The following is a 72089-nucleotide window of genomic DNA, read 5'->3' on the forward strand; positions in this document are numbered from 1 at the left end:
ACCATCATCTTGAAATGAGTCTACATACTAGGCAATTTATCTTGAAATCAGTACAGCTACACTAAAACAAGTACATTTGCCTAAATACAAAAAAATGTAAGAATTATTTTCTCAAAATGTAAAAAAAATGTGCTTATATTCAGCAAATGATAGCACCATCATCTTGAAATGAGGCTATATGCTAGGCAATTTATCTTGAAATCAGTAAAGCTACAATAAAAACAAGTGCATTTGCCTAAATACAAAAAAAATTAAGAATTCTTTTCTCGAAATGTAGAAAAATGTGCTTATATTCAGCAAATGATAGCACCATCATCTTTAAATGAGGCTATATGTTAGGCAATTTATCTTGAAATCAGTACAGCTACACTTAAAACAAGTACATTTGCCTAGATGCCCAAAATATATAAGAATTATTTTCTCAATATGTTGGAAAATGTGCTTATATTCAGCAAATGCTAGCACCATCATCTTGAAATAAGGCTATATGTTAGGCAATTTATCTTGCAATCAGTAAAGCTACAATAAAAACAAGTACATTTGCCTAGATACTGTAAGAATTATTTTCTCAATATCTAGGACAATTTGCTTAAATTCAGCGATTTTTTTTATTTCTAATTATTATTTTTCAAGCTTTATTTGTTCTGCTTTTTTGCCTTTACTCAGATAGGACAGTAGAGCGAGACAGGAAGCGAGCTGGAGGGAGGGATTGAGAAATGACCGCAAGTCGGACTCGAACCTGAACTCTTACCTGTATCCCCATCTTACACCATTCATGGTGGAGGGTTGCTGCCGCTTGTGCCACAGCTCCATCCCTAAAACAGTCATCTGTTGAGGATATTGCCATTTGTTTTGGAGAATTTTGAAGTCAATGCATATGTGCAATTGATCATTGAGATAATAAAGACCGCAGTGTTACACCTAAACAGCATTATGTGATTAATTTTCCATCAGAGATCAAATCATTGGGTCCAATGGTCAGACATATGTGTATGTGGTTCGAGTCTTAACATTGTTTCTTTAAACAATGGGCATCTAAGCTCAAATTCAAGTACATTTGTCTTGATTCTGACTTTGACAAAGCAGTTTTGTACTTGCCAGTGGTGATGAAACTAGTTCCAAGCACTAACTTGCTCAGAACCAGTAATAAAATCTCAGTAACAGGTAATAGTACCTTATTAAGATACACCATCTTAGTAAGATGAAATATCTTAAATCAAGGCAATATATACTTGTTTTTTGTTTGACAAGATATTTCTTCCTACCGGGTAAGAGCATTTGACTTCAAAACTCTCCAAAACAAATGGCAATATCCTTAACAGATGACTCTTTTAGGGATGGAGCTGTGGCGCAAGCGGCAGCAACCCTGCACCATGAATGGGTAAGATGGGAACACAGGTAAGAGTTCAGGTTCTAGTCTGACTTCCGGTCATTTCTCAATCCCTCCCTCCAGCTCGCTTCCTGTCTCTACCTACTGTCCTATCTGAGTAAAGGCAAAAAAGCAGAAAAAATAATAATAAAAAACTGAACTAAATTTAAGCAAATTGTCCTAGATATTGAGAAAATAATTCTCACCATATCTAGGCAAATGTACTTGTTTTTAGTGTAGCTGTACTGATTTCAAGCTAAATTGCCTAGCATATAGCTTCATTTCAAGATGATGGTCCTAGCATTTGCTGAATATAACTACATTTTTCTACATTTTGAGAAAATAATTCTTACATTTCTTTGTATTTAGGCAAATACACTTGTTATTAATGTTGCTTTACAGATTTCAAGATAAATTGCCTGGCATGTACACTCATTTCAAGATGATAGTGCTAGCATTTGCTGAATTTAAGCACATATTCCTACTTATTGAGAGAATAATTCTTAAATCTTTTGGGTATATAGGCAAATGTACTAGTTTTTAGTGTAGATGTACTGATTTCAAGATAAATTGCCTAGCATATAGCCTCATTTCGAGATCATGGTCCTAGCATTTGCTGAATATAATTACATTTTTCTACATTTTGAGAACATAATTCTTACATTTTTTTTGTATTTAGGCAAATATACTTGTTATTAATGTTGCTTTACAGATTTCAAGATAAATAGCCTGGCATTTAGACTCATTTCAAGATGATAGTGCTAGCATTTGCTGAATTTAAGCACATATTCCTACTTATTGAGAAAATAATTCTTAAATCTTTTGGGTATATAGGCAAATGTACTTGTTTTTAGTGTAGTTGTACTGATTTCAAGATAAATGACCTAGCATATAGCCTCATTTCAAGATGATGGTGCTAGCATTTGCTGAATATAAGCACGTTTTCCTCATTCACTTTAACCTGCTAAAGGATGATAAAGTCTGTTCTTAAAGCAAAAGTTTGACTTAGTTTAATACTGTCTTTGCACTGTATAATATTTTGTCTACAGGAATACATAATTGCTGTGCTGTGCTGTAAAACATTTTTTTATATATTTAGAGATCAGAAGGACAAGATGCTTGAAATAAGAAATTCTGACTTTGACAAAGCAGTTTTGTACTTATAATGCCTTATAATTATGGCAATTCTAGTTTCAAGCATTAACGTGCTCAGAACCAGTAATAAAATCTCAGTAACAAGTAATAAAACCTTATTAAGATAATTAAGGACTGAAACACTTGAAGCAAGTGAAATGCTCTAACATAAAAAATGCCTGGTAAGAAGAAATATCTTGTCAGACAAAAACAAGCATATATTGCCTTGATTGAAGATATTTCATCTTACTAAGATTTCACTTTTTGCAGTGTATGCAAATGACATTTGATGGAAAAATACATGAGTTTTATTATAAAATACTGTTCATAAGCAGATTGCGGCCACAGATCATCGAGTTTGGTTTCCATGCCACTCTCAGGGCAATCCAATCCTGCTTATGCCCATGTGAAAAAAGCGAAGGCGTCAGAAAAGGTGCGTCAGAGAATCACAGAGCATGCTGTGGAATCAGCTAATCGTGAAATTTGTTGATTTTCAGCCCAGCAGTGTTGACCTTGAGATTCAATACTGAAACTGCATTAGATGCCATTAGTGTTCTTATCAATGTAGCACAAGCGCAATGCATTAAACCAACTTGGGGAGCCCCTGTATGGTTTCGAGAGGTAGCTCAGCAACGCGTTGGATTACTGCTTCATGGACCATTGCCTCAGTGTATTTGAGGTTTCTCTCACAGCAGAAAAACATATTCAAATGTATTATGCTTTTTTACTTCTGTGGTCCCATAGTGCTTTCTCCTGCAAACTTTTAACATTTTTAATTATTTCTGGTATATCAGTAAAAGCAGTAGTAATGACGGCTCCATTGTTGCTCCATTGGCAATTGTTTCATTAAACTACATCCTTGGTTTGTCTTTTACTATCTAGCTGTCTGACTGTATGCTCCCATTTTAATAATGTGTTCAGATCTACTTTTAGATTAAAGCTGTATATTATAGGTCTATAAAAATCTTTTATAAGCCACTAAGTAAATGGAATATATTATGATAAAACAGATGCTAGGACTCCATTTCAGATTAACTGTAGTGCCTGTAATTCAGATGGTGTAATCTCTTTTACAGTGGGGACAACTCATCTATAAATTAGAGATACAGGTTGATGTATTCACACTAGTACCCAAGGGTTTTGGCCTCCTTGCTAGCTCGCCCGCCTCCCATGCCCAAGGTTGTGAGTGCGAGGCCGATGTGGGACTGTGTTTGTCTACACAAGCAGGTTACATAAGCAGGTCATAGGATGAGGTCCTTCGTCAAAGTTTGAAGTTGTAAAGCAGTTTGAAATATAGGTAATGTAAGAATGGAAATGTGGATTTCAATTAACACCCTGAATGGTGCTGATTTTGTTGGCGCCAGACAGAAAGATAGCTTCCAGCAACACCACCCATGACTTCACTTCCAGCAACACCACCCACGACTTCACTTACAGCAGCTGGGATCCCTAACAGGTGCAATATTTTTGGTTGTTTGTGCCATTGCTGCATTTTAATAAATTCAGTTCTCTCTCATCTTGACTTCCCCACCATCTACACACACACACACACACTCACACGCACACACACACACACACACACACACACACACACACACACACACACACACACACACACACACACACACACACACAAACACACAAACACACTCAGGCTGTATTGTCTGCCCTCTGTGAAGACCTTATTTATCTAAACACAAACAGCCAACCTCCACCCTTAATGCTCATATGTTAATGTTCTGTAACATCCCACTAATTTGCCAGCTCATTATTGTCAAGGTCCACAGTTATTAAAATTGAAAGGATCTTTATGACCAAAGGCAAATGCTTCAATGGTCACAAAGTGTTTTGGAGGACAAAGAGAAGGTATGTATCTGTGTGCTCAGAAAATGAAAGCAACATTAATTCACTTTTGCCTTACCGGGCCCAGGTTTAATGCATAAATGAATGCATGTTAATGTCAAACCACACCCGCTTCCCCCCTTGAATTCTGCAAAAGGCCTCTAATGGAAAAGAAAAGATTAAAAAAATGAAAAAATTGTCCTTTTCTTTTCATCACTCTCTGCATCCCAATTTGGATTAGCTCTGTGTTATGTGCATCATATAAGTTGCATTCTTCGCAGCTTCGCTGGCGCTGCATTGCTTTGCAAACCCATTTTCATCAACCTTAAAGTGTTCTGCACTGCACTATATTTTTCTTCAGTAATTATTTGCTGGACAAAGGTGATTTAGTTATGTAGTGCTCTGTTGCCATCTCGCCCTCTATCCCCCAGACTCCTCCGTACAGGTATGATTCACTGTGTCTTGTTTCTCTTTTCTGTTAAGACTACAGCCCAGCAGCTTCATTCAGCTTCAGCCGATAGGGGATGATGTCTGATTATGGTGGAACTGGTGGAATTACTATTTTTGCCATACGCTGAGCTTTTGAAGGAATCTGTTGCCTTAAACCTCATGTTACCTCGATCTCTCTCCATTGTGTGTGTGGGTTTTCAGGCAGAGGTTGGTCACATCTGCGGCGAGCCAGGTGTTGGATGCGAGCTGGGGATGAGCTGAGTCCATAAGTACCAAATGGGAGGTCATGTGAGACTATGAGAATGCCTTTATGCCTGGTCAACCAGATGTCATCCAATCAGTCAATGAAAAACATCAGAATAGCATATGAACCACTGTATCAAACAAATGTCTCCATTTCACATAATGTTGTATTTTACACTTTATTTAACTGATCAATTTTAATACCAACAAAATGATAACTATGACTTTTCAGTTGGTTTGTTCTTTTTGTCTTGTGGTAGGTCACATTATAAACGGTTCATCCTTCAAATCGTTACACCACAGAGATCCATCTTTTTCCGTCACAGGGAAATGGTACACACAGCCTGGTTGAATGACAAAGTGCAATGTGAAAAGACTGTGATGAAACAAAGCTTCACTTTTTCTTGTTCCTTTTATTACAAAACATTAATTTATGCCGTATGAAATATATAGTCTCAGCACACTGACAGCTATCCCTTAGAAATAAGGTAATAGTGCTATGGCACATGACATGTTACAAGTCATTTCTGTCTTATTTTTACACTGAAGATGAACATGCTCCGAGTCTCTCCCTAGTATTTGTAGTTATGAAACCTCTATTGTAGCTGTAACTCAGGGCTTCTTAAAAAACAATGTGCTGAGGTGGTTTATCTTTAGCTGCCAAAAAAATTGCACTGTCCATCAGAGCAAACAGCTGAAGGGTGTGTGCACAGCGCATGGAATCTGTATAGATACACGTTTGCTCAGCAAATATGATCCAGACCTGCATTTATTGAGCAAATATTACTTTGGAATTACTCAGTTTATGACATTCATCTCAATACAAAGCCCACACCACTGCCCAGATTGTTCCAAAACAAACAGAAACAAATACATACATGTACTTTAACCTTGGCCTTCTCATTTCAAATTTTGTCTGACAATTTCCAAGGCATAATAAACAATCAACATAGCTCCTGGCAACTGACAGTGAGATTTAATGGTGAATGATCCCCTTGTATCCACCTAATCTTTATTACACTGATTTTAGACTGATTTTAAATAAGCTTCTAGTTGGTTCAAATTTCCACACATACTTTACCTCAGTAATGTTGGCTTGAAAGTCACTTTTATCCATTGCAATTTTACAGCATCTGTTTTTGTTTAAATATAACTTTAGTTAAGTCTTTCATTCTTTAAGATACACAGCATCTAAATCGCAGCAGTTTGTGGAAAGCCTTTTTGAAATCCTCATTGGACATGGTGTAGATTATTGGATTTATCAATGAGTTGAGGTAGCCAAGCCATGTGAAAAAATCAAACAACTCTGGGTAAAAGCAGGATGAACACAGTGGCACAAGCAGTGCATAGATGAAAAACGGCAACCAACATACTATGTAAGCTCCCAAAATGATACCCAAGGTTATCGTTGCTTTCCGCTCCCTAGCAGCGGAGATTCTCTTTTTCTCCAGAAGTGCGTCGGACAGAGTCACCTGCACCTGGTTCACATGTGTCTCATTCAACCCAAAGTCTTTTCGTCCAAAGTGTAACGGACTCGATGCAACAGATCCAGGGGAATTATTGACCAGCTGTGCTGACGTGAGCCTTTTGCCAACTTTTGGTGACTGTTTCAGAATCCTCTTTCGAGCTTCCACATATATCCTCCCGTAAAGAACGATGAGCAGCAAAGTAGGGATGTAGAATGCTCCAAACGTGGAGTAGATAGTGTAGAATATGTGATCAGTATTCACCGAACAACTGGTCAAATTATCCGCTTTTACTTGGCGCCAGAACAAGGGAGGCAGAGAGATGGACACAGCGATGATCCAAGCGGTGGCGACCATACCTGCTGCCCTCGCCGACGTGCGCCTGTTGGCATACCCAACCGCGTCCGTAATAGCCCAATAACGATCCAGTGCTATTACACACAAATGCAGTATAGATGCAGTGCAGCATGTTATGTCCGAAGACAACCAGATGTCGCAAATAATTTGACCAAGAGTCCACGTATGAGTTACTGTGTACAGTACGCATATGGGCATCACCAGGATGGATACCAAGAGGTCCGTCACGGCTAAAGATGCTATAAGAAAGTTTGCCGGGGTATGCAGCTTCCGTGAGTGCGAAATAGTTGCAATGACAAAAGCATTTGATAATGCTGTTGCCAAAGTTATAACGCAGAGAATGACAGCCAGACTTGCTTGGAAAATTAAATCGATGGTCTTGTCACCAGGTTGAGATGAATAAGATATATTAGCAACATGGGTGGAGTTGTAATATACCGGATAGTAATGCGTGGATGTTGGCTTCAAGTTACTTGGGCTATCCATCCCTCAGTCCCCTTTCACAAGATGAAGGTAATTACCGATTTCATGCTAAAATGTATCAGCAACGGCACGATACTCTCGTGCTATTTCATCCCATTTAAAACAATATCGACAAGTCTCTTGTCAATACTCGTACATCCCCATTATTTTGTTTTCAGGAATCATAAGAAAATGAATATTTGGTCCACGTCTTCTTTTCTCTTGAACTCTCAAAAAGTTTCGTGGCTTTCCCGAATGCTGGATTTCGATTTGTTTTTCAGTTCCTTTCACCTTCATAATTCAATTGTACAGTCGAAAATAAATATGGAATTAAAACATTTAGTCTTCTTAAAATATTATATAATATCACGAGTTTCACACGAACGGGTCAGTGTACCCCTTTAGCGATAAGCCTCAAAGCACCTGAAATATAGGGTAGCATCCGTTTTTTTACTGGTAGGTGGGTTAAGGACGTGGCTTTATATAGCTGACTCCGATGAAACTTGTAGCTTTGATCACTCCAGTCTCTTCACTTGAGCGCTGCCAACATCCTCTGGGTCTTAGTGCTCTTCCATATTTTTCAGTGTCATTTAAGCGTGATTTTGCGTAATGGTAAAAGCAGCATTTATTCAAATCTACAACTAGGAAAATACCTGTAACATGTTATGTATTGGACTTTTATAAAAGTGTCAGTAAAGGGTTTCAAAGTCATTTTGTGTTAAAGTAGATTTATAATAATCTGGAAACGTGCATAGCCTATTTAAGTGATCAGGACCTAACGTCTGTTGAAATGGATGCCCCAGATAACTGCTGCTATCAAATATTTACACTACACTACACTTCCTATCAACCTTTTCTTTTTCATAGAACATAATTGCAAATTGTTTCCTGAGTCACACAGCAGCTGCCTTTGGGCTAGCCCAACTCTTTTCATTTCACCATCTCTCCTGCCTTCACTTGCTTCATCTGTTTACTGGTTGTGACTTCATAACATAGTACAAGTGTTTTATCCCTGAAGACAAATAATCTTTTTAGGCCAGCTTTTTCAGAACAACAACCTTACCTCTAATCATCTGCATTGTTGTATTTGGCTGCTTAGAATCTATGGTTTAGCAGTTGTTATATCGGTTAGGTTAGCTTGTTGGTTGTGAGTACTTGAATGTAACAGTGAGAGGATTGGCCACTGTGGAAGGTCCCCAACCAATAGCACAAGGAATTTAACATCTCTTTTGCATTGCCAGTGTGTACTCACTGAACACCTTGGTAAATAACATGGCATTCAAAAGCATCACTGAAAGCTCATTGAGAATCTTTTGAGTGCCCCATCGTTTGACAAATCAAAGGCTAATGAATGAACCACAGGGACAGGGTAACCATTTTACTCATAATCATGGCCAGGCAGTATTCCTTCATTACTGTTTGTTTATCTTTGCTGGAGTTCATGTGTCTCCAAGCCATCTGTTCCGGTGATTCTTCTAAGAGTGTAACATTTGAGACCCAACCTCAAGTGTGGTTACTGTTTGCAGAGGCAGGGCATGTTGTTTATATGGGGAGGACAGAACAAACCTGAGGCTGCATCTCTTTAAATACCAGTTCACGCCGAGTTGATCTGGGCATTAAGAAGAGCTAATACTTTAAATGTTCCCTTGTTCATCTCAAACTCAGTGACCATGAATAATGTGCAGAAAGCACAGCTACATTATGAATGGCTTGTACTGTAGGTACCAGTGTAAACGTATTTCCAGAAGTTAGTATTTGCCTTATCTGCCTTATTTGGCTTTTTGTAAAAAGGCAATTTGTCACCAAATGCATTAGCACTTTAGGCTATTATGATATCACATTCTCTCCAAACCCTTTCTGCTTCCCATGTCCCCTCTGTATGTGTGTCCATTTCTGTTATAATATGCAGTTTATCCTCGTGTATAATCTCTGCCACACACACACACATAATCTAGCATTCACAGCATTCATGTCAGGTGTTTGTGCTTACCCACCCTCTGTATCTTGCCAGTCAGGATTGCAGGAAATGCAACAGTACTACAACAGTACAACAGACTTCTCTGCATTCATTGTGCATAAACCTCAGTCTTTGGTAGCTGACCCGAGGCCATGACATCTTGAAAGTACAAGGCACAGTAGGGTCCACTGCAACAGCCTGGGGGTGTTGAATGATTTATCTTCAGTTACTCACCATCAGTTTCACTGACCTGTTATTGACTGATGAGTTTTAAATCTTGAATCTAGGGTATTTAACCTGCCCATCATCAACGCATTAAGAAGAACCTATTATTTCATATAGACATACACATTTCATGAATGTTAAATATGCTGACTGCCATATTCAGCCATGTATTGATCATTCTTGAGAGGGAGACCAGATGGATTTTGAAGGGACGTATGATGCAGATAACTGAAAGCCTAGAATGTACCTTTTCCACATGAGACACAGGTCTCTGGCTTTGAATATGAATAAGCCAGACCATCTGGACATACTAAGTATATCTCCCATGAGACAAAGCTGTATGTTTGATGTATGTTTGAGGCCAGGTGCTGGTAAATATTTGCCCTCTTCAAAACTGTATCAACCAAAAGGGTCAAACAGTTTGTGATCATGTTTGTTGAAACGTTTCACACTTTCTGTGCTGTGCTATTACTGTAGGTGTGTAATCCGCTCAAATTTAATTTGACTTCCAAAGAACATAAAAAAACCTATTGATTCCCAGCAGTCTAGACACTGTGTCAGGATGGGGTGTAATACAAGATTATTTACAGTTTTGAGGCTGTCTGCGGTCAATCCAAACTGGCAGTGTAGCTAATGTTTCTGGGAACGTTCAAGGACTCAGGGTGTTTAAGCTGTATCATCATCAAGCTAAAACCCGTGCAAAGACAACTGCTGTAGGGAGGACACACTGCCACTCCCCTTACCCAGTTTGTTAATGGCAATGAAAATGAGTTCATTGCATTACAGCCACTTTATCTGATATGAAAAAACAAACTGAAAAGACCAGCGATGCATAGCAAATAGCCTTTCCCTAAATTACACCAATTAACTCTGACAATTATTTCTGTACATTTCAAAACATTGATGTGAAAGTGTAAGTGGAAATAAATGGCTGGTAAACTGGGTCTATGATAAAGAATAACAGATTTATCTTGTCTCTTGTATCTTGATACATCTGAACATATCAATGGTCATTTAAAAATGAAATGTATGATCCAAAAATATGCATCATGCTGTCCAATCTTACCCCTCATCCACTTTGCATGCAGGGAACATCCTGACCTGGATACTCTCAACATAAACTGCCACACATTTTAGAATCATGGCAGCATGTATGTAATGTCAAGGTCTCCATCCATGTACGTATCTACTGGGATTCATGAATTAGGCATGGAACATGCAGGCATGCCCTCTGGGGATGACACTCATGCATGGAGGTCAGGTGTTATCAATAGTCCTCCAGCGACCGGAAATGTGTTCACAGATATGAAGAACTGTGATGTCCGCTGTGGAGGAGCTGACTTTGAAGTTTTAACATGGCTCCTCAGGTGCTGTAATACTTCTTACTAAGGCAAAGTAAAAAATTGCATCATTTGGCAAAATGTCCACACAATGAAATGTTTATTCATTCTTTAAATCATGATAGAGTTGGTTAAGTATCTTATATAACAGATGGGCTGGGCTCACTGGGCTGAGTTTTTGCAGCATTTCATTTAGCATTTATTGTCAAAAAAGTTTCCTAATACAAATTAAAAGGGAGAACGCTGATGATGCAATGTTTTAATAGTTCAAGAGCCTTTTTTGAAGTATCTTTGTTGATTTATAGTTGATTTTTTATCACATTTTAATCCAGTTTAAAACCTCAGGTCAACACAGAAGAGTTTTCTGACCCTGTATTTCACATTGATCCAATATGTTGCTTATGCAGATCAACGTTTAAATGTTGTGTTTACCACTCTTCCACCTACTACTTCTGATTGATTTATTTACCCTTTCATAGTACCACATTAGACTGTAGTCATTAGTAGTAAGGTGGTCTGTGCACCATGATATGGATATACCTGATGATGGAGTTTGATCGTGGGAGTTTCCATACAAAGACAATAAAAGGCACTCCAAGCTGAGAACGACTAAACGAATTACATGTGAACCGATAAGATGCAGATCTGCTTTCAGCCCGCCTGTGTATGGCTCTAACATTGTTCGGGGAGATAAATTGAGTTATGAGATTTGCTAACTGCAGTAGATTATAGCCACGTGCTCCTGGTCTCTGGAAATGAATGGATGATTTCAATCCAATCCAATTGAAGGCACATTGTAAACTCATCCAGAATAGGGCCAAAAGATGTGTGCATTTCAAACATACATTATCCTTCTTTACTGGGATCAGTGAAGAGTAATCTGTTTCGTAGGAGTCTTCAGGTGGCACAGATACAATGACATGATACAGCAGCTTTGCTTTCAATGACTGCATTGTGATGAGATCATTTTGCTGTTTCGGTTTTGTTACTGTTTCAGCTAATATGAGTGAAATCAGGAGAGACTTCCCTTAATAAACTCTGCCTCCATCGTGGTGCATCTTCATCGCTCTTTCACCCATTTACATGTCGCACCACGCACCATCACAACCATGTGAAACTATACGGCAAAGCATTCAACATTGAGGTTTGACATGGGACTGATCCTGATCCTGATCCTTTTCCTGAGACCTCAGGTCAGTTTGACATGGTCCACCTCAAGACTAAGTACCTCTGAAGCCAATCTGCCATGTGAATGATCCAGCTCCAAATGCACCCTGTTGAATGATGGAGAGCCAGGAGGGTGTACTTTTGAACCAGCCCTTGAAATGGACTCCTGAGTCCTGAAGCTTCCTAATGATGTGTCCGAACGACTAAATGTCACATCAGACTTGTAAGCATACACCGTCATCCTTTCATCCATAGCATGCTTCTCATGGAAAATGTGCTTTTTTGTAAGTACTCCACAATTCTTATGATTGATAGGCTTCTCTTGATATTTCCTTGAACAGTCACTGCAGGAGTGCCCCAGGAGATGGACCGATTTGACAGATATAATCTTAATCTGAATGAACTGAACACGCTTTTACACTCATTTTCTATGGTGACATAGAAGAGATTGACACAGTATGGACTTCACGAAAAAGTTCAAGGTCCAGTATACTGCATGAAAAAATGATCTCTTAAGTCGTCCAGAGGGCCATTTTGTGCATATATCTACATATTCCACTGTTCTCTATTTTGTGGCCTTAGAAAACACATAAAACTGCCGTGCTCAGCCATAAAGGGAAGATGTCAATTGAACAAAAATTATGTGATTTCATCCCTAAGTAGAGCTGTCATTGCCATCTAAGTGGAGCAATTAGGCTAAGGATGACATACAGTATTGGGTCAGGCTGCTAGATCAGATTAGCATGCTAAAAATGTCACTGCAGGGAGCACAGCATGGTATTTGAGCACTAATGAATGGTTTGCAGAGTCGATGGGACTCCTTTTAGATCTGTCTAGAGACCTTCTGGAGATCATATTTTCATTTTCAGTTTGTCCCCCCCCCGCAGCTACCAGAGAGGAGCTTTCATTTGTGTCCTTACATTTACATTTTGTCATTTAGCAGACGCTTTTATCCAAAGCGACTTACAAGGATGTATACACATTTTACACTGATGGCACACTGCACATCAGGAGCAATTAGGGGTTCAGTGTCTTGCTCAAGGACACTTCGACAGGGAATCGAACTAGCAACCTTCTGATTACTAAACGACTTCTCTACCTCCTGTACCACTGTCTGCCCTGTCCTATCCATTTGACTTCAGTATGCACTTGTGTGTATGTGTGTGTGTGTGTGCATGTGTGTGGTTCATGTTTCTTCAAGTCATTTTCTGACAAAGAGGTTAGCAGATGATTGATCATCTGTCTTAACGACCCTTGGAGATTATGATAATTATTTTGGTTCCGGAGCTGGCAAGCAACACCCATTAGGGAAAAGGAATCCTCTCCATCTCCACAAAAGCATTTCCAGGGGTCGACTGTGTTCCATATCCCTCCCTCTCTTCGTCCTCTCTCTGTCACTCCAAGTCATCTTCTTTGAGGATTCAGTCTGTTCATCATGCTTTCCTCTTCTTCCCTCTTTTAAGAAGTAATCTACTGTTAATTGAGATCATTTTCCATTTAATAGGGAAACGATTTCAAAGAAGCTTCCTTGGGACCCCCTTGTTTGCCAGCAGTTGATCTGGGCATTATCAATGAGCTGACTCCACTAAATGATGTGGCCCAACTTGAATGAAGTTTGACGAGACAAAAGTGTCTCAATAATGAAGAGAATGAAGAGAATGCAACAATAATGTAGGACAGGAGTTTTGAAATTCCCCAGGCAGGCATCTTTTTTTCTGTGCTGTAAAGGTCACTTCATTTTGAGGAGTCATATCGTTCAGCCACCGTTGATGAAAGCCTTTTTTTCAGAACCCCAGGTAATTCTCTGTGGATGGAGAAGTGCTAATAGCTTACAAAAGTGAAGGTGAGGTGGTGTGCGGATTCTCAAGTGGAGAACTTCATTGAAATTCTGGTGATTTTCCCACCGTGTCTGAGCCGTATGAAAATGCAGCCTGTGGGTAATCATGCCTGGAGAGGCCCCACAGACCCCCACAGCTGCTCTCCCTCAATAACAGACAACACTCAACACACCTAATCTAATAGGCCAAAGCTTTTTATACCGGAATGCATCAAATAGATTAGGCTGTCTTACTATAGGCTGGATAATATGCATCTGACATGGAACCATTCAAAGAATTAGGTTTCAGTATCTCCTTTAAAAATTGGTCTGATCTTTAAAATATGCATTTTGAATAGTAAAGAGGATGGCTGTTACTTACAGGCATCAAAGCTACCTTCGAATGGCTTTCAACGGCTAATGGCTAATCATGTGCAAAAGTGTATGTACAAGGAGAAGACAAAGTGAAAACTGGCTGTTGCTCTGAAGGTAGAGATTTGTCCAGACCTCTGATCTCAGGAGTTGATATTCACTAATATAATTATTTGATTTATAAAAATATATAACATAATATAATATGACTATAAAATACAGTATGTGGAGAACAAGCATGCAAAACAACATCAACAACAACAACAAAGCATAACTGAAATGCAAATACATTTTGATTTCCCGTTGCAGCTGGATATTAATCATAAATTCATGTATGTGAGACGGGCTGTACCCTGTCTAAAGTGATTCTCTCACTTTATGGAGGGAGGGAGCTGTGATATTCTTGTGGTGGTGGTGTGTCTGGGAGCGGAGCAGGCTTTACACTTTCTTTTGGTAGAGCAGATGAAAGTAGAACTCGTGGGAGGATTATGACGAGATCAATGTGCATTGTTTTGTGAGAACAACCGAAGCAGCAGGGACTACAAAATCACCCCCCCCCCCCCCTCTACCCACATTTGTTTGTTTTAATGACTTTCAGCATCCAAATTCACAGCTAAGTTGCTATCTGAATGTCTCATTATGCAATTACAATCTAATATCGAGGCCTGCATCCACTGGTGAGATTTAACGCTGGTGAAGTATAAGTGTCAAGCGAAATGAGCTTGCTGTCCAATCCCTTTGAAACTTTGCTAAATCTAATGATATTGCGCAGTGTGTTTTTCCTATGGTTCAGCAAACTCCTATAGTTGGCTGTAGGAACTCTGCACATCTTCTGAACTTACTAGATAGCAGTAAGGAGTTTAGCCCATTCACTGCAAATTCAAAAACAGGACCAATATAATCATCCTTAGATGGCTCTTTTAAGTGTTATTACAGGTTATATGACACTGCATAATTTTGAGCGATAGACTGCCATGAATGTAATATGGTCATAATACTATATCTTAATTGTATGATCTAACAACCTTTGCTGATTTTCTGGCCCACTAAGCACGAAAGTGCCTGTCTTTGGGTACTTTTTCATTACGAACTTTAAATGAGCTATGAAATTGAACCCCTTCATTTTATACTTTAAATATACTCAATTTGAAAATACATTTGTGCACATATTGCCCCTCTTAAATATTAAAATGCGTCTGAACACTTAATTTCTGGAAACAAACAGACAAACAAACAAACTAAATATGTTGATTAGGGCCTTAAACCGTAGAGCTTTACATATGGGGTTAATTAGGAAAGGATTAAATAAATGGTTAGACAGCACATTAAAGAGCTCTTGAGGGGATCCTCAACCACAATAAGTGCACCCATACGCATTAAGGGATTCTTGTCTAGTGAAAGATTAGTGAAAGTATATTTCAAGGACTTTTCATAACTTTATTTTTAGTATTGCTGCTTTATAATTCCCATTTAGCAATGTATCAGGGGTACTGAGTGGCAACATGCTTCATATGTTCAAATTTCTCCTTCAAACTTAGGTAGTTAAACACATCATTCTGTTTAATCACAAAGGATTAGCACATTTTAAAGAATTCTTTGTCTGCATGGCCATGTACTTGTACACTATGTGATGGCACACACTGGTACTCTACTGCCACCTTGTGGACCACAATTTTTTTCAAAATTGCATCCAGTTGGTGCTCAGCAATAGATATATTAAGTTACACCACAATGTCTTATGCATTCAGTGTAGATAACTGCAACTTTTTAGATACTTTTAATTTATGGTTCAAGTCTATTCTAATCGGCTAGAATGACCATGTTATTCCTTGATCATCCATCATCGCATCGAAAATGCCTTTGAAGCTGAGTGCAAGTTTGTGTTATCTGGGAGGGCCTGGTGCTGCCAATGACCCTGATTACTTTCCCAAGCAATTATCTCAGCACAGCCCTGCGCTTGTAGCTTTATCTGTAAATAATGTCCATGTTGACCTTTTTGTTGCCTCCTCGCGTAGTTTGTGTGGTCCAGTGGAGGACCATAATAGACCCAGAGTGGGTGCATTTTGTTAGCTCCGGTGGATCTTTCAAACCTACACCAAATATTAATCTGCTCACTGTCACACCGGCTTGGGCATATTTGGGTGGTAAGTTATTGCTCTCCAGCGAAGGAATATCTGAATAATCTAAAATACAGGTTATTGGCTAGAACGTTGTTTTGTGGTGAGTTGTTTTAATCCATTCATAGCATTAACGTTCTGCATGTTTCTTGTGTGGGGGAAAATAATTATTGTACTCTTTCTGATGGAGACTGTCTTTCAGTTTCAGTTTAAAGCATAAAGAGGCTCTGTCTGAAGATATTTCGATTCATTGCTTGTTTGCATCAGTGCCATTTTTTGCAAGTTTTTGTGCACCCAAGTTTCAGTTCTTTTGTCCTTTACTGTCATTTTATTGTGTGTACTCCCATTTTGTGTTTGATCTCATTACATGAGTGCAGTTTCAGTTTTGCTGCCACAGGATTTCAAGGTGAATTAATGTGGTCTGTTGTGTGTGTGTGTGTATCATGCCACAGTGGTGCAGTCTGCATGCTGGCAGTGTCTCAGGAAGCACAGAGACATGCTTTCATCGTGTGTGTTAATGACCATCCTGGGACTGACGCTGGTGACTTCAGCCTACGGCCAGCAAATGTCCGAGGAGCCGTGCTCCATCCAGATCCTCGTCCCCGGACTAAAAGGTGCAGAGCCAATACATAGCACATGAGTCACCAGAGGGAATTCTGCCAATTGATTGTGAAAGTAGCTGGGAGAAAAGTGCTGTTCCATGGAGAGAGTTGATGTGTTTTTCACTGTGAATGTTTTTCACTTTCATGAATGACTCCCCACAGGAGAGGCTGGAGAGAAGGGAGAGAAGGGAGCGCCAGGGCGGCCAGGAAGACTGGGTCCCCCCGGAGAGACTGGTAGGGCCTTGAATGAAATCTTTCTCCATGTGTTTTACAGGGATATGATGTTGCAAATGCACCATGGATGTTGTATGTACCATTACCATACATAGGAGGATCATTTCTGTGGATCTATATGTGTTGGCTTTGGCAATTTAGTAACATTATTATGTAATAGGTTTACAGATAGAGAAACTATTTAAAAAGCACATTGTCAAGTGTTTTTTTTTTTTTTAGATTTGTAGAGTTGAGATGGTTTGGGGTTTCATCTAAAACATGCTAACTTCATCAAATACTTGAGTGCCAGATGAATATGTAAATTATCCTATGTAGCTACATTTAAATATATGTGACAAAAACCACAAGTATTTGGAAAGAGATTCAGATGATGTGGTCTGAGGATTATCACATCATCATTTGCATTCCTGCAGTTGACAGCATGAGTGATGTGCTGCCTGGTTAGAGCCTGCTAAAGAAAACCAGAGCTGCCGCATGTTTACTGAAGGGTCAGAGGTCGGTGCAGACCACAGAGCGTCTACGATCACACGTCTTGGCCACTGCTTTAATGAGGCCAGGATTTCTCTCAAGCTGCTGGGATCACACTCTAAATAATTGCAAATATTTTTTCTGGTTATTGGTAATTGTATGGTCTACATAACGGGACAAAAAAACAATCTGTTGTCTTCCAGGTGCTCCTGGACTCAAAGGACAGAAGGGTCTCATGGGTCGGTATGGGAAAATGGGTCCTCCAGGACATAAAGGTAAAATAACATCTAATCTCTCAATGTTAACTGTTATTTTATGAGAGTGATGTAGATAAAATGTGTCACTTCGTCAGGTGAGAAGGGAGACATGGGAGATCCAGGACTAAAAGGCCCTGATGGAGACCCAGGTAGTACACATCCTTACTTTGGGATAACCTGGACTCAAAATATACTGTATCAACAGAGCTGTTCGTGAGTTTACTTATGAACATCTACCCCTAGGGCTTCCCTGTGAATGTGCACCTTTACGGAAGATGATTGGTGAAATGGACAACCAGGTGGCACAATTAACCAATGAGCTGAAGTTCATAAAAAATGGTATGTTCTATTGTTTAGTATATGTAAAAAGATAAGCTGGAACTGTGTTTACATGTAGTAATTTTGTAGCCTGGGTCATAATGATGTAGATAAATGATCAGGCTTCCAAACAAACAATTACAATGCACTGCTCATTTAAGTTAGATACATAGACAGTAAATATTGCAAGGTTCAGCCAGATTGCAATTTTCCTCACCATTACCTGTGCTCTGCCTGTTGTTTGAAATGCAACTCTATGAACATCTTGCTGTTTTTAGTGTGGTTTTAGAAATACAAGTGCTCATTTTATGAACATCTTGCTGTTTTCAGTGTGGTTTTAGAAATACAAGTGCTCATTTTTCAGCCCTGCCCTCCTCTGCAGCTGTCGCTGGCATCAAAGAGGTAGATGGTAAGGTCTACCTTCTGGTCAAGGAGGCCAAGCGTTACCTAGATGCTGAGGCCTACTGTCAGGGGAGGGGCGGACATCTGGCTATGCCCAAGGACGAGCGGGCCAACACGGCCATTGCAGGGTACATCACGGAGGCGGGCCTCGGCAGGGTGTTCATTGGCCTCAATGACTTGGAACGCGAGAGCCATTTTGTGTATGTGGAGCGGTCTCCCATGAGCACTTTCAGCAAGTGGCGGGAAGGAGAGCCAAACAACGCCTATGAGGATGAGGACTGTGTGGAGATGGTGTCTACAGGAGAATGGATAGACGTGGCCTGTCACCTCACTATGTACTTTGTGTGTGAGTTCGACAAAGACAATGTCATGCAATAGGAGAGGGAAGGTGAACAGATGGGTGGACAGTCCTGTCTTTTTTTTTTCTTTATCGTTTTACTGCTTTTTCAGTGATTGTTCCTCACAGATGCCTACAGATCCCCGGAGAAATCACAGAGTGTGGGATACGAATGGATGTGCGTTTTGGGACCAATACGTCATATACCTTCATTAAGTCTCATGCATTCAGTGGGGAGTGTTTGGATGTCAATGGGTCTGAGAAAAGACATTAATATTAGGGTTCTTATTTTGTCCTTTTCATTTATGTCACAGTTATTAGAAGTTATAACAGTCATGAGACTCGCTGAAAAGCTAAGTGGTTTAAATTGCGTTGATGACAATATAGTTGATATGAGTTAATAACTGAAAACATCAAATATATTTAAGTAAAGAACAAGGATGTTTATTAGTTTGTCAAACATGAAAGATGTAATTATTTTGCTGTTATTTGCATGTAATAACTTGTAATAACTAATAACTTTGTGATGTCACCCACTACATGCTAATTATATAATGTTTTATATAGATTAGGTCCATGTGTGAGACTACTAAAAGTGACATCATGTGCGAGCTTTTGTGAAAAAAATTCAATTTTGCCATAAAGGACAGTTTATCCTAATGATGATAATAAAACTTCCCTAAAAATAAAACTAACTTGTCAGTGATGTGTGGCCTTGCTGATCTGGTTGGGAAATTGCTTCCACCTAGTGGATATAATAAAGCAGAGCAACAAGTGACTGGGACCTCAGGTTAACAATGCTGGCAGGGACCACAGTGGGATACAGTATGCATCTTGGCTTGTGTGGTCTTCATGGGATCAGGTTGTTTGGAATCAATAGTGTGACCTTTTCTAAATTGAATAATACAGCAAGGATGTGTAAGATGAAACGTATACTTGACTATTCTGCTTATTTGACCGGGAAGGCTGTGGTTGACTAGACAGCGGCAACTAGAGCCTCTCTAAGTCATTGTGTGGAAAGTCAGAGCACTGATAAGCAAGTGTCTATGTGCGAGGTGTTTATGAAATGTTGTATGAAATTTAGAAGTGATGATATTCAATATATTATATTGTGCTTAATGTATATCTTACGGAGCATTTCACAATGCCAGCACCAGCGTGAAGAAGTCATTTTTCCAAATAGACCCATCCACAATCCATACAATTGCAGTGATATCTTTTAGTTGTGAAAAGGACATTAGTTGTTTTGTTGTTGCATTTTTAAATGTTTGTAAAAAACATTTTCTTTTGCAAAATGAACTGTTTTGCACATAAACGTGTGTTCATGCAGCTTACAATGTCTATAGGGTTGATGTGTATAACAAAATTCAGCTCAAGTAAGAACATTTAGTTGTGTTCAGATAGCCTATATCAAATATACACTAGGCTACAACCTACGTGTAGGCCTACTATGTGGGTGTTAAATCCTGTAATGTATGACACTCATCCCAGTTGTAATAAACAGATAACTTGAATATGTATGACATGGTTCAATCAATTCCCATTCATGTGTGATATGATTGCCAAAATAATGAATTATTAACATGCAGATTAATTATGCATTCCACTGACCAGGAGTTGTCTGGCCAAAACCAATTAGCTGAATCTCTTGTTACCTCCACCACACACAACTACAAGATAAAAAGGTGATTCTAAATGGCTTGGGTGTAAAATGCATTAAGTCTTTTTTTTTTTTTGACTGACACACATTTATTCAAAAGACCTCACTTTCCTTTATTCTCTTTTTACTCCCTGTTATCACAACAAATGCCTTACTTTTGAGTTTTACACAACCTGATCTGAAGTTTAAAAGTGCCTTCTAACATAGCTTATGCTATATAATTCTTAAAATATTCACACAAAAAGCTTCTGACTGTGGCTAAAGCTTAGGCCTACAAGGTGACGTTTTGAAGAAGGGATACTTTTTTAAACAACCTGCTACATCGTGACCTCACGGTGATCTGTTTAGAATAAATTCCACTACTAAACGCGCGCTTTTCTACTCGTTTCCCTGGAGACACCTTAAACAACATCCAGATTCGGTGTTTGCTAACGTTAGCCTCTCAAGGAGTAACGGTACATGGAACAGTAGTAGGGTATCATTTTATTCTAGGGTAAAAACGGACACCCCAGAACAGGGCACCTGATATGACGTTGCTCTCGGCACGGAACATAAAACCTCATGAGATAACGCAAGATCCATAGTTTTGCCATTTGACCTCAATGGTTTAGCGAATGAGCTGGCTAGCTAACGTTACAAACTTAAGTTAACTGGCTAGCGTGTTAAAATAACATGCAACAGCACAAACAAACAATGCCTGGCTCATCAGGTAACGTTAGGGCTCTACCTCCTCCCTCGAGGACTGTAGTCATGTACAGGAATGGAGATTCTTATTACCCTGGAAGGAAGATTGTCATCAACCACCGCCAAATGTCACATTTTGACAGCTTTTTAAGTTTAGTTACATTTGGTGTTGAGGCACCATTCGGAGCCGTGCGAAATATTTACACTCCGCGGGAGGGGCACAGGATACTTGACATGGACCATTTTCAGCATGGGGAGACATATGTAGCAGCTGGAAGGGAACGGTTTAAAAAGCTTGAGTAGGTCACTCATCCTTCACATATCTTGGCACTTCTTGGAAATGTTGCTGGACTTTCAGTAATCCATGTCTCTACAGTAAATTAAGTAGGCAACGTCTAATTGTGTCGGAAATAACACTGGTTGCTGAAAACTGTCACTGTCAATGGAATGATGAATTTGCATTAAGATGACCAGTTTCCCACCATTTAGGAGCAGATACAAGTCCAAGTAATGCTGTTGCTTCTTTTCAAAATAGCTACCTACAAATATCAACGATGAAACCACCAAGAAAGAAAAAAGCAATGGTAAGGCAAACAACTGTGGGCCTGATATGTCTGATAGTTGGGAATAGTGTTGCCATTAGTGACAGTTGGAATCATTATGAGTGAACTGTAGTCTTCACAAGTTTGTTGTAGTGTCACTATAAAGCTTAGCTGTAGAAAAGCAGGAAAGCTGGCTGTTAGTTTATCAAAACAATGCACTTTCATCTGCCCTGGCTGTTATGTTCTTGACACATTTGACCTCTTGTGAAACCACATAATCTCATTTTAATAAACCTCCCTGGGAGATATTTCTTGCTTTGAAGTTTCTTGCTTGCTTGAAGTTACAAACAACAAGTGTCTTGCTTTCTCAAGGCCTGGCTGGCTAGCATTAAGTTCTGTAATACCCAGTTTGTGTTGTTTCACAGATCGTGCCTGTAACTCACAGCAAAATATTGGTTCCAGCTCGCTGCAGGAGATACATTAATGAGTCATGCACCATCAAGTAAGTCCTGAATTCAGTGTCACCATGCAATTGCTTATTAATGCGGTGCAGTACTTAAGTGTCGTCATACATGAATGCTAAAGTGAAAATATTTGCAAGGGAATGCATTCTAGAGCAAGAATATGCTGGGTGAAAGACATCTATGATAGTCTGCACAAAAATGAGCCTGCAAAATATCTCATTCCCCTTCTGTAGCTGTGTGCACAATGGTGTTGGAAAGACTGTGGTTCTCAATGTCACATATCGTCATATTTTGTAGTGTTTTTACCAACGGAGATATCTTGGTTCCACCATTCCGGATACTGATACCAAAGTACACTCTCAAAAGCTGGGAGCATGTACTGGCCATGGTAACAGAGAGGGCATGTCTGCGCACAGGAGCTGTGCACAGGTGGGTTCTATTGAGCCAAGGATGTTGGAAAGACTCGTATGTGTGTATCTAAGGTGGTTCTAAGTATCATAGGGGTGAGACTACTGCGTATTACAATTGTTAAGATAAACCAATGCATGCGTTTCTTCAAAAAAGGATATGCACATTAGATGGGACTCCTTTACTCAGTGGCGCAGAGTTAGAGAATAACCAGTACTACGTGGCTGTGGGGGTTGAGAGATTCCGACACTTGCCGTATTTCCAGTGGGTTCCTAACAGAGGAGTCATTCGAGATAAGGGGTAGGTAAACCTAATATTTTGCTTTCATTTTGATTGTTTCTTTTTGTAATTCAGTTGACTTGTTCTGTCATCTGAGTCATATGTTTTTCTTCCTGTCTACAGTGATTTTCTAAGGAAAAGGAAACAAGGAAAGGAAGTTGTAAGTATTATAGGACACTGTTACATAGTACTTTGAAGTTAACTGAATCTTGAGCAAAGTCATTAATCCTGGCAGTACAGAGAAAATCATTTAGATGGCGTTTCAGTGCAGCTTATAGACCAAACTCTGGGTTGAGAGAAACATATCCTCTGGCTTTTATGTTGGACTGTTTGTTGTGCGGAACAACAGATTGTTGCAAGATATACTACATGCTCAGCATTTCAATGATGCCCCCGCTCGACTCACACAGCGGCGGTGTGCGATCTGGATTGGGACATTCCCTTCATCAATCACTGTCTGAATGAGGCATAGAGTTCCTCTCACCTTGCTCTCTGATGGCTAATCCCGGTGCGATGAGCCGGGGGCCACTTGATCAAGTGCACAGACTTCTACTGGGGGAACAGATTTACCAGTGGAGCACAATTGAAAAGCTCCCACGCTCCCACAGAAGGGCTAAACTGCATTGTGATGAAGTGGATAATGTAAGTGTATAACCAGCCTTCCAGGAATGGAGAGAGAGAGAAAGAGTGTGAGAGAGAGAGAGAGAGAGAGAGAGAGTCAAAGACAAAGATGAGGCTCCCATCTTAACCAGAAGTGAAGGACAGAACATGCAAGCTCTGCCAGATGATTGAGAACAGGCTGACGTGAGGCTGTGACAGCCGTTAGCGGTAAACATGAAAAATGACGGGCCCACGTGACAATTTACGTGACAACAGAACGCACACATTTCACAATTCAGGTAGTATTTTCAGATTAGTTTACCATGCTCCATCAACCTGATTGAAATGTGGAAATCGCATTATCTGCAGGGGAAAATGGTGAGAGTGAATGTCATTAAATCCAATTATGGGCTAATCTTCATAGTTTTTACTTTGTTTAACTAGTCAGTGGCAGTCATGCATTATGATTGGATTGTGACAGCCATGTGTCGACTCCAGCTGTCCATATATTTCCTTTTGTTAATACACAACAACCAGGTGTATATCTTATTGATATAGTTACTTTATTTTGAATGCGATTTCATGTCTGGTCTTTTTAATGTCTATGTCAGCGTCTCACTGTTGTAATGACATTCATTGGAAAGCACAGGACAGAGCAGTGAAGTACAAACCAGAAGGGGGAGACAGAGACTCACCGATACCAGTGGCATTTCATAATGTTCACAAGTTATTCACCTCATGTCTACCAGTCTCCTGTGTGCATGATGTCATTGTGCATAGTGTGGAGAAGGGGGGAAAAAAATAGAAGAGCACCAAACCCCAGCCTACACTGCTGTGCATCACTAATTGTGAGGTTATCCCAGAGCGACTGTGTGAATTATGGAATTGAGTGCCTCCCTGGCAGCTTGCGCCATAAGCGAGGTGGTATATCAGGCTTGGCACACTGCTTCAGACCCTGAATGCCATGGCACCAGCAGTCGGTGAAGTCACAGATGAAAGCACCGTCTTTCCCATTGGCGGCACAGATGCTGAATGCAGAAAATGCAGTGGAAGGCAGTGGTGCAGAAAGGAGGAAAGAGGGGCAAAGAAAAGAGGAAAAAAAACAACCACAGCACAAAAAAAGATTTCATCCTGTCACTTGCAGTCCATTTAACACCAGTCTGTTGTGTATTGTAGTATCTGAAGCAGGTTCTGGAACTAGTCAGCTGGGTTGAAATTGACATCCCTTGACATTACTGGTACGTCACCTTTTGCTTCCTCCTCTGTGACCTCATGCTTGGGGAAAAAGTGGAGTGGTGATCCTAGGGGGATGGGTGGTAGGTCCACCATCCCCTGCCACCTATACCACCCCCCCTCCCCCCTGCACCCCCGCGTCCAGCCCAGCCAGGCACCAGCAGGAGTGGCTGGCTGCCTGGCTGATACTGCAGGCCGTGTCCATGTCTTCATGCCCGACTCCCATGGCTGCTATCATATCACCGCGTCCTCCCCGTGACTCCTCCGTGCTGCCACTTGAGAGGCCGGAGATGACACGCTTCTCCCTTGCGGAGACTTCTCACGCTGATTCCAGCCAGACTCGCCGGCTGCCCGGCAGGATGCAGCGCCGCAGCGGCACGCGGAAGACGAAGCCGTGATCTCAGCTTTTCCATCTCAGGGTCGTTAATGGGCGCACAGTGGGCACTGGGGACGCGGTACCCCTTGCAGTCAGGGCACCACATAAAATGTTGGTTTCACCTCCTGTTTCCTGCTCAATGTTTGTGAAAATCCCTTTTCTTCACCTCATTATGCAGGTTTTTTTTTTCCTTTTGTCTTTTCTTTTGTTTGATTTTCACCTCACTGTCAGTCGTACAAGTTTAGCTCATGGGGCACTGCATGTGTGACACTGTGGCCCTTTTGTTCCTCCGGCTTGTTTAAGACAGCAGAATTTTTATGAACTTGTTTTCAACCCAGTCTACGTCAAATACGCCTGCGGAACTTATTTTTTTTGACCTATGTTTTATTTTTCTCTTGCCAGCCAACAGCTGTTGAAAATCAAAAGGATGTTGGACATAGTTCGCCTTTGCATTATATAAAAGAAAAACAGCAAACAAGCAAACCAGTGCTATTCCCCAGACCCTGTGTTAGCTGGCTTGCAAACACTATTGCCTACTGTGTGTTCTTGTGGAATGCGAAGATCAGTAAACTGCCCCCAAGCCAGCCTCTACACTGAATCAACTAACAGCACGCAAACACACTCACACACATAGAAAGAGGGAGAAAGGGTGGAAGAGAGAGAGAGAGAGAGGGAAGAAAAAACATTAAGTCTGCTCTTCTTCTCCTTCAGTGAGAGAAGCGCCTCACCTCACTACCTACAGTACAGAGGAGATGAGCTCTCAACTGGCTGCCAGGGGAAAATTGTCTTTTGTGAGGGAGCATTAATTCAGATGTATACCCAGCTGTCTGCGCGTCACTCTGAACTCATCTGCCCACTGTTTTCTCTCTCATTCTCTCTCCCTCTCCCTCTCTCTCTCCTCTTCCCCAAGCCGCTCTCTTCCTCCCCATCAATAGCTGTCTGGCGTCTGCTAAGAATAAGTTATTTTCTGGAACTCCCCTTCCCTTTAAGTTTGTTTGGATTCTCATTGTTTGATCTGGCTTGATAAATAAGACGAATGAATTTAGAAATTCATGGCTGCCCCATTTCATCAATAAATGATTAGTTGGTGGTGCTCTCCCGTGATTGATAGGTTGTGTGCAGGATGTATTGGAACCAGATGAATTCAATACAGTGTTAGTCGCGGGGGAGCTGCAAAGCATATCAGCTCATGAAAAACTGAGGTCAATGGGGGAAAAGAATATAAAAAGGTGGGAAAGGGAAAAGACACATGCTTTTTGTGTATCTCAATGTGTGCGCGACTGTGTATGCCAATCATTGTGTGTGCCCCAATGTGTGTGTCTGTGTGAAAGAGAGAAACCATTTGCATACAGGAGAGAGCTTTTACTACGGTGCGCAGCGTTTAACAGCAGGCGTGGTGTTGTGAGAAATTGTGACTGTGAGATTTGTAAGGGCTACAGGTTGTAAGCTTTAATTCCGGGGTGTGTCTCTTGTTTTGCTGTAGTCTGTTGTAGATGGCCGAGACCCATCTCCCTCCCGGGAAGAAGAGCCGGTGCGTGTGGAACCCGGGTTACGGGCCCTGCTGCCTCAGTTCTACTCCAAGTCCCAGACAGCCAAAAAACCGATGCGGACTTCCAGAGTTCCGTCTCATTTCTCAGTGGGGGGTAAGCAGTGAAAGTCTATACTGTAGATACATCTCCCCGCAGCAGCTGTGGGCTTGCTTCCCCTCTCTGGTGCCAGGTCGCTGTGATATGAATTGGACCTGTTGTTTTTGTTGAAGGCAGCAGTATTTTCTGTGTGTGTGTGTGTGTGTGTGTATGTTTGTGTATCTGTATGTGTATGTATGTGTGTGTGAGAGAGAGAGATAGAGAGAGAGACAGACTGTGTGGTGGGCTGTGTGGCGTTCTATTTGTATGTGTGCTTGCTTGTGTACGTGTGTGTGTGTGTGTGTGTGTGTGTGTGTGTCTGTGTGTGTGTGTGTGTGTGTGTGTGTGGTATACAGCAGAGATAACAAGGGCTTGTGGTAGGGATTACTTTGAATTCACGAGCTGTTCTCAAAAGACTACCTACATCAGGGGAACACGCTGCCTGTCTTCTAGAGAATCCAGCCCTACGAGGTGCATATTAAAGCAAACACAACTTCAAATACCATCAAGCACCATGCATCATGGATGAATTCAATCAGGCCATTTTGTTGGAAATGTATGCGGGAAGCCTTGTTAACTGTGCCAAGAAAAACAAAATGCTCCAATTTTCCGCTGATGGGGAATCAAAACTGATCATGAGTAATTTATCACAAATAGAATAAAGGCATCAGCTTATAAACCTGACATTCTAAAATGTTATATTTATAATGATAATAATGTCAGTGACAGTTTTTTGGAGATCTACCAAGTGTCATCAAGCCTGTCGACAGTTAAAGCCCTGAAGCTTGTCATCTTGCATTTGTTTTTTTGTGTGTGCGTGTGTTTGTGTGTGTGTATGTGTGTGTGTGTGCGTGTAGGCACATACACACACACACACACATAATATATATATCTACACACGCACAGAAGCTCCAGAGTAGCTGTTGTATGGCAGTGGCTCATAGATACTCTGAGGTCATGGGAGCGAGTAATCGCCTCCATTCGAGAGCGGCCATCATTTTACGTGTAAGAGCCGAGCCAGCAAGTCCTTAGTGATGGAGTTGAATTTCCTTCCTCCACATAGCCACAACATTAGTGCCGGCCTGGCTGTCTGTGGCTGCGCCGCGCTCCGCGGGAATGGCTCGGCTCCGGTCTCCAGCCACTTCTTTCTCGGACACTTGATCATCCCTTGTGGCAGCGCTTCCTTATAAACCCGTCACTAATGGTTTTAGAAAAAAAAAGAGAGAACGAAAAAAAAAAAAAAAAAGGAAAAACTGCCCACCCTTTTCCACAGGCCTCCTCTTAAACACATCAGCTGGCCTCATAGGGATAATTAAGCATGCGATGTGGCTGAGTAGAGCTGAGATCACCTCGGAGGGAGCCCGTCTTTGGGCTGCTCGCTGTTAACAAATAGCGCCTCACCATGAAGCATCATGTGTGGCTAACTGTGTTGCTTGGCTCGCCGGGCAGAAAAGACCTATAATATCTGTGCTTGACTGTGCCTGGAATAAAATCAGTTTAATATGGGTTGAAACTCAATGCAGTTCATATATTTACACTGCTATATATACAGCGCCTCATGTTCAGACACATTCATCATTGACATCAGTGGCATCCAGTTAACTTGGAATTAAAGTGCATTGCCGGACACTAGTTTAGATTTTGTATTAATTCGTAGTATTAGTATTAGTATATAGTGTAGTGAAGTATTTCTAATAGTAACAGCTGTTTTCTTGCCACAACAGTTTTTTTTTTGCTCCTTCCTACCATTTGCCCCCGTGATATATCTGCTAATCCTTGATTTCTCACAAGTCTGTCTTGTGGCTAAAAGTCAACTTGAATAGAGGCTAGACAGTGTTTTTGCTTGGCACAGCATCAGAGGGCCAACCCCCCCCCCCCCCCCCCCGATCCATTGTGACAAGTTCTTCTTTTCACATTCCCATCGCCAGGCAAGATGCTGCCCGTTTCGCCTGTGCAAGCACTTCATTATTATACATCAGCACTTGGCGTGATGCTTGTTGACTCGCTGGCCTGGCGTGTTTGTGAAAAAAGCTGTTGTTGTTCTGTGTATTCGAAGAGTTAAGCGTCTCTGGCAGCCTCTTGGACCTCATAGTCTCTCTGTGTAAGCGGTGGCCAAACTTGTGACAAAGACGTGCGAAAAGGCTTCCAGTAGCCGCCGACTCTTTATGTCCACTTGAAAGAAATAAAGGCTCTGACAGGATCATTGATCACCTTTGAGACTTGGGGCCAAAAGAAAAAAAAAAAAAAAGGCGGAGCGAGGATATTGTGGATTGGCAGGCCGAGCTGGCTGCCAAATGGAGAAGAAATTGTGATTAATCACTCTCAACAGCAGATAGCGTGTTCAAAGCCAAGGACAGAAGAAAGGAAACAGCAGGAGCGGCCGAGGTGGAGGAGGATAGCCGAGTGCAAGTGGACCTGCCCATTGATCAGGTGAAGACCCCGCTCTCTGGATAAATACACACAGAGAACAAAGTGCACCAGCCCGTTAGAGGGAGAGACAAAAATTGCTAGTTATCCAATGATGTTAGATACACATGGACAAGCAGGTTTAGTTGATTTGTTTTGATAGCCTTTTGTGGGTTTATGGTTGGTTTGTCTGTTTTTCCCCCTCTGGGTACATGTTGGAGAAGAATACAGTAACTTATGTGAATAACATAGGCTGCTAATAAAATGTTAAGTTTTAGGAAACATCAATAGCCATATGGATTAGAAATTAGAACCTTCTGAATCCCTATATGTGTAGGTCAAAGCCAAGACGGTGGATGATGAGCAGTGTGACTACCCTCGTCCAGAGAGTGGTGGGAAGAGTCCTGCGAAACCTTTCCCCCGGAAGCTCAGTTCCAGCAAAACTCAGAAAACGCCACCAGCGGGCTCCAGGGCGGAGGTCAGTGTGGGCTGTCTCCTTCAGCAAGTTTTAGAGATATTTCTCATGTCCCTTGAGAAACACACATTAAAAACATTTCGCACCCCATTACATCCCTAAAACCTCAGCGTTTCTTAATAATCCATCTGGTTTATCAATTACGTATTAAGATTATTGAGCTACTGGCCGTGAAACTTTTGCTTCACTGTTGTCACTATAGGTGTATACTCAAAACATTACTTATATGGTATGTTCCTTCTAGACTCCTGCCAAAACTTCTGGGACTCCAGAGGAGCCAGTCGGTGACTCTAGGCTGAGCAAAGCAAAGGGATACCCAGTGAAAGCAAAAGTGCCAGCCCCAGTTACACCAGATGGGCCAGTGCAGTCGTCAGATGTTTCACCTGAGGAAACGGCAGAGGTAAGACACTTGACAAAGAGTACACAGGAAGGCCTAGATGTACACCTCTCTGCCCCTTGTCTTACCTTCCCTCTTCAGCTTCACCCCTCTTTCCCTCTGTACATCAACAGATTTGTGCTGAAAGCAACAGCAAAGTGTACTTTGTTCTCAGTTATGGCACTCATCCACAGTGGATGTCCATTGAGGTCGAATAATCTTTAAGTTGAAATATAATAATGTGAACCTCATAACAATAACCCACAATTGCACACAACAATAGACCGGGATATTACAATGCTGTGCAATTTCATATGCCTTTGAAACTGGAAGATATTGAGTCTTATTTAAACAATCAATAACACTCAGCATTTCATTTAATGAAAACTATAATTTTAGACAAAGGCCATTACAACCACAGGGGAATGTTGTGGTGCTGTGATTTTTGCTGTAGTAAGCGCTTTTGTAATAAAGATGTTCTTATTGGAGTAATTATTGACTTCGGGGAGCAGTTATTACCTTGTTAAAGACCTCATCAATAGCATTATTCATTACTTATCTAATTCAGTCACATATGAACAGCTGAATCAGAGCCTCTGTAGATCCTGAGAATGGCCTTGGCATAATACACGGCCATAATCTCCCCCCCATTCAGATCCAGCTAATTGGTAGAATCATCTTAACTGCTCCAAACCGTTTGATTTACAGTGTCAGACTAGAGGACCCTCTACAGCTGTGATGGTCTTCACCTATTCAATTCGTCCTGAACATGCGTGGGCTAATCGAGCCACACACACTTTACATTCAAGCAGAAAATTAACCCTAGCCTTTGTGTTTGCTCTGCGCTTGTACACAATAAATACTTTCTCATTATTTCCCCATGCCAAGGCCAATGTAATCCATTAACAATGTTTATTCCACATCACAATGGCACATGGAATAGCTTCTGAATAGATTCCACTTCTCAGAAGGTGGTTTGAATGCGTAACATTATAGCATGCTTGAATTGCTGTGTTTACTGTTGTCGCGATTCCTCTTAAGGAGAGGTTGCATCCTTAGAAGCCTACTGAAAAAATGCACTAACCCGTAGGCTGTAGGAACATCGTTTTTTTTTTACCTGGTTATTTACTCAAAGTAAGACCACAAAAGCTTGGACATTATATGTATTTTTCTTTATATTTACACAATGGAGAATTTTAATGTAAGGAATGGTATGAAGATGGAATTGATGGACGAACGTTGTTGAAAAAGAGGTTGTTCATGTTTTTGTCCGTCTGAAGTGATTCTACTGATGCACTACTACTTTGTGTTTTTATAGTTGACCAGTAAATTGTACTTAGGATTAGCAGTTATGTCTCTCAGACCATCCACAGCATTCTCCTCCTGTTTCCTCATCTCCTGTAATGAATGCTAATGGCTGATAGCTCACTTTTATGCCGTGAATCATACTCCAGCTGAAATTGAATGAAATTGGCCCTTACCAGAGACATACTTAGGAGACACTCTCATTATTTAAATCAATGGTTGTGTGCTTCTCGCGCTCAGTTCAAACGACAGACTCCCTGAGCCGAAAAATAATTGAAATGGTGATTTCTGCAGTGGCCGGTTAGGCCGATCTTAATTGGGACGCAGGCAGATCGGCCCTGTGATGTAGGAGCCAGTCGTAATGACTTAGACTCACAGACAATGCCGAGGCCAGGGAGAAGCAGGCCGAGGAGAGATTAAAAGCAAATAGAGGACCATATAGTGCGTGATCAATTGCACATGTTTGTTACCGGAGGTGACTGGTGTGATAATTGGCAGGAAAAACCTGCAGGGGCCAAGTTACACAGTCAGGCCAACATTCAGATAAATAGATATAAATCTGTTTATTCCTCAGCTTATCTGAATGATAGACTGTTGCTTTGTCCTCATGTGTTACGCCTAAGGACAAGAGACAGCGGTGTGGGGGAACATAATATACAAGGGTAGTAATGTGTATATGCCTGTGTAATGTTCTGTTCATGGTGGTGGTTTGTTTTGATTTTAATAATATTGGCTTACTTATCAGTCAGTCAGCTAAGCATTTTTTCTTAATTAATATTGTTAGATATGCCAGTGCGACCAGGGATGTTTGATCAATCGTCTTCCTCTTCTGCAGAATTTTGTGATAAAAATCAAATAGTTATTGATCGGGCCATTGATCTTCTCCCTTTTTGCCAATGCAGTATCTGTTCATTTATCTTCCGCTGTTTTCTGGCTACCATTCTCCAGCTTAGGTTAGCTGTTTTGAAGCCCCGCTCACACGCAAGGTCAACTATAATCAACCCCAGACGATGTCACTGGCTTCTGCAGCAAGAGGCACTCCTCCTGGCTTTTAGTCCCACTGCAATATACCATTCAATTACTGTTTATTATCTGGTGGCTAGTCATTAATCAGAGTGAGATGTTCTGGGATTCCTCACCGGGCCATTGAACCACTTAGAAAAACAGAGTTTTATTATCTTACTTTCATGGCCACAGACGCTGCAGTGTTAAAGACTGGTACACAGGATCCGCTTTGGTGTGTTTTATCTCTGGGTCCTGTCTGTTCCCCACCCTGACCGGTTAGGTTCCATACTTCCTGATGCATGACTTCACTCCCAGATCCCAGAAAATGAATGCGCGCAGATGTATTTCTTCTTATTAAGCATGGCCAATGTGCATATTAATTCAGATAAAATCAGATAGAATTACTTCAGTGATGCTTTGCATTTGCCCAGAACCATTAGATTATAGTCTAACCACTAGAGCTTAGCTAATAAGGACATTTCTGTGACACACTGCAGTAAATATGTAAATCACAGCCCTAGAAAAAAGAAGTTGGATTCATTAAGTTGGTAGTTTGGTAGCTTGGTTCTGCCGGTGCCTGTTTGAATTTCACAAATGACATGAGCGTTATATTTACACAAGCCTTAATGTGAGTGCTAAAAATGCTGTTTTTAGAGCAATGTAAATGGAACTAGATCAAAGCGTCAGATTCTGATTTATGTTCTAGAAGCAGAAAGTGGAGCGGCGAGCGTCAAAGCTGTGCGGAATACGGACACGGATGTCCAAGTTTTTCAAGGGTGAGTTCATCAAAGAGCTGTGGCATCGCGGCCCAAAGTCCCTGCAGCCCCAGCGAACACGATACACACATAAAGAAACCGCTAATACACTCCGTGTTACCAGCTTCCCTCCCATGTCACTAGATCCTCATGTGCAGGGCTAACATCTGGGAGAGCTTCCATACATTATAAATACCATCTGTCTTGAAGGTTACCTTTCCATCCCTGTGTCTTGGTGTATTATTAAGTACACCTGTACGCTGTGTGTTAGAGTGTTCCATCAGCTGCAACGAGACTCGTACTTTTTCTCTATTTTTCATGAGTCTTGTTGCAGGAAATCAGAAAGAGGCTGGTTTCTTTTGGAGCCCCTCGACTTTTTTTATTTGCGCAAAACAACACAAGCGTGGAAAAGATTGTGATGTTTTGAATCTGGTTCTGTAAAGACATGATTTGTGTACCGGGAGGAAGCGCGGCGTTGTCGGGGGAGTGTGCCTGGAATACTGGATATGCAATTTGCTCTAACAGGTTACAAAGAACAAGGTGTTTTGAGGGACAGACGGAGGCTCTGCCAATCTCCGTGTCTGAATTCCACTGGGTGACTTAAGTGAGAGGGATGGGGGTTATTACTGCAACTAAGCCATGGCTTTTTGGTTGGACACCAGGACCAATCTTCTACCCCACACTCACAGCAGGCTTCCCTATTATGTTGGAGCGATGTATCCAAGCCAAAGGCAAAATTTATATTCAACACCTCATCAGAACAGCATTTGGGCTTTTCTCGTTGGCACCCTGTGAATACTGAGCCGGGACCAAAGTCTGTCACGCAGAATCCTCCATTTGAGGAAGTTGATATAGCAGTAACAGAGTTTTACATTTGGGATGCTTGCTATGCAGTGGGCTGTCTTTGTAATCTTTCACTGTATCACACAGGTTGTCAGACAGCGCTTCAGGCTCGTATTGACTTGCTTCTTATCTCATGCGTGTTCGTCTCAGCGTTGTGTATTCTAGCAATGTTCTTGATCAATTTGAATGAATATGCTGTACCCCATATGTTTACCATGAAACGGAATGATAAAGTCCATAGGGTATGGGAAGCCTTTTAAATATTCACCAAGTGTCTGGGCTCTGCCACTGGCAGGAGCGCCTCTGATGATGCCCCCTTTAAGATCACACATTTCTTATGGAAGGTGCAAGTGTGGAGGCCCCTAAATGCCGTGTTACCACATAAAGGAAGGGGTGGTGGGTTAGATCGCTATTTATTTTGTTTGACAGCACAATTGATCACCACTAATGCCATTGATTCAAGACATATTTTGAGGCGCGCAAGGAATCTTAAACTTAACAGGGATAAAAAAAATTAAAAAAAACCTTAAGGCTTATGTCTGCTTTTTATCAAAATGTATACCACCAGGCCAGGTTTTTGAAAACCACATGGCGCTTTTCCAATGGGTGGAAACAGGAAATCTGTCGAATATCTGCTCTTGCTTTTGTTCAATTTGAAAAAGGGCCACTCGTCGAGGAGGCTCTCCTTCAAAAGTTATTGAAAAATACGAACAACAAGCTTGTAATTTATGGTAACGGTTAGCGCTGTGTGCCGCGAGTTGTAAACCATCGTGATTGATCTCAGACATGAAGATGTGTTCAGTCATGTCAGACTCGGCCCGGCTCTGTCCTGCATGCACACATGCAGCGGGGTAGCTGGCCCTGTCATGTTAAATTATACCGCACACAAGTTAATGAACAATGAATTTCAGTCTTCTCCGTGGGGGATCATACCTGAGTGATGACCTTTACGGAAGCCTGATTTTTACTTTTATTTAAATGTAAATGATCTGTGTGCGCCAACGATGTCGCTATTAAAGATGGGATATTTATCAAGGAAGGCTTGCTACTGGTGGTGGTGTTAACTAGTGGATATTTCATGTTTTTGTTTTCACAACTGTTTTTTTCTTGTGTTTTAGACAAAAACAAAAAGGAAACATCGACTACAGAATTGGATGACGTTGATCCAGAGGTATGTCCAAAGCTGTCAACATTTGTTATGTTTTGATTGTATATTTTATAAGTCCTTTATATATTTTACAATGTGGTTTATGTGTAATGGTTATGATGTATGCTTTGGAACTTGGGAGACTTCGCCACTGAACCTCATCGTTGACATATATAATATAGTACACGTTACTCATGCTTGAATCATCAGCTCCACTACATTTCATGTGACAGTGCTTTTGAAACTGGGCTCCAGTGCAGTGCAAATAATATCCTTGTGGATTTGTGAATTCCCCTGAGAGAGAAGGCATTTGTTAAGTATGACAAAGTTCAGAATTGCACGTTTTATGTCCGCCCATTTATCATACACATGACATTATTTGCCTTCAAAGCCGCACTACCAGCCATAGCTTCCAACATGGAGGAGAGATAATATGTTCCAAAGACGCGGCATGGAGAATCTGCCATTGTGATGAGCAGAGAGGGGATTCGTCTCCGTGTGATCTCGGCTGCCGTTCTGATGATGGAGCCCTTGTGAAGTGCACCACTGCCCAGTTATACATTAGCTTTGATTGCCAGTTTGCTCTGTTCGCGGCCAGCTTTGAACCGTGTCTCGAGATGAAAGCCATAGTTGTCCAGTGTGTCCACTCTTGCCACAGTTTCGTATTTGCTTCAGGCGCCATCAAGGCCTTCAAGACTCTTATCCAGGCTGGGGATGAACATTATGTATAATTTATCATACAATGCCTCTCAGACAGCCCATCTCTGCTCCATTTTAATTTGATGCCATTTTTACTTCTCATGTTGACAGAATCAATGATCGACCTATTTTACAAGGTAGGCCTTTGTTGCATTTTATGCACTTTGATATTGGCACCCCTGTCGTTCTGAGTGCATCACCAATGCTGGCGGTTTGCTCCCATCCTCACAGTGAAGACAGCCAGTCCCGTCGCAGTCACAGCATGGGAATCCTCCCTCCCCGTGTGCAAGATGAAACTGTTTTAAACGAAATAAAAATGTCTGCATCTTGACAGCCCTGCAGTGGATATATAGCCTCTTATTTCAAGGATATATTGCATAATTATGCATTGTTATGAATATTGCATGGGCCCTCACAGTGAGTGCGTGGTAAGTTGCCTAATTGCAGGGATTAATTATTAAGAAGCAAAGGTCTTGAGTGGGCTGAAGAGTAGCACTTTTGATGAATTCTTTTTTGTAGTTTTTCTGATGAATTATTTTGGGGGGGCTTTTGCCACATCAGCATGCGGGGTGTGCAGTAGAACTCCTCTTGAGATAGACTTGTCACCCCCAGAAGAATAACTACGATGATTAAAACCAGTAGAATCAGTAACCTACTGATATTGGAGTGGATCAAAATATACACATGGTGCTCGCGGCCATGGTGCTTCAAGGCACTGAGGTAGGAAGATTTGTTAAACAAGAGCAATCGTTGACCTGCAGGTCAGACTTTAATTCCTGTTTAACTTAACTTCATAACATGAGCAGAAAATGCAAAACAATGCAGTATAGCCTGAGCCCCCTCTGGTGTAATTATGCTACTTCACTGAGTAAATTAGACTCATATAGAAGGACAACAGCTGGCCTTTGAGGAAGTTAATGAAATACCGTTGCAGACTCTAAGGTTTCTATTTTTTTATGAAATGGCCAGTTACAGGTGTGCATAGTAATTGTCAGTGAGACGGTGCTGTTCAAATGGGAGCCCAACACAGTAACACAATAGTATAAGATGCAGAGTTGTCTTGTCACTTGCCACTTTTTCATCATGTTCCTGTAAAACATCTTCATCTATTGGTTTGAATGTGTTATGTACTGTGAGGTTATTTAGGTCTAGATACAGAATTACTACTAGATCTTTGAGAAGTGTTACAGTGTGGGTTTAATGGGTGAACAGCCTTTTTTTTGTAAATACCTACATAATAAATCATTTTGTACATACCTCCAGTCAGAAGGTTCATGATCCAGCATTATTGGGGGAAAGTTGCCTTCAGGAGAGTGCTGCCAAGGGTTGAGAAGCAATGCAGCTGTAAAAACAATATTATCTTTTATATGCCTTCACAACAGATAATAAAGTCCATGTAAATAAAAGGTTAATCTCCAGCTGTAAGCGTGTGTGGCCTCTGTGATGCTCAATCAGTCTGTAAATTGTCAGCAGGCTCCAAGCCCAAATGAAGAAGCTCAACAACCTCTCAACCACCACTTATACATATAATAGCCAATACACTGCTCATAATGTAGCCTAATGGAGATGTTTTTCTTGTCTGCATGTACAAGAGATTCTCAGTAGTGTTCTCTGTCTGTGTCGCATCTTTAGACAGATACTACTTTTGTCATTTTTTATTTTGTCTCTTCACAAGAGGTGACACAGTGCCATTCACTGTACATTGCATCAAGTTAAGCTGGTTAACTCATTACAGTGGCTTTAGTGGTTATGGAAGCATAGGAGAGTGTCCCTTACGGTCATAGACAAAAGTTTAAGACCACTCTTGAGAAAATGTACCCACGGAAATGATTAGGAAGCGTCACTCACGGAAGTCCAGAGGGCACAAATTGTTGTTCTTCATCAGGAAGGATACTCTGAACAAGTAATTAGTGAGTGTAGTAAGACTGATGTTCAAAATGCAGTCGTGACATTTGTAAATTCAGGGACTTATTCAGACAGAAAGCGGTCTGGGCGTCCATGAGTGATGTTTTTTTTTTTTTAACCCATTTTGTTTTTAGGAAAGGCAAAAGAGCGAAATACTGATGGTCAATTGAAAAGTGACCACAATAGGCTGACGCAATCTCATGCAATCAATTTAATATGTGATGCAATCCCTGCGAGTGGTCTTAAACTTTTGTCCATGACTGTAAATGTGAAGTGCCATTACAGTGTTTCAAAACAGAACATTTATAACATGATTCGCTCATTTAAATGTTAGTGATAATAGTACATGATAGCTAGTAACAGAGAGAGAAGAAAGGGTGGCTTAAGAAACTTATGAATTCAATTCAACTAGAGCACTGTATTAATGAATACAGAAACACCTGTGTGTCAGCAGTATTGCATATGGGTAAACCTGACCAAATTGAATGCTATTCGAATAAAGGCTGTGTAGAATGGCAGCTTCCTATTTTCTGTGCCACTGCCATATACAATAGTCCATCACTTTTAGATAGCTGATTATGCAGGTCCCCCGTCTTTAATCCAGAGCAGTTACAGACTTGCAAGTTTGCTGAATGCATCTAATTATCACACACACTGAAACATTTCCTTATTGACTGCCGGTTTAGTCAATTCTGCCGCCTAAAACAGCCCTGAATGTATACACTTGTTGTACTCCACTGACCCCTCATGTGCTTCAATTAAGCTAATAAGTCCAAAGTGTAGTAATATGTAGCAATCAATTTATTCTTTCTTGCCTTTTGGTGCCTTGACCTCATTAGCAAGTGCAGACTTGCAGTTATTTCAGCTCAATGAAATTGACTTAAAATTGTATTAATTTGAATGCAAGGCTATACAAGCTGACCTCAAATGGTTAGACCGTGCATTGGGATTTCTTTGTCATGCATAAGCAAATAGCGATGCCGAATGCTCGGAGGACCTAAAGCACGCTACTCCTCAGCACACTGTCAAAGCAGTCCGGACCATTATGAAAATTACCCAATTATCTGAGCTGGGTAAACTTTGTGGTAAATATTGTAACTCTAAAAGGTGTGTGCGTGTGTACAAGCACTCTCATTTGTGCCTCCTCCTCATTTCAGAGTCTGTGTGTGTGTGTGTGTGTGTGTGTGTGTGTGTGTGTGTGTGTGTGTGTGTGTGTGTGTGTGTGTGTGTGTGTGTGTGTGTGTGTGTGTGTGTGTGTGTGTGTGTGTGTGTGTGTGTGTGTGTGTGTGTGTGTGTGTGTGTGTGTGTGTGCGTTTGTGTGTGTGTGCATGTGTGTGTGTGCATGCCTTAATGCAAGTCAATAGTTTCATGTGTTGGAGAGTAAGTCAGTATGTGTGTATGGCAGGGTTATTATAGTTAATGCTTTTGGTTTCCCCCTTGATTTGCACGGTAGTTGCTATTTCAATTTCTCCAAATAAAAATGAAAATTAAACTACTTATGTACTCGTAAAACTTACTTAAACTAAACTGAAATAAAAAACTGAAAGACTAATAAAAAATAATGAAAATTTCAAAACATATATTACATTATAACAACTAGTGTATGCATGTAGCACCACTGATAGAGAGGAAACCACTACTGCCCCACTATGTGCAGCCAGAGGCTTAGATACGATCCGTGTACACACAATTCATTGCATCTGCAGAAGGCCACAGAATGTGTAAGCTGCCTCTGATTTCATAAGTAGCATATGCACATAATGTTGTTGGTATGTGCAGGATAGGGACAGGCACAGAAATAGAATTACGGCGTGCCAGGAAGTGCTAGAGGACACTGCAGATGGAGATATGTATGATAAGTATATCCCAAGCACCACTGTGGAGATGAATCATGAATCGCTTTTAAATGATGATGCTGCGCCTAGAATAATTACTCAGTGGGCATTTAAAGTGCTGAGTAGGATGACAGGAAGTTATGCATCGTCACGCCCAGCTGACTGATTTCAAATGCGCACTGACATTACCATCCAAGGGGTTGTATGCTTCCTTCTGCAGGTAAGCGTACCCCCCTGCTTGCTCATGCACGTCTCGGGTTTAGGCCCCTCTTTGCAGGATTTACATGACAGCTTTAGTGGCTAAGGCCCTCCTCTGGGGGCCAGAGAAGAGGGAGGGAGAGACAGAGAGGGAGAGAAAGAGAGGGGGGAGAGAGAGGTAGAGAAAGAGAGGGAGAGAGAGAGGGAGAGAAAGAGAGGGAGAGAGAGAGGGAGAGAAAGAGAGGGAGAGAGCGAGGGCTCCTCAGCAGACGATCCGCAGTGCCTCAGGGCCCTCTTTAGCGCTGACGTCATCTGGAGCCACCAGGAGGCCACTCTTCTCTTTTTTCTTTTTTTTCCACACAGCCTTTCCGGTTAGTCCCTGTTAATGGCTGGAAGCTGAGGCTAAAAGCCCCCAGTGCCTGATAAGAGGCGAGCGAGGGAGTGAGCGGCAGGATCACTGGGGGCCTGGGCGGCTGATTGGGCTGCGCTGAGGAAACGGTCTAAAAATAAAAACAAATGGAAAAATCCCAGATGATATCATCTGCCGTGCGCTTGCTGACTGTGGAGACTGGTAGCTTGGCAGTGGGGAAGGTGCAGGGGAGACTTAACATGACCAGCACAACCCTTTGAGGAAGTAGTAATGCTCTTTTCATCTGGAGGACTGAGGGTCTGACAAGGATTTAGAATTAGTGTTGATATATGTAAAGAATGTGCATCGGTTGCCTAGATAGAGGATAACATTTACTGAAAAGGAGTAAGTTCCATTTGAACATAACTGTAACTTTTATTATTATTCAACCATTATTATTATTATTGTTATTAACCTTACAGTGTTGACCTTACCTCCATAAACTGTAAACATCAGATTGAAGTTGAAAATGTGAGTAAAATAGTTTAGATTTAAAAAACGGCCTTCCCATCCACAGCTATCTGAAGAGGGAACTAATGATTCAGATGGTACATTTCCCTCTTCCTCTCCCTCCCCGACTCCCTCTCTCTGTTCACACCTCCTCCCTCCTCCCTGGGCTCCGACTGTCCCAGCGTGCCCAGGCTCATTGTGTCCCCAGTAAGATGGATGCCCAGAGTTGTGAGGGCAGATGGCCATGATGCCTCCGTGTGTACACACAGCTCACAGATTAGCATCCCGCCTGGGTGTCGCATCTGATGAGGCACCGCTCGGGGAGGGCATCACGCCATTTGCATGTGTGACGTGCCGCCCCGGCTTTGTGTGGCCAGCACTGCTGGAGGTGTTTTAGTTCTAGGAGAGGTCCAGAGGGCAGTCCTGCATGTGAGTCTATCAAAGCAATCCCGCATTATATTCCCCTGGGATCCCCGCTGTTTACCCGATTTGTTTTGTTTTTGTTTGTTTTTAATAGTACGGAGATGCCATGTAGGTGGCCATGCATTTCAATGAAAGAGGACTTTTTTCCTCCGTCTCCTGTGAAACCACAGTTGTGTTTGAGTTTCAGATGTTTTGCAAAAAACCTTCTCTTTGTTCTTGATGATGGTCTGAATAGATGTTTTCCTTTAAGTGTAGGTGAGGCCTTTGTTGGCAATTAATCATATTTAGACCTCTGATACATATTTCAGTGATTTGAAATCTGCTTTGCATAATGAAGAACCATGTCTTTTTGATGGATTCACTTCGTTTCATTGCTGTGATAAAGTTTTATAATGGATATCATTTACCTGCAACATATGCGGACCTCTTGAGGAGATCTGTTTCTGCAGTGATCATAAGGTAATAAATCTCTTCGAACATAAATTATGTCTCCAAAGTCACTTTAGATTTCCTGTGAGGCTGCATATGTTAATCCAGTGAGGCAATGATATGTTCGGCATAAAAAAAAAAAATTGCCTACTTTAAGTCACCTCATATCTTCGCTATTACCTTGGTTTCAATCTTGACACGCAGCCGGAATATTGTCCTTTATCTGTTCCTATCAGATGTAATGAATGTACTGCCCCAAAGGTGAGACCGGTAATTGATTAAAGGCCGTAATGTTTTCGCCTTGGCGCGTGGACGTCGGGGGAACATCAAAGTCCTGTGCGGCGGAGCTTTATTTCCCTGCGGTTAATGAGGAGATGGCGGCTGAGGAGAGTGCTTCTGGGTCGCGGCTGGAACACGGTGAGGTGAGGTCACTTCAAAGGCGCGATAATGACGGATTAAGTGTAAATCACAGCCACGTTTTTAGGTGCCCACATAACAACTCACCTTCTCATTTTTTCTTCTTCTTTTTTTTCTATAATGAGAAAAATGGTTGCTGGTTATTGTAGGGTGAAATGAAGGATCTGTCCAGAGTGTTACCAGACTGTCAGTGGTTACTCCATGATGAGCTTTAGAGATGTTCTCCTGGTTTTTGGTTGGAAATAAACAAAGAGACTGTGATCCCGTGTGATACTGAGATCTGCACTTCAGTAGTATGTTTCAGCTGGAGTAGTTTTGGACAACCAGGCTGTATTTGTGTGTTCTGGTGCGTTCTGTAGTGTTTTAAAATGCCAGGGATCAAAAATGTAAAGAGGTGGAAAGTGTCTCACTCCAGTGTCACAAATTCAGCCTCGATCTTAAGTGGCGGCCATCAGAGAAGAGGATATGGATTTTACCCATAATGCCGCTCTTCATTGTGACCTTTACCATTTTTCACCTTTGCCATTCTAGGGCCTCTTTCAGGGTTTATGCTGAGATCACTTACCTGAGATAGAAAGCACTTATGCTCATAAGTAGGCTTGTGGTGATTTATGCACCTGTAAGGCTTACTGAGTGCTTGTGTACAGCCTACTCCTGGAGGAATGAGGTGTCATTAAGCAAAAAGAGCTACAAACAATTTCATGTAAAAAATGATATCAGCCACTTTAAATCTCTAATCATATTATGCCACCATGTTGAATCTAAAGTGGATGAGCTTGTTACTGTGGAAAGGAAGGCACACTGACCGCACACTTTGTTTTGGATGACGCAACCATGATTTATGTAGCCATCTCTGTAATTGTTTCTCTAACACGGTCATAAGTTACTCTAATATTTATTGACGAGATGGAGCCAAAGAACACATGTTGTCATATCATAGCGCAGACTATCATGTTTCGGAATATGGTCAGCCTCCATTATACATTTATGCCTACTTGCTATCTTCCAGTGCATCATGTAGTAATCTTGTTAGCAGTCTTAACCAAACACAAGCGCCAGGGTCCTGCACAGTCCCTTCCCGTGCACATTTCCTGAACCTAGAACCGCCAGCCCTGATACATGGCCTAATTCATCAGTGTACTGGATCCATTCTTTCTCGCTTTTTCTAAGTTGCCATGGCTGACACTGAAGTCGAAGTAAACACATCTTTATAGTGTGTGTGTGGCGATGTGGACCCCACGTGACTGACCTCATTGGGAGGCGTGGGCCGAGCCCTAGTGGAGAAGGGGATTAAACGCGGCCGTCTGCACCCCACCCCCTCTCCCTGAGCGGGAAATCACCCCTCATTCTGCTGCGGGCGCTGAGGTGGCGCTCATTACACCTGGGCTCTCCTATGTTTAATTGGCCTCATTAAGTGATTAACTTCACAAATTTACCTCTCGCCTCAAGGGCACGTCGCCGTGCGGCAGTAGATCAAGCTGCCGCTGCCTCCCGAAGTCACTCCATTAAAACAGAATCCGGGTGTCAGCGCCGGAGGTACCGGATCGCAGACCCTGAGTTTAAAGTTTAAAGTTTCAGAGTGGTACCGTCCCCACTAGCCGTTACCTCACTTTCTGACCCAAATAAATATTTGGTGTGGTGACCATTGCAAAGCTGTTTCGTAATCTGCACCGCATGTTTTGTGAGTGAAGGAACATATATTACTCTGCAGAAGACACAATTGGACGAGTTGAAAGACTAAGGCATTTATTCTTTAATACTGTACATTCTTGTCCTTGGCGAGTGAAACAAATGAAGAATAGATGAAAAGCAAGGGCTGTTATTATTTTTCTTGAAAGTTCACTTTAAGTTGTCATCGTTGACTCTGTGAGAGCTGCCTTGGTCCCAGTGACAGACGAATGAAATGCCAGGTAAAGTGGCAATTTAACCGCTGCGCACGCTCACAGACTGAAGGTCCAGCTATTTGGCCTGCTTCCTCTTTTAACGACCGCCGGCTGCGGCTCGCGAGCACCGCCAGAAGGATGGAGCGCAGGAGTGTACAAATTGGATCCATCATTTTTCATGCGCACGGTGACATCCCCGTCAGCCAATTCCACTCTGATAGCCTCTCTCAGGGATCATTGATATCTGCATTAGAGACCTTTGTTAAAGGTCTCATCTAAATGCATTGAAAAATGCCTGGCTCTCCTGTGTACTTCCTGCTGAAGAAGCAGGCGGTCTCCGGCTCGGCGATCTGCCTCGGAATTGCAGACTTGGCTTTGTCTACATTAAGGTTAGTTTGGGGGGGGGGGGGGGGGGGGGGGGTTGCAGGCAATGTGGTGTCACTGAACTTTGGGGAAAACAAGTGGGGGTGGTGGAGGAGGAGGAGGAGGAGGATGACAACAGCAACAGCAACAGCAAGCGTGCACGGCAGTGGCTGCAAATCCAGAGCTTCAGCAGGAGCTTGCTGACAACACTCCGATTTGTCAACCTGACTTGTGCTCTGACACCCCGAAGCAAATCAGTCCATCAATCATTGTTTGTGTCGAATTTAGTAAATTTGATTGTGTGGACATGTTGAAATGGTTGCTTTACATCCAGAATGCTTTTTTGAAATTGAAGGTATACTTGACTAAGGACTATGGAAATACAGAAACACACCAAGCCTTTCTAGAAAAGCATTGCATTGTACACACAGGTGGATGAGGAGTGATTTTATGCTACTTCCTATAAATGTTTGAGGATGAATAGACATGATCTAAAAGTAAGGTTAGGAGTGGAACCAGCCTTTATATACAGTTGTATCGACTCGCCAAGAGGCCTGTGTATAGTCTGAGAGAGTGAATTTCCATTTAACACAGCACTACAGACGAACTCCATTTAAAAGCTCAGCCTCACAAGTCTCCCCACATAGAGCACTTGCACTGTAGAATTGCTTCAGAGTGAACTCTGACTTGCGCCTCAGATCCTAAATGAGTCATTTGCTATTCCTGTCTCTCTTATGCTCCGGGGCTGAATGAGGCACAACAGAATTGATCGAGTTGTCGCCGCTCCGAGGCTCGACCAGTGTCACTGTGCATTCGCCGTTCCCCCGCGCAACAAGCTTTTGGTCCGAGGTTCAATTTCCCCCCCCTGATCAAAGAGCCTCTTGTGCTTTCGAGTGGTCTGGCCCATGCACTTGATTTGAAATTACCCCAACACTGCTCTTCCCCTGAAACAGTCACTCGTAGCATTTACCCGTCCTTCGCCCCAAACAGCTATTTCCACACGGGAGCGCATATAGGTGTGCACCTTTAGGACAAACATATGGACAAATGCAGAATTATCGACCAACGCCCCTCAAATGCTGCCTGTCTGTCGTCAACCTGGTTGGGTGTGTGGGTGAAAGCAATGCTCTGTCTCTATTTTCTCTCTCTTCTCTGCCACTGCAGCGAGACCTGGCCCAGCAACAGTATCGGTATCATCAGAACGTTCCCTCACATGGTGTCAGATGATTGGATGTGTGCTTACCAGACATCTATCCAGGACAACAGTATCTGCGAACCGACTGTCACAGGAGTTGGAAATAAAACAGGGGCCGTTTGGAATGCTCTCACTCTTGTGATACTTCATTGTGTCATTTCTGTGAGTCAAGGTGATTGAAAAAGGTGCCCAGGAAAATAAAAGGCTTGTGTGTCAGTGACAGGAGCCAGCAGTCTACAGTCAGGGGATTGCTGTATCCTCACAGAAGAAAAACATCATCATAATGAAAAATATAGAGGTTTAGGCTCTAAGGAAAAAATACCCCTTAATATATACTGGTGAGCAGAGGGTAAATAGAAAAGAAAAAAAAATAAACAGATGAAATGCCAAACAAAAGCAAACACAGGACACACAAAAGCCCCTTATCACAGAGAGATAGAATGAGAAATCAGTTCTGGGGTCACGGGCAGAAGAAATGGGGTCTTTATGCAGAATGTGCCTCTACACACACTCACACACACAGAGACATACACACAAACACCTACACACACACATGCACACACACAACACTCCAAAGCAAAGGTAAGGGCAAGGCTTTTACTGCTATTTTCAACCCATCATTATTCCTCATAAATCCCAAACTAGCCCAGACCACTGGCTCTGACAGCATGACTGATGAGTTTGCCGTCGTGAATGTCAAGAGAAATGGTCTCCCGCCCCTTATCTCGCCATTTCTCATTGTGTGTGAGACTTTGGGGTGTGTGGAGAAATACAACCATTCTGATGAGCCTTACTTGCCGATAACCCAGGGCACACTGACATACTGTCAGGTGTTAGAGGGTGGGGGGAGGGGGCCTCTGTGGGGATGGTGGCTGTCGGGATGTTCAGGTACACCAGATCTCAATTTAGAACCCATGATGAATACAAATTCCCCCCACGCATTTACATGACTGTTGAGGAGACATTTTAAGACGTGATCATGTTAAATACCACACATACAGAGAAATGTAGTATGTTTGTTTCAGATATCCTCCCCCTCCATGACTGTCTCCTGAGGAATATTTGAATATTAATGCCTAAGGTGTTATGTCTAGCTGGATCGAAGTTGGTGTGGTGTCTTATGAATCTTTTTGATATATCGCCCCTAGAAATTCAACTAATCCTAGATATGAAATGAAATTCATGGGTTTTATTCAATTGAGATCATTCCTTTTACAAATGATCATTTTGAGGTCATCTGACGGTAAATCAGCCTCTGCAGCCTTTTTGCTATGGTTTACCAGTCTTGACGTACAATATTTGACATCTCTGACATATTTAAGTCAGAATGTTTGCTCTGCTATGCTGTTGTCAACCCACAGCATGCCTGGAAATCTGTCTCCATTGCCTGGGTACTAGATCAAAAAGACTGCTTCCAAGAGAGCCCAAATCTGCCGAGACGCACAGTGTGTTTTTTTTTATAGATATTCCCCTGTACCCTTTGCCGAAGAGGCTCCTGGTGGATAGGAGGGATAATCAGGGCTGAAGCAGGGTTTTAGCAACAGCTATTAGCCCACCAATTGCATATTTATGAAAACTTTATGAAGCATTTACTGCTCAGTTTCATCAGACCGTTATGTGCAAGGACTTGACAGCTTTCCTTTGAGATTAGTCTCAGATACCCTCGCTGATGGCAGCCTGGGCAAATCATTCTTTTTCTATGCCAGGCCGACTGAAACTGTGCTGTTTTTCTGTGTGTGTGTGTGTGTGTGCACGCATGTCTTCACTCAAACCGCTGTGTGCCCAGCTACAAAACAGATAGGCATCAGGAAAGAGGCGTTTGTTTACTGCACGCTGTAGGAGGACGGGGTGGATGGAGGTATGTGTGTGTGTGTGTGTGAGGTAAGGGGGGGGGGGGCAGGGTGTGTAGAGATGCAAGCCACTGTGGTAAATGTCAAGGATGATGAGGTCAGTCAGACTGGCAGCGCCGTTGCCATTACGACAGTCTTCACATGGCATCATTGCAAACTCCCGACAGCAGCTGCGAGCTTATGGGAATGCTTCCTGAGTCCCGCTGTTTCACAGGATAATCAAATTCAGATGGCTCTGTGGACTTTGAGGACATCCTCTTTCTGCCCGATACCAGCGAGCTTTTGAAAAAAAGAAAGGAAAAAATAGAAACTGGGGACACTATGAAATGTCACGCTGGGCTGTCCTCATTGATGGGAGGTGGGGGGATGGCAAATAATTCGCCAACGCGGTGAAATAATTTGTCGTGCACTCTTCAAAGACCCTGTTGAAATCTAATGAAATGTGTTTACACATGTAGACTCCCAAGGACAGCTGAGGGAAATTGACATTAGCCAACTGCTTTGAGGGGAAGGTGAAACAACATGAGTCTAATGATGCTCTATTACCAGAGGGGCGACGGGAATGTTTTCACACCATTTTTATGAGGACAGGAAGACAAGTGAGAGAGAGAGAGAGAGGAGAGACAAAATGAAAGTATGTGTATGCACTGAGCTGTGTGTATGATTCTTTTATGATCTGTCGAGAAGCTGGCCTTTTCGCAAGGGGTGCTCTCATCGAGCACATAATCAATACCTGCCATCTTGAAGTCATCTTCGCAAGTGGCTCCTGCACCAAGGCCGGCCCATAATCTATCTCCATATACAGCCATTTGAATTTGTATTACACACTAAGAGGACCTTCTTACCATCTGTGGACTTAACAGATTTTTTAAGGGCCTTGAGTACTTATTTTCATAAGCTATGTGCCTGGTATATGAAAAATCCATACAGGGCTTACTGGGAGTGGTCATGGGAGGCTAGGTGTAGGGATGGAGGAGCAGAGAGGAAGATGGGAATGGCTTTAAATATTAATGTGACAGTTTGGGAGATTGTTGGGATTTCTGGGAATTGTTGATGGGACTTTGTCCCCATTGTGCAAGTGGTTTAAAACGTACATGAAACTGCCTACATATCTTGGCTCTGTAATGGAAAAGAACCGCAGGGTAAGTTTTCAACTGAATGCACAAACCAGACCTCACATTTAGAGCCTGTCAGCCTCCACAAAATGTATACAGCTGTGTGCTCTGTAATATTTATTTGACATTTTTACTTACATCAATGTATATTATCTCAAAAAGGCCTCTGTTGAAGTGATGTCTGATGGAATGTGAATTGAAACTTTTAGTGGGTTTTTAAAACAAGGCAATAGAAAGAATTATGCATGAAAATAAGTGAATAATTAAGAGGCCTAATTGGAGGTCATTGAAAACCAGTGCATGAGTCATTGTTGAGTCCCTGCACATGGATCCTAGCCCAGGAGAGATAGATAGAAAGAGACTGTGTGTGTGTGTGTGTGTGTGTGTGTGTGTGTTTGAGAGAGAGATTGAAGGGGTAGCAGCCTGCCAATCATCCTGCATTTCACTCACATCTCACCTTTAATTTAATCACTGCTTAATTATTATTTCCCCCTGAGGGCTGCTCTGTGGGGCTCGGTTACTAAGAGTTTTCCTTCCTTCCTGCGCTCCTCTCCTTTCCTCTCTCCCCCCTACTCTACTCTCTCTTTCTCTCTTTCTCTCTCTCTCTCTCTCTCTGCGTATTTAGCCTTCGGACACTGGCTCGGAAGCGAGGGCCCGGCCCCGCTGTCTGGAGCCTCAGCAGTATTTCAGCCTTACCTCGGGGCCTCATAAATCTGCTGATAATGTCAAGGGCGAGAGCATATGCATATGCGCGATGAAAGACACACCCGCAGGAGGGCAGATGCAACACCACACACACACACACACACACACACACACACACACACACACACACACACACACACACACACACACACACACAGTGCGGAAGAAGTTGAAACACTTTAGATTCAACTCTCTCTCCCCAGCCTCAGCCACCACAAGCAATCCCCACCACCAGGCCCCAAACACACACACACACACACACACATGCCGCATTCTCACACACATGGCTGTTGGAGAAATCCTAGAGCGCTGCAAATCAACCACTTAAAAACAGTTCTCGGAGGGAGCCTCCAAGGTTCATGTCCAGGAACTGTAGTGTGCATCATGCCTATGGCGAATGTATTGCACATGTAGTAGTTGGATTACCAGTTCAGTGCAGCTTGGGCTTCGTGCCTGTGTCCGGGGAATAGCCCGCATTTAGCTCCTAAGCTACGGCAATCAATATAAATTTAGTGTGGTAATGATCAGGCACTCTGGGTATAAGTCTCCCGTGCCCCCCGAGTCTCACCATCCAAGCTGCATGCAGACCCACGGGGCAGTGGAGGAGAACGACCGACTTTCTCCTTCACTCTGTTCTCTCGCTCTCTCTCTCCCTCTCTGCTCAACTCTCTTTCTCTCTCTTTCTCTCTCTGCCTATCTCTGCCTCTCTCGGTTTAATTCAGTCTTACTCACACTCTCTCTCTCTCTCTCTCACACACACACACACACACACACACACATACACACTGTACAAACTGTGTTCCAGTGTCAACCGTTTCTCTTAGCTAACTTCTCTCTTTCACTGTTATGCTTTTCTCTGCCACACACACACACACACACACACACACACAAACTCAGTTTCTGACATCTCAGTCCCTTGTGTATTTAATACTCTCCACCCTCCATCTCTCTCTCTCTACCTATCTATGTGTCTGTCTCTCTGTGTTTCTTTATCTATTCACATATCTGTGTATCCACCTACACCCCATTTCTGATTGTTATTACAAGTTGAATCTAATCTAATATTTAAGTGTATAAGCAGTGTTATGTGTCCAAAGTGAACCCATGTGTAGGGTATGTTCAGGCAGACAGGAGAGGCTGTATGAGTGGGACCTGCGATAAGGTATGTGTGCAGCGTCTGAGGGGAGAGGCTCAGGAGGGCAGTCTGGGGATGATAGCGGTGGCTCGGGGTGTCTCGGACACCAGTGCTGACAAGTTTATCACAGTGGATTTTAGTTTCTCTCTCTCTCTCTCTCTCTCTCTCTCTCCACTCTGTAGATTGCCTTGATACCACCACAGATCACAGCTTTTGTACATCTGTCTCACTTCTGTGTGTGTGTGTGTGTGTGTGTGTGTGGGCGGGGGTGTGTGTGTCTGTGTGTGTGTGTGTGTGTGTGTGTGTGTGTGTGTGTGTGTGTGTGTGTGTGTGTGTGTGTGTGTGTGTGTGTGTGTGTGTGTGTGTGTGTGTGTGTGTGTGTGTGTGTGTTGATGTGAGAGATCTGTCCAGGGGTGTTGGAGAAACAGGTCTGCTCTTGGTTTGGACTTCTGATAAGCTGTGTTTTGTTTTCTGGTCATGAGTGAAGCGTCAGACTGAGTGCTGAAGGGGGAACGGAGCGGTGTCGGAAGAGAACGAGGTCAGCGGAGTCAGAAGTTATCTGACGATAATGAATATTAATCGGCTGTCGGTGCATTGTGTCCTGATATCGCACATCCGATTAGCGGAGGTCGTTACACATAAACCGAGAGAGGCGGCATTTCAAGAGTTTTTTGCAGGAGTGTAACCTCCACGAGCGTTTAGACGGCCTTGTTTGTGTCATGTGGGATCAGATGCAAGGGAGCTGAGTGCTAATGCAATTGACAACCCGCTGTTCCTGACATTAATAAAGATGGAACATGTACAGGAAATTAAACTCTCACTTTCCCATTGTAATGAGACGGCATCCATCACCCAACTGTTTACCCTGCAATCACATGGAATGATCCAATTGGAGCTCAGTCTGCCCACACACCATGCCATTTTTGTTGCCTCTCGGCATCACTCTTTTAAATGGATGACAAAGGGAATGGGATTTAAATAAGAACTCTGTATGTTAATGGTGGAGGTCCTGTTTTCTTTGCTGTTCTCCTGAGAGACAGACAGAGAGAGAGAGAGAGAGAGAGAGAGAGAGAGAGAGAGAAATCTAACTGAAGGGCAAAGAAAAAGATGAACAATAAAGTAGACAAGAGAATTAGAACAAAAAGAAAAAAACGAAAAAAGAAAGCAGAAGAGGACAAAATGGGGAAAGTAGTTTTGGCTTAAGAAAAAAAAAAAACTGTCTGCCAACCAGCCTGCTCAGATATTAGAAGACAAAAGTGGAAAGTGGAGCACATCGCAATGATGCCCCAAGTGGCCACAAGAGGGGAGTAGCTCCATGGTTGAGGGCTCATGTAAGCTTAACAAGGAGGGGTTAGCAAAGGATAGGAAATCACAAGCTGAAATACATTACCATTCCCATAATTTCTTTATGATCATCTCTGAATTCTCTCCCGTCCCCTCACTAGTCTATCATGTCTAATGCCGAATGGGACAGTGGCATTATAGAAGGAAAAACGTCTGTGTAAGATTCACTGTTATGGGCTTTTAAAGGTAATAAGGCTCTTGATCAAAGGTTCACAGTAATCAGATATGGTCAGGGTGCACTCACGAGAAGGACAAGTGCACTGCAGCCTTCGCTCACAAAAATGGCTCATCAGAATTCTACCCAAATGGGAAGTTAGTGCAGAGTAATTGAATACAGATTTAAAAGCGTCCATGTGGGTACCTCTCTATTGCTCATACCTGTAATGTATGGGGGAATGTTAATTATACGTTTTATTCCACAATGAGGCTACTCTTTTTAAATGAAGTGCTATAAATTCGGGTGGAAGGGTGGAAAATAATAAAAAAAGCCCTTCTGCCAGTCTGTTCACTGGAATCAGGTTACATCGTTAAAAAGATGATGGCAAGTGTCAGAGCATACTGGAGAGAGATAGAGAGAGAGAGGGAAAGACAGAGAGAGAGAGAGAGAGAGAGAAAAAAGCTCTAACCCCATGGGCCAGTTAATGAAGTATTAGACTCACGGAGATCTGGGGGATCGTCACTATCCGCTGCCTGAGTCGCGATGAACGCCACCTTGAGTTTGAGAGATGGGCTGAGTGGAGCTCAGGGAAAGGGCCTCCAACTGGAAACCAGCTCAAGAGATTGGGCCAGATGGATGAAGCGGAGGATTAATGAAATAGGATATGGAAGGTGTGCATTTTGGGTCTCCGCCTCCCCGCCCCCCAAGGACGCGCAGTGGAACAGGGTCTGCTGGGGCTCTGTGGATTCTATTGGGAAAGTCCTGCTGTGTCTCTGCAGTGATTAACATGATAAATAATTGCCTTCACCAAATACTGCACGGATGTCATGGTGCCCTGCTTTCTGGAAAGTCAACCAGCATGCAGGTGTCAGATCAATAACGTTTGCAAAGAGGCTTGAGAGTTCTGGCTCGGATGCACTTTCTGAATCACATTTGATATTGCTTTATTTTCAATATAACTCCTATTTCACCCATTTGGCAGCAGCACCAGCTGCGGTAGGTATATGTGTGTGTAGGGAGGTACCCATAGGGCCCCAGCACAGAGGGGCTCACACATGTTCCCTGTGGAACTTATTCAGGTCTAACAGAATAGAAACCAGAGGAGCATGTTAAAGTCACTCACTGAAAGAAGCTGAACGCTCCAACGTCTCACATTTCCATACACATTAAGAGCCCACCACTTTACTCACTCGCCCTGTCTCTCTCTATGAAGCTCGGTTTTTTATCTTTATGGCTGTGGAAATAATCTGAAAACTGTCATCGCGCCGACCAATCAATTTGGAGTGAGATTACGGTCCCAGATGATGCCTCTGATGGAGATGATGGGTGTGAGTCTGATTATTGGGCCCCTAAAAAGCCTGGAAGGTACCAGTGAACCCCCCCCCCCCCCCCCCCCCCCCCCGCCCCTCCCTCCCCTCTGTAGGCTTTCTCATTCCTGCAAGCCTTCCTCCAACTGCTTTGATATGCCTGGCTGGTTCGAGAGGGGGCTCAGGAAGAGAGAGAAAAAAATCCTCCCTGCTGGGGGAGACAGGTGTCTGGTTTCTATTCCCACAGCAAATATGTACAACTAGATGCAGATTGCATGTGGCGATCGCAGTCGGGGCGAAATGATAGTGGTTTTGGGAAATGCCAGAGTAAGCTTCAGAGATATATTTAAAGAAAAATGGATACAACAGAGAGGAATGATTGTCGTAATGATAGAGAGCAACCCAGACATTTCTCATAACTGGAAACTTGGACACAGTCCTGATTTTGGTGAAACGAAAAACTGTGCCGAGACCTGTGTGGTGTCCTTGGCAATTTGTGAAAATATTTTACTCGGAATTGCCCCTCGGGTTGCTTGAGACGCTTAAGAAAATAGAGTTCGCTATAAAGCTCTGAGCGAAGGGATGCCAGCATTTGGTATAACATGATTTCAAATGCAGCGTGTTTTACGGGCTACATAGTGCCCAACATCATCAGCAATGTTAGTTTTAGAGAAATCGAATGACAGTATTAAAATGTGTAAAATATTAATATGGCTTTTAAGCCAAAAATGATTTTAGACCTTACATCTTAAATGGTGTTTTGGCTTTTCCCAGAGAGGTAGTGAGGTTAACTCGAGGGTAGGGTAATATGATTAGCGGGGAGAGCCATTGGACGTACATCACATGCCATAGTCATGAAAATGTAAAGAACTGATGAGGTCTAAAAGCTTTAATTCACTTTTATTGTGCTCCATATAAAATGGTTATTTGACCTATCGTTCATGGTGAATGAACTGTCGGAGTGAAATATCTTAAAGTCCCAGTTATGGGGTGGGGAGTTTTAGGCCATTTCTAATGGTACACGCAGGCAAATGTATCATACATTCATGCATTGAAATTCACACAAATAAGACATTGCCTCAGAAGCACTAAGATCACCTCACAGGCAGCAATCGAGCACAATGGGAAACACACCATCCATTTGTCATGTAAAATGGTGTACTTTTACAGTGGAATTATAATGTGGAGAACTATTATGCACTAGACTAGAGTGCAGGGCTAATGTAGGCGACATTTTCTGAACCTGATTCATTAGACATGATGATGCCAGGGTCTTAAGAGGCTTTCTTTCATAGAAATAACTCGTATTTTTGTCACTTTCAGGCCACTCTCATTGATGATAATAGTCACGACAAGGTTGGGCTCATTGTTCTCAGCGGTAATGGTCATCAGAATGGAGGAACTCAAACATGATAATTGACTGGCATAATAAGTCAGCGCGTGTGGAGACGTGCATAGAGGACAGTGGTGTAAGGAGAACAATCACTTCTGCCAACAGGAGGAGAAAAGAACTTATAGTAGTTTGAACATTTCATGGTTTTGTTCCCCAATACAATACAGTGTCTGATGCAAGCAGTTGTAAGTCATAAAACACCGCCGTCTTCAACAGATGTTAAACCCCACTGGGATTGCAACAAACCCAGGATACGGGTCAGTAATTGAGAAGAGAAATTAACAGAAGACATCAAAATCATCTGCTTGACAAAGCACTCGGGTGTAGCCGTGGTGCTTACTGTCTGAGGCGTACGTGAGGCAGTCCTGCAGCAGACACTACATAGCATGAGACCTCCATTGAGATGAAATCAATGGGCACTACAGTGACTTGATGAATCCGGATAACTGATTGATTTCTGAGCATCTGAGTTTAATCCAGTCCTCCATTAACTCCATGAGGAAGTGAGGTTCTCCTGAGCTATTGGATTGAATTTGGGTGCCTCTCCTCGTACTGTATCACAAAAAGGTAAACATGCCCGCTTATCAGCTCACTAGCTTGACTCATGTTGCACCCCTGTTGCAGGCGAATGAGAAAAATCTGTATGGACGTGCTATGGTGGACCAACGACCTTAACTGCCTGCATGTGTGCCATCGGTTATGTGCCCTGGCAGTTACAGCCGCAGGTCCTTATCTCATAGATTCCACTTCCTGTGTAGCCACTAGCGACGCGCCGCTCATGGATGTATGGGTCAGCAGGGATTTAATTGGATGCTTAAAATATTCACAGGGCCATTGCATAGATAAATGAAGTTATAAGCACAGTGTAAAATTTACAATAGGTCAGGTGTCACAGACTGCTTGGGAATAATTTACTGCCTGATCTTAAAGTGTAATGCTAATTAATATGTGGAGTGCATTAAAGAAATATAATGGCATTTACCAGTTATGCCTCAGCGACGTTATTTTGAATGTGACTGATCAGACCTAAGTGTCAAGATATGGCACTGCAAAATGAGTTGTGTTCTTTTATTTGAGATACAATTATCTTTAATGGATGGCGCTCATTTAAAAGGGTCCACAGATCCCAGTCCTTTATTTATTTATTTTTCCTCTGGCGGGCTACATTCGCCTCCGATCCAGTGAACATGACAACGTAGACTAATCTCCCCACCCGTATCCATCCACCAGTGTCTCTTATCAAGCCTGGCATCCCTGGCCTCTCATATTTCCATCGCTCTTTTTAATGGATTATTTGACGATAATTAACCCTGAATCCTACTGAGACAGGCCATTGGCAGATTGATAGCCCGGTCTGTATGGAACACCTGTTCGGCTGGAAGTCTCGCCGTAACACTTTTTTTATCCCCGGCTAGATATGACCGCAACAAGCCGACGACATTAATGTCAAAGACAAACACGTGTGCCCATCAGAGCAGGCTGGCAGCGCTGGTGCATTAGCGTTAGCGTAGCGTGGCGCAAGGGTAGGCGTCTTAGCACAGTGTTTTTTAATGGGCCGAGGAAGGCGTGCAGGACAGGAGGCACACACGCGCTCCACTTCGTTCTCTCTTCTCTCTCTCTCTGTCTCTCTCTCTCTCTCTCACACACACACACACACACACACACACACGCACACACAGTGTAAGGAGATGGGGCTGGTGGTACGGGGAGGGGGGTTGGCGGGGGAGAGAGAAAGGGGGAAGGGGCCGCCACCACATTTTCACACTTCCACAGGGGGGCTTCATGGATGGTGATGGGGAATAGATCATTCGATCATGTGACCACACTAGCTGGAGGTGGACAGGCTGGCTGCTGGTGATAGAGCCCTCCTGTTTGTTTATTTCTTTTCCATTCTATGTACATATATTTAGAAGTTTTACCCATGCATTATGCCAATCATTATTTATGTATTTGTTTTGCGTTGCACAATTAGCATAGTAATGAGGAGGAGATGCAAGTTGCTCCTCTCTAGGAAATGAATACGCTTCAGTGGATTTGTAGAAAGCTGCTTTGTTTCGGCTGAAAAGATATTACCTAGCAAATAAAGGCGATATTATAAGTATAGTTTAGGCAAGTTACCCTATTTTCCGGTTCAGCAGTTTGCTCCAGTGCTAACCATGCATGGAGCCATTTTTATATTTGTGCAAGTGTGTGACCACTCTGTGTTTGAAGGGTCTCTTACTTCTCAAATGCCCTAATACTGAGGCCGTCTTTATTTGTGTTTAAATGAGCTTTATGAGCTCGGAGTGATATTTGAATGAGCAAGTTTGATGAATACGGTATACAGGTCATTCGGCTTTAATTTTTGTCAACTTCAAATGTTCATGTTTAGCCATAGGAGGCTGTTGGATATCCTCTACTCTATGTAGACGTGTTTACACTCTTTAAATTACTTCAGCGTACATGACGTTACACTTAAAAATGACTCCACAGCTAGCACACTCAACTTTAAAGTTTTTCTTTCACAAACCATTCACTGAACTGCTTGGGCGCGGGGATAAACACGCGGGGATATCCCACACGCCAGCGCACCCCCAAAGTTTGAGAAACTCAGCGTCGCAAATTAGCCCTCTGCATCCTGTGCCAGTGTTTATTGGATGGCTTGCGTAGCGTGGTTGATTAGTGCGGTGGAAATACGAGCATCATGGCCGCACTGGATGGCATTTTTTAGCTCGACTCGCGCACACATATGCTTTCCATTCCACTGAGCAGCTGTTATGTGCGCTTTTTTCTCTCTCTTTTTTTTCCTCCCTCCCTTCCTCTGTCTTTACATAAGGGACTGTACATTCTCTCGCTTCTCAAGGAGGTGCCTGGTTTAGCGTCTGGGACAGAGCAGGGGATTCTGTCATGTCTCCTGTAGTGGGGGTTTCGGGGGGGAAAAATAATTGAATGCAGCAAAGTGTTTAATTTTTCATAAACAGAGGAACCACCAAATGCACACAACTAACAATGTAGCCCAAAGCAGATGTAGCGCGTTGTTAATTTATGGAGGTCTGAGAGCGGAATGGGCAGATGGAGCTGGAGGAGACGGAGGCCCCGTTATGGGACTCCTCCTTTCTCGGTGAACCTGGCACTGGAATCACGCACACACACACACACACACACACACACACACACACACACACACACACACACACACACACACAGACATGGGCGTACACACACACACACACACATCCCCCCCCCCACACACACAAACACACACACATACACACACCCCACACACACACACCCACACACATTCACACCCAACCCACACAGAAAGTGTAAGACCCAGTAGGCTTTGAGGAAACTGCGTTTGGTAGGCCTAATAATGAAGAGACTTCGCACAGCTTTTGCATGGGAGAGGCCACTGAGATGAGACGAGCTTCATTCTGGCAAGCCGTATGCATGCATGAATATGCATGGAAAGCTGTCACACAGGCCACTTCAGCACATATAGAGTGTAGGATGCCATAGGTCAGTAATTTGAAGGTTGGAAATAGCTTTCTTCTGAGCCAGCTGGGACATATAGGCTCCGTCCAATTGTGTGGGAGTTTCATGAATATGGCAAAGAGTTTTGTTTAAACTTCCCTGTCAGTCCTCATCTCATAGTATAAAGGTCAGCATGAAAAATAATACATATTCACATACTAATCATGACTGACACATTATAATTCACATTTTTAAAAAGACACGTAGAGTGTATATTTTTATGTGTAAATTGAATTAGCTGAATTTCTTCTGTGTCTCAGTGGACTAAGCATCTCAGAGGCTGCCAATCCCATTACAGAATGCCTCACTTCCACCTTTTATTCAGTGAGAAACCTGCAATGTCGCTCAGTCTCTTCAGTAACATTCACTTACTCAGTGCAGTTGTGAGAACTAGATGGATGTTGTTTCCTGGAAGTGTATTTATTATGAACTTGTGCTTGGCGCCCTCTCAAATTGTCTTGTCAAATGCTTAATGTTTCACTCGTCAGAAGCTTCCAGTCTGCTGTGTGGAGGCAGATATCTCCCCAGCTTGTTAACTATTTATCTCCGGTGACATTAGCCTAGCATTCAGCTCAACGAAAACACATGTGTCCCCGGGCATGCCTGCAACTGCCTCCCTCGCAGTCTTTTTCTGGTGTAAATTTCGCACTTAAATTTTCATGATCTGCTCACGACAGGACGCCACTTCCATCATGAAAGAGTTCTCAAACCTAATGACCGTAACTACTCTGGCAGGGCCATCAAAAACCTATTTGTTTCGGGGAAGGGGTAGGAGGGGTGGAGAGGGATGGTGGCGGTGTGGTGGAGAAGGAGTACTTCCAGTTTTGCAGTGCTTGGGTAATAATGCTGGATGGGGTTTAAGGGCAATCAAATGTAGAATCATCATTCCCCCCTCCCTCGCTGACTCTCACCCGCTCGCTCGCTCTCTTTTTCCCCATGAACATTATATTAAACACTTAATTATTCATCGGTAATGCCTGCCATGGTGAAATATGGTCCGTTGCCAATCTGAAAGCATCAAATGGCCCTCTCCCTCCTTCCCTGAGGTTAATGGTGGAACCCACACTCTCATTTGAGCTTTAAAAATGCGAAATACCTCATATGTCAAAGTTACTAGCTCAAAGTGCAGCGAGTAAGATGCTGGGCCTTAAGTGTCAGACCTGTGGAAGAATTGCGGTGTTCATCTATCTCAGCACATGAAAGCATCCCCTGGACACAATTGTGTGCATGTTGGTGTCACGAGGGGTGGATGATGGCCGCTTGCAAAACAGTGCTGTGCATCCACTGCTGAGCTCCGGATATGGATGCCTTGAGCAAATTATGAGAGTGACATTAGTCATTCCTCGCCACATTGGCAATTTTCAGTATTAAACAGATTACAGGAGATAGCGATGACAAGGATCACCCAGGTCTGATGGGAAGATGTATTAGCCCTCGGAGCGCTAATGTGCGCCGGCATGCAATATTTCCCAAGCAAATATGCAATGTTAACAAAAATGATAGTTTTGTGCACTTAGCAAATTGCATGTTGATTACATCTCACTGATATTGCTGAAATGAAATTCACTTTATCACTGGTTAACAGGGTATTACACATAATATGTAACCCTGCTGGAATAGAAAAAATGCATGCATTTAAGCCTGTGCCAATAAAGAGGAAAAAAAAAAGAAAGTGCTGACACTTATGTAAACATTTCACCAGTGTCGCAGCTTTTCCATGACAAATAAAATGAGTACCAAAAACAATTAATTTCGCTTGAAGGAAGGTCAATCTGTTTTAACCTGAGCACTATGGAATGGCCGGGGAAAGGGAGGGATGCCTGCGAGATTAATACCTTGTCTTGAAAGCCAATATGGGCCATTATTTCACCCACTTCTATGACCTGCTTAAACATGTATGACTTCATGTCAGCAGATTATTAAAGGTGCTACGTCTAACATTACCTTTCTGGCGCTGGCTCAATATTGAAGTGTCTGCTGACAGATATATGTGTATGAAGGAAAAGCAAATGGAGTTATCTGGCGACGAGGTCTGGCGACGCCATTGACAGGAGCCGTGGAAAGGCCAAGAATGAGTAGGTGGTGTGGCCAGCAGGCTGGCTGGGTGAATATAACAACGGTTAGAGATGGACTGAAAACTGAGAAAACGTACAGAGAAAAGCTGCATACCTATGTTTTTGATTTATTATTGATTTGTTATTGGTAGGCATTGCAGGTAGCTTTCCATATGATCGGGAGAGCACGCTCAGTGAGGTCCACAGGGTGCTAAGCTGAGGTGGTACACAGGTGTCTCCGTATGGGGAGTTAAAGAGTCCATTTCAAATGGCATGTCATACAAGATACATTCTGCAACAATGTAAATAGTCTGTCACTATTTAAAACTCTGTGATTCTGTAACATTATTTTTGACGGTACAGCTTTTTAACTGTTATGGCTAATATGATATTATATCATATCATGATTATAGCTCTGCATATTCTGTCTTGATGTGTATAGACTAACAGGTAAACATGGAAAAACTAAAATATAGAACACTAAATGAAGCCATTTCGTTACTAACTACTTTTGGGTTACTAACACACTCTGTGTCTCCTTTAGGTTTTAAGATTATTGCTATTACCTCAATTGAGCCTCATGTTTTAGTGTTTCAGTGTTTCCTAAAACTCATTCTTTCCATCTCATTGAGTCCAATTCCAGTGAATGGCAGCCTCAGATGCACACGTACCCATGGATACACGTTTGAGTTGTTTAGCTACATTCCTTTTAGAACACCTAATTGAAAAAGGCCACACAATTGGAACACTTTGGCATTTAGCCACAGGAACATTCAACGAAACTAATATCAGTTTTGAAATGTGTGTTCAATTTGATTTTCACGTGTTGAATGCTTGGGATATCAATTCCACATCCACATGCTCATTAAAAAATAGGATGGAGGGAAAAAGCACCCGGAGGGCTTGTGGCGGGAAAATAAATAAAAACGAAAATAAAAAAAATAAAAAAAACCTGCTCCTGTAAATCATTTGTTTGTTATTAGTTAATGACTCCTGAAGTTCAACAGCACATCCAGTGATGAAATGTCTGACCTTCACTTCACAGTTGACTCTCCCCACTGTCGAGCTCATTAGTGGTCCATCTAATCTCATTAGAGAGAGCCGGGCTAAGATGGCACAGTGACAAAACAACAGCCTATCTCTCGCTCTCTCTCACGCTCTCTCCCTCCCTCTCTCTCTCTCTACCTCCCACTCTCTGCTGAGAGAGGCGAGACGAGCGGGCACAGGTGTGGGCGTGGGCGTCACGGTGAGGCCGAGCGTCTCTGGCAGGACTTAATGGGAGATGGGCGCCTCAGCTCGCTCCTCTGTTCTCCCCCGTCCTTATAATCAGCGCGTCTAGGTTTTTAAAGTGACGCTTTTTAAAGATCCCTTAAGATTGGACGGTGGGATTACAGTTTGCGGACCATTTCCTGATAAAGTATCGCCATTGATATATTTATATAGGTCTCCGGTGCCCAAACTCTGCAGAGTTAATCACCAAAGAGCAGTATTTTGACTGTTATTGTCGCCTATGTACAGTAGGGATGTCATCCGCCCCTTCCCTCGACTCACTAGGAGAGGAGGAGGAAATATTTTCAAATCGAGCTACCTACTGTACGAGCCGAGCTGATGCATATAGCTCAGGGGCCTAATTTATAGTTACTGGTGATGTATTCATTTCCGTGAACCCGCTTATTGTAAATCACCTTCCTTATGTAACCTCATAACAATTTTAATAGGTGCATCTTGAAACTCCATGCCAGTATTATTCATGCTCTTACACTCCAAGCCCCCCCTCAGTGACTCCTAATCTAGCAATTCATCTTGACGCGCTTAAGCCCTTTTTCTCTGGCGATATATATATTTACTGTCAACGCTTATTTAAATAATCACTCGCATGTCAGAACACATTATGGCCCTCTATCAAGGTAATAACCCATCGTCATTGCTGTTGGATAGGAAATATTAAGCCATAGATCAATGTTCAACAATTTATAATGGACCAAATGAGAATGTCACTGGTTGCATTATTATTGGCCTTTGGCTAAATTATAATAATTTAACATTTCAAATCAGGCAAAAGCCGTTATCATTATTGCTTTTTTGAAAAATAGAGGGAGAAGCATTCCAACCTAGAGGTAGCCTAATGCATGTCTGTGTTTGCTGGATGTATTGCTGCGCCCATCCCGTGCTGTGTACCGTACCCCAACTCATTGCATTAGGATAGATTTGAATTTGATTTGGGAAACATTTCAGAGATTATCTTCTGGGCTACACGTGCTTACATTTTGATGTTCATTTCATAATGCAGTTGGTACCGCAAGGGTAAAATAGTCATATAAGGCAGGCGGCGTGTTTGTGTTCCTGAGCTTAGCTTGACATATTGCCCTTTGTTTGTTCTCTTTCATTTCAAGCAGTGCCTCCACAGTGCTGCAGTGCCTTTGTTTTTCAATGTTTTACCTCAAAGAACCTGCGCGTGTTTCTTCCACAAGTGCGCTCGCTACCACTGGCTCTCGGGCCAGTTCTGTTATCAGCAGACAAAAGGAGGCCGGGAGAGAGTGCATTAAGTAATGCTTTCCTCCTCTGAAGTCCTGATCCCGGCTCCCACCCCGGCCTTTGATGATGTTCACAAGGGCAGAACGGCTCTGCACCGATCCACTCTCCCCCCGTACCTCACCCCACCTTACCCCACCCCACCACACCACACCCCACCCCACACCCCATCCCGCCCTGCTTCCACACAGGTGATTTGGCTCAGACTCCCACACAGGGAGTGCAGAGATGGGGGGGGGGTTGGGGGAGAAGAGAGACGCTGGATTTGACCAGGGTCCTTGGCCCCTCGTGTTTCCCCGTGAGATAAAACAGGATCAGCTGTTGCTGAGCTAGCGTTCTGCGGTCCGCGCGGGCACACCACAGGTGAGCCTGATTAGCTCTCTGCGGAGGGGAGGTCAAGGGGAGGCCGATCGGGTTACCTTGAGGTGGAGGGGAGAGAGACAAAAAAAAAAAAGGAAAGAAAAAACGGAGCCGTTTGCAACGAGCGAGGGCACTCACAGAGGCTAATGAGAGGAAATTAGCCAGATGCCGGGAGAAGTCTCCACTATCTTCCAAATCAGCATGACACCTGCTCTCTTCCGGATTGGTCAAGGGCCCTTGTCATCATCCCTGAGCGGACTGTCTCCTAACCACGGTACCAGTGCTCTGTTCAGCGCTCGGACCAAAAAAAAAGAAAGATAGAAAAAAAAACGACAGGAAAGCAACGAACTAGACCCTTCTCTTCTCTCTAATCCAATTAGAGAGCCATAAGGGAGGCCAAACCGAGTTTCAGTGCTCTTGGAAGTGAGAATGTGCTTTGTGGGCGCAGTGACATGGCCTTTTGCCACGAGCTGTGGAGAAGGCTTCTCCCCTGACTTTCATTTGGTCAGTGAAAGGTCTTTCCCTGAACTCGGTGAAAAGTCAAAGTGCATTTTCTAAGTTGGTCTTGAGGGGTGGGGGGAGGATGGGGGGTGGGGTGGAAGAAAACACAGCCACAAATCTGCTTCTACAAAATCACGTGCTCCGAGCAAGACACTGAGTGCTCCATCCCAGTATGACCTCACAACAAGGCCTGACAAGTGCCATTGCTGCTTGTGTTTCCTCCGTCACACCAGAGTTTATACGCCGCTCGCCTCCTCCGACTTTATTCAGCCAAGCTCGTGCGCCGCAGCTCATATTGGAGTCGGCTTCTGAGATGAATGCCTGCGCCAGTATGTCCCGCCATGATGGAATGTCTGAATGCAACTAGAGCATTCCCTCAGCTCCCCTGTTTGTTTACGTTGTGTGTAAATTATTCCGTTGTGATTTGAAGTGTAAACACCTCCAGCCACAACAGAGGATCCCATTAGTTTAAAAGTACCCGACTGCACTTTGTTGGATTCTTCGAAAAATACTGGCCTGATTTATTTGTGATTTATTTATCACACTCTCAGGTTGTTGGCTACAGTGATTAGACTGAGAAGAATACGTGTAAATGCTACCAGACTTAAGACTTTATACATGCTCTGAATGGACAGCCAGATACATAGACTTAAAAGGACAAATAGAAGGCGCTCGTACTAATCCTGATGTTCACCTTAAATGGATGACTACACTGTGTTGTAGTAAAAATGTGTTTTATGGTGAAAATGTCTGCCCTCATACCCGTAGGAATTGTTTCATGGCCATCCACAGCCCCTTCTGAGGCTTTCCTGACCAAGACATCAGTAACCCTAACCCTTAATGCTAAACTTACTAAATGGAGTCTTTTATCCTTTGCACATTTGCCAAATCATAGCAGTGAAAACCAGAGTTCAACCTCTACTTCCAGTAAATTTCCCAGAAAATGATCAAATAATGGAATTTAATCAGTGCCTGTGCGTAAGGACCCTTAGTCTACTGCGCACAGAAAATGTAGCTACGAAGTCCAATTCTATAAATATTAATGCAGAATATGATTGTATGCATATTTGATATAATATCCACCTTGATAATGCAAAATGAACAAAATTCTTCTACCTATTGATCTCCGTTTGGTGTGAATCACATAATATTGCATTACAGGGCCTGGGCGTCTGTGCAACTGTATGGCAGTAATGTGTTTTCTCTCTCATATGCCACTGATGGTCCCATACTTGTGGGGTCCCAGACTTGTGCAGGTCTCTGTTTGTTCCTAGCTGCCAATGTGGACATGCGATACCCTGGTCGAAGGCAGCTAGCGTAGAGTGACACGTTGTAGCTCCATTAGTTACGTTTGTGTTCATGTACGTATATTGCGCTTGCTGTTAATGAAAACCCATTATCTCGCCACATTTGTTGAGCTGATATGGGAAAGTTTCTGTCCAATAAAAAAAAGAAAAATACATGCATGCATATACAAAAAGTATGCTGGTTTTCTTGTACTTACTAATTTGGAGCTGTGATACCAAAATCCCTCTCATTGGTGTCAATAGTGAATCCATAAATGTTAGTAATGGAGGTTACATTAGGTATATTATACTGTATGTACTTATATAAATACAGTATTCTAAGTGTAAAATGACAGTTCTTCCCAACAACACATCTCACTGAGGTAAGAATAGTTCATACAGTGTAGAAGTTAAAGCAATTTCCATGAAACTACAGATCGATCAGGACTATTACTGCTATGGACTATTAGTGTCTTTTCTCCAGATCATTCCATTCTGTTTTCATGCAAGATCTCACAAAATCACATGACGCTCTCAGCACAGTCAAAGGTCTAGACCACTCGATAGAGAAGGCACCAGCCGCTGTTATATCCTTAAAATGTCTGCGGTAATCCTCTAAGTGATTAACTACATGTGAAATGTCAGTCTGTTAAACACGTTCCTGTCTTGTCCGATATGCCGCTGTGTACAACATTAGCAAACACCCTAGCACGTCACATTTAAAGAGAGCTTAAATGCATTGACTTGATTATCCTCGTTGCAAGGTCAGTCGTACATACAGTTAGGAATCTAATTAAGCATCAGTTTGCCCTTTTAAGTTACACACGCTCGAGTATCTGTTGTGAAATGCCTGCTTTCAAATAACAATGTTGGGGAGTAAGAGACTGTTCCTTTCTGACACCTTTCGACATGTGCAGACAATAAACACATGTATTGCCATGGGTAATGGCGCACTCGAGCCTTTGATGTGCGGGGAAAACAATTTCCAAATCACTATTTACACCTGACTATGAAGTGATGTTTTCCATGCAGTTCTTTCACATGAAAAACTCAGGTATATCCAGCACTCTTTCTGGCTACAAAATGTGTATGTATTAATGTAATGTTTGACACTGTAGTTTATATCCTGATTTAATTCAATTCAGACCTAATTACAGGGTGATATACACCTGGCACTTGCATCCACTACCACATTCCAGTATTTTTAATGTCTTGGCCCAGGCTTCAAAGGCTGGTTTTGATGCTATTTGGCAAAGGGACATCTTGGCTGCAGCATAAATGAGATTAGAATGTGGCACATAAAAAAGTATGTGGCTCTTGATCTCCACAGAACAGGATTTTCTGCAGAGTATTTTCAGTGGCAGGCTAGCACGGCTGGTACTGCTCAAAAGCAGGTTTAGGCCTCATCTAACTTGTGTTGCATAAAGCTGCATTTTCTATCTCACTCTCTCATTTTCTTTTTTAATATAACAAAGACTCAAAGAACAACTCAAAGAACAACTCAGAACGAAAGACAGACGACAAAATCACCAGACTATAGTAGCACCACTTAGCATAACGTACCTGTTATAGTGCAGTATTTCTTTGTTTTTACGGTGCAGATGCTGACTATGCAGCAGTATTATGAAAAGCCTTTCCCATTGACTTGTGCTGTTGCCGTATTCTGTGGATGAACTCAGTGCTTCATCTGACGCAGTTAAGCACGTCTTTGATAACATTCAAATTGCTCCGTGATTTGCCATGATTACAGGCAAAAAAAAAACCTGACAAGTCTCCTCGCCAGTGTTATTACAGGCCAAATTGGGTTCAGATATTGCAAGTCAGCACACCAGATGCCGAATGCAATAAAACACTTTCATTATTCCTGATAGTGGAAGAAAAACAGAAAGCTTACTTGGGGACTGACTGGCAAATGGAATCAAAACTAAACTCATGTGCATGTGGTGCCCATGTGTTCGTTTACATTGTTTACTAATTTCCCTCTCGCATTCGTTTTTCTACGACCAATTTATTGCTTACCATAAATACCATCCCCTGTAAACCGGCCCCTGCTCTTTGATTTGTGCTTTCGATTGTGCAACAGAAGCCAAATGAAATTGTCAGTGTGCTTTAATAAGCAGCTGAGAAGTTGCCTCTGTGAGTAATGGTTGACTAGGCAAGAATGTGGAACATGAAAAAGAGTCAGCAGCTTTGGAGTGTGCCTTCAAAGCCGGATATATGAGGAATGTAATGGGGGAAATGGCCGCCTCCAGCATGAAAGGTTACACCTTGTGTTGAGGGGTAGGTGTGGCAAAAGAACAAACTCGATCCAACTGATGTCTGAGTGAGTTTCAGATGTGAAGCTGCATGTGTTGCGAAAAAAAAAAGCTGGCTTTCACACCTGCTGCTCAGGAAATAGGGCAGAAATCTACGCTGGCCTCTTCTGATTGGAAGGCAAAATCTCGCAATGGTATACTTTTTTTTAAACCCCTTTTTTAAAACATTTTAGATGGAATTGTCTGTGTGACTCTATTGATGGCAGGACATGAAAATACCCTTCTTTTGCATGAGGGCAAAATGACAAAACTAGACCACAAGCCTTTATCAGCAGTTCCTGTCCTCTCTCCCCCACTGGCTCAGAGTCAGGGGCCGTGCGGAGGGACATACATCAGACCGCAGTGTGGACATCACAAATCAAATTACACCTCCCAGTATGAGACACATTGATAACCCCGATGTCAGCAAGGATCCAATCAGAATTGTGCCCTTCCAAAATGGTCCACTTGATTAGTTCCCCAATAAAATCCATTTCCTGCCCCCGTGCCTATTTCAAGCTGTTTATTTCCCCAGTGGTATTTGGCAACAGCCCTGCTTGCTGGACTTGCATCTAAGTGGCCCAAATGCACTGTCTGTTGCATTTTAGCCAGGGCTGATGCCTCTCCACCTCCAACCAGGCCAAAAGATTAAAGAGGCCCCAAAGAGTGCTTTTCCAATATACAGTGGAAGGTAGGTCATTATGTCCAATGGAGCCATGGCAAACAGTTAGATTGTTGTCACAGCCAAACCGCAAGACTTTTTTTTAGGCGGTAACTTTGGATTTAGTTTTGAAGGGTCCCTTACACAGGCCCCCGGGCCTCGACATGTTCGGCTCTAACATGGCATATTGGCAGCTGAAGAGCATGATTGAATTCCTCTCCACGTTGAATTGAAGGGTGAATGCAGTGTTTGGCGTTCGCCACATAGATGGTTGAGTGTCATGGATGCATTAGATGGGGTAGCCTGCCACCTCTTTTGGAGCCATCTTCCTCTCCCAGTAAAAGTGCCCCTTCAAGCTGTGATAAAAAATATGTGCCAAAACGCTGCTGCAACTGAAACAAAATGTTTAACGGAATCTGGTGCCCTCCTGCCAACTTGGTTCACCGCTGACTGCCTCGTGGGTTTAATTGTCTTGTGATTTTTCATTAAGCAAAATGGCCTCTCTGCATTCTAAACATTTGGTCTGTTGTTTTTTGTTAATGGCCATGATGGCTAGTCGTACTGAATAGCATCTCAGCTGTTCTCTGACATCATGCCGCCTCTATAAAGCTATATATTTTGTTTTGTGAGACGGGAGGGGGGAAAGCCATTTTGCTCTTGGCAGAAACACAGGCGGCAGGAGTCACAGCCGCAATAACAAAAAGCTTAGAGTAAATCCGCTCACACAGGTAGTAATGCTGCTCTGCTACTTCAGCAAACTACCACTGCACAGCTATTAAACGGCCTTGGACTGTGTTTGCGCTGCCAGAATAACAGGGTCTGTGCCTTTCCTCGGTGACGTCCCTCATATCTCATCGTAGCAGGGAGACAAAGGGTTAAAAGCCACTAATCCTCTGTCTCTAAAGACCGAGTAATTTATCATTGGACTTGACAATCAGTAGCTTGTTTGTCTTCCGTTCCATCCTTCAGGATAAATCCAATCACCAAGCCCGAATGCAATCTTTCCCACCGAGGGTGACAACTTGACAACATGACTTGCGGCAGTAATTGTGTATTGTGCATATAAAGTTTACTGGAAAGAGGAGGGAAAGGCGACCATGTCTGGATGTTTTCCAACAAAATTACCTCATTTACTGTATTGACATTATTGACCTCTTGGAGGAGGGTGTGGGGAGGATTCCTGTGACCTCAACCAGTAAACAAGTGAGAAGATCAATACGCCAAAGTCAGAGTTCACCGCTCTCCCTCCCGAGGTTGATTGCAGAATGAACTCTATTAAAAGTTTCCAAGGCAGAGAAGTCAAATATTATTTAGTGAGAAGTGTTGAAGTGTACAACTTGGAAAACCAAAAAAGCCAAACTGACATTAATAGGGTTTGTCATTGCCACCAAAAGTGAGGGTGCACCTAATCCGACTCCAATTTGTAGACAACTTAAGGAAAAGTGGTCCATTTTGTTTGACCTAAAAATAAAACAGCAGTGTTAAGTGGATGGAAGGCAGCATTGTAGCTTAACAAGAACAACAGAATTGTAGAACAACGTTCTTTTTGTCAGTGTTCTTCATGACAAACATTTCACTGGCAATAAAAAACTTGGGGCTAATTGGCTCAAGCAACATAAAAACCCAATGTATGATATACCTCCTAGGCTTCCCAGTGCTAGGTTGCTGTTTTATTTGTCTCGTGACCACGCCACATCAGTCATCCCTGTCCCTCTCCGGGTCTAGACTCCCCTCTCCTCTGTTTGCACAGATAAAGCTATAATGGAGCCCTGTGTGCTATTGACTGCCAGCCGGCTGTGTCGGCTGCATTTTTCTTTTCTCTCGTTCTCCCTTTCCTTTATCAGGAGATTGTTTCAATTAGCTAGGTTACAGTCTTTTAATGAATGTCCTGCGTGACCTTCAGCCGGGCTTCCTCTTTTAAAAGGATCTAACTTCATCTGATGGGGAGCTTTCGAGCGGGACAACCGCAAAGAGCGGACTGACAAGTTTTGTTTACCGACTGATAAATAGCCCTAATGGCAGAAGGGGAGGGTGGAGGGAGGGTTGGTGTTGGGGTGGGTGGGTGGGTGTGATGGGAGGAGGTTTTCACTGAGTGTTCACCCTTCCCCAGCTGTCTCTGGCTCTAGTACTTACTGGGCTGAGTCTGAGTGCTTATTTTTGCTTTCCTCCCATGTCAATAGTTCAGTGAAATTGACATGAGTTTGTTTTCATTTTTATATCTGTTCCAGTTTGGAAGACTATTATGCTATTAAAAATAAATGATATAAAGCTATTAAATAGAAAGCTATTAAATATAAATGTAATTATGTGAAATGTCTGTAATAAGCCAAATTTTTAAGTGGTTGTTGACATAACTGTCTCTGCTTATGTAAGCCACTGTATAGTTCTAATTCTAAATAGACTCTACATGTGTACTGATTTTTAAAATCAGTATTCTGGCAGCGGTTCAACAGTATGTGACAACAAGATAAGAGCTCCAGCACCTGAGAGCTTCATTCACTGAAAATGAACTGGAGCGTCCATACAAATATACTCCTCCACCGGATCAGTCCGTAGAGGAGCACACAGTGACAGGACAGGTGTCCAACTGACCCTTTCCTGATGTGATTTTCGCAGGCTTCAGAGGAGCCGATACAGCTGCTAACTAGATGCTGACAAATTGTGACAGTCCTGGAGCTGGTGGTGGTGGGGGGTGTGCGGGACACTGTCGAGGGCGGTTGCGTGGTATCCGGGCGCCTGCAGCTTTTCTTTGTCGGGTGAGCCGGCCGGGCGTCTCAGGTTGTCAATGATTGATGCCTCGGCTCGTCCGTCAAAGCGCAAGGTCAGTCCTTAACAGCGAGGACTTTTAATCAACATGCCTCGTCTCACCTGAAGCGACCTGATGTTTTTCTTAGGGGCCTCGGAAAGTGCGTGCCCGATCATCAGGGAGGCTACGCCCCTCATTAGTGTCTCACACATCCAGGCAGTATTTTTTGAGACGGGCTGATCAAAATGCGCATAACCAGTAGCCCTGGCTCTTTGGAGAGCGGAGCATGGAGCCCGGGCTCTTTGGAGACGGGAGCATGGTCCACAGCAGATGGCCTCTAAACAAACCCCTCGTGTCATCTGAGAGAGGAGTGTTTGGAAGGAAGCACTCGCATCTTTGCACCATGCAGATTCATCATTTCAATGAGCCCACATTGCACGGTGGCCAGAGCGCCGGGCGACTTCTTCACCGCTGACGCGCGCCATTTGCCTGTAAGCTAATGTTTGACTTGAAAACACAGGATGTTCAACAGCATCAAAGAGATGAATGTTTCTGTAACTTTTTGAACAGTGTTTGCACTGGACAGCCATCTGGCACGCCGTATTGGTCTGGGATACAGTGAAACCCCAAGGCATAGTTTCTCTGCTGTTACTTGCCCGTCATTTTAGGCAAGCTGCCACCCTGAAGCTAGCGTTTCTTTTCCCCCGTTTCTACCATTATGTCAGATTCACCTATTTGAATCAAAACCCCTCCAATTCATAGGCTGTTTATTTTCTGATAGATTGTGGTGCAGGGGCGGAGATCCCATTTCATTGCAGGGGGGGACAATACATGGTCACATTTCAGAGTGTAATTCCGGGGGGGGGACATGAAAAAATTGCTTTCACGAGAGCTAGCATAAACTGCTAAATACCGAATTCTCTTATCACATTTACAAACAGAAATTCGAAGTCATTTTAGAATTATCTAAACAGCATTAAATGTACTAACACGAAATATCTATTCACAGACAAATAATGTCCAAAGTTCAAGAGAACTTGATGCTCAAAATAAGTTATAAAACAGCTCAACAGGGAATCGAACTAGCAACCTTTTGATTATAATACGACTTCTCTACCTCCTACGCCACTGTCACTCCATATTACAATACCAGCATAGTTCATGGACTGCAGAAAAAGATGACATTAATTTAACTTCAGATAATTTAACAAATCTGGAGAGGCACTGAGATGTAGACCTACGTTTATTAACTAGCATGAACCTGACAGGACAGGACAGTGTCCTAGACTGTCTAGCTAGCTATCTTAATTACCGGCATGCGTGTGTTATCGGCAAACGTTCACGTTGTCATGCCAATCCATTAATAAGCTTATGTATACTTGTGCATATCGATTGGAACTTCGTAAATGGAGTTTAGAAAAAAACTTCTTCTTTACATGTTCTTACTGCGTTCGAGAATGAGGTAAATCTCTTTACATATCGTGTATCATAGCGGCAGCGACAGGGGACAGAGGAGGAAACAGTCTGACAATCTGACCGTGTAGGCTACTGGGCTGATTAACTGAAACACGGAGCTGCCGGTAGCCCTGCCCGTTGGAAACAGCATGTGAACCAAACCACTTTGAGGAATAGGGGGAACATGATTTTTCAACACTTAAAAAACACATGTTTATGTCTATAATTAGCACCGCTTGTGTCGTCGTATTTTTATTTAAATTTTTTTTTTTTTTTTTTTTTTTTTAGTTTTCAATGATTGTTGGGGGGGACAACTTTATGGTAGGGGGGGACACGTCCCCCCCGTCCCCCCCGGGA

The 72089-nt window shown here is 42.7% G+C and overlaps 3 protein-coding genes across 5 annotated transcripts; 2 read left to right on the forward strand and 1 right to left on the reverse strand.

The window, feature by feature from the left end:
- Positions 1-5203: 5203 nt before the first annotated feature.
- Positions 5204-7807, reverse strand: htr1b (5-hydroxytryptamine (serotonin) receptor 1B). Its single transcript, XM_012822582.3, has one exon. It carries the CDS (start codon positions 7345-7347, stop codon positions 6214-6216), a length of 1134 nt encoding a protein of 377 aa, XP_012678036.1. The 5' UTR covers positions 7348-7807; the 3' UTR covers positions 5204-6213.
- Positions 7808-16155: 8348 nt separating this feature from the next.
- Positions 16156-19626, forward strand: colec11 (collectin sub-family member 11). 3 transcript variants are annotated; one of them, XM_012822593.2, is made up of 7 exons: positions 16156-16344; positions 16770-16931; positions 17082-17153; positions 17825-17896; positions 17974-18027; positions 18122-18217; positions 18579-19626. In XM_012822593.2, exons 1-7 carry the CDS (start codon positions 16179-16181, stop codon positions 18974-18976), a joined length of 1020 nt encoding a protein of 339 aa, XP_012678047.2. In that variant the 5' UTR covers positions 16156-16178; the 3' UTR covers positions 18977-19626. The 3 variants fall into 3 exon arrangements, with proteins under 3 accessions (XP_012678047.2, XP_031436131.1, XP_031436132.1); XM_031580271.2 differs by having other exon boundaries at positions 16203-16344; positions 18561-19626; XM_031580272.2 differs by having other exon boundaries at positions 16243-16420; positions 18561-19626.
- Positions 19627-21003: 1377 nt separating this feature from the next.
- LOC116223578 (doublecortin domain-containing protein 2) lies at positions 21004-36151 on the forward strand. The gene is made up of 13 exons (XM_031580805.2): positions 21004-21578; positions 21815-21863; positions 22247-22323; positions 22583-22714; positions 22850-22993; positions 23096-23132; positions 26665-26824; positions 29136-29236; positions 29550-29690; positions 29932-30087; positions 33080-33149; positions 35090-35142; positions 35929-36151. The coding sequence occupies exons 1-13, from the start codon at positions 21268-21270 to the stop codon at positions 35935-35937; spliced, it is 1440 nt and encodes a 479-aa protein (XP_031436665.2). The 5' UTR covers positions 21004-21267; the 3' UTR covers positions 35938-36151.
- The last annotated feature ends 35938 nt before the right edge of the window (positions 36152-72089 follow it).

This window comes from Clupea harengus, chromosome 14, assembly GCF_900700415.2.
Source record: "Clupea harengus chromosome 14, Ch_v2.0.2, whole genome shotgun sequence".
Taxonomy (NCBI): domain Eukaryota; kingdom Metazoa; phylum Chordata; class Actinopteri; order Clupeiformes; family Clupeidae; genus Clupea; species Clupea harengus.

Bases quoted from the DNA above. Each gene is read 5' to 3' on its own strand.
- htr1b (XM_012822582.3), bottom strand. From the start codon at position 7,347: ATGGATAGCCCAAGTAACTTGAAGCCAACATCCACGCATTACTATCCG.
- colec11 (XM_012822593.2), top strand. From the start codon at position 16,179: ATGTCCATGTTGACCTTTTTGTTGCCTCCTCGCGTAGTTTGTGTGGTC. The intron at 16,932-17,081 runs GTGCAGAGCCAA...GACTCCCCACAG, and splicing joins CCTCGTCCCCGGACTAAAAG to GAGAGGCTGGAGAGAAGGGA. The intron at 18,028-18,121 runs GTAGTACACATC...ATCTACCCCTAG, and splicing joins AGGCCCTGATGGAGACCCAG to GGCTTCCCTGTGAATGTGCA.
- LOC116223578 (XM_031580805.2), top strand. From the start codon at position 21,268: ATGCAACAGCACAAACAAACAATGCCTGGCTCATCAGGTAACGTTAGG. The intron at 29,237-29,549 runs GTGAAGACCCCG...CTATATGTGTAG, and splicing joins TGGACCTGCCCATTGATCAG to GTCAAAGCCAAGACGGTGGA. The intron at 30,088-33,079 runs GTAAGACACTTG...TTTATGTTCTAG, and splicing joins CACCTGAGGAAACGGCAGAG to AAGCAGAAAGTGGAGCGGCG.